This window comes from Melospiza melodia, unplaced genomic scaffold (genome assembly GCF_035770615.1).
Source record: "Melospiza melodia melodia isolate bMelMel2 unplaced genomic scaffold, bMelMel2.pri scaffold_32, whole genome shotgun sequence".
NCBI lineage: Eukaryota > Metazoa > Chordata > Aves > Passeriformes > Passerellidae > Melospiza > Melospiza melodia.
Window position 1 is genome coordinate 2,512,740 of NW_026948638.1, and position 70,808 is coordinate 2,583,547.

Consider the following 70,808-nt stretch of genomic DNA (forward strand, 5'->3'; position numbering starts at 1 on the left):
GCCCCAGGCCAGCCCCAGCACAAGGAAGGGCTCGGGCACAAGGGCAGAATGCCGTGCTGGGAGCTGTGCCAGGGAGACCTGAGGCACCGAAGGCACCTTGGCAGCAGCAGCTGCTTGCAGGCCATGGCCAGAAGCCTCCCTTGGCAGCCCAGCCTGGTGGCCACCACTGCAGAGCTGCTGCCTCAGGGCTCATTCCTGGCTGGGCTCTGAAAAGCCACTTCTGCCCCAGGAGCCTGACTGGGAAGCCATTGGCCCCAGCACCTTGGGGACAAGACATTAATGACAAAACTCTTCATGGCAGCAGAGCCAAGGCAGGGGCAGAGGAAAGGGGAGAGCCAGGCCCAGGGGACAGGGCTGCCATGGTGATGGCTGTGAGGTCACTGCCCCAGCAGCAGCCTGGCTGCCATCAGCAGACATTCTGGCCAGAAGCATTGGGAGGGCACCCAGCACATCAGAGAACCCACAATGCAGGAATTCTGTCACTGGGGATGAGAGGGGAGGGCAAGGCTACACAAATCTCCTGCTCTTGGACAATTCCAGGGATGGAGAAGCCACTTCTCTGGAAAAACAGCTGCAGTTTCCTGCCACTTTCTTAATTGTAAAATATTTCCTCCTTCTAACAAATGTTAATTTGTCCCCATTCAGTTTAAAGATACTGCCTCGTTTTCTGTCACGGTAGGATTTAGGAGAAAATAACTTCGAATGCTATTTTTCCTTTTTCACAGACCTTGGAGAGGACTCAAAAATCTCCCAGAATGGGGTTTGGAGGCCTCATCACAAAACCAGCAGGGAGAGTCTGCGGCCTCTGTGGTCAGTGGTGTAGACACTGCGGACTGAAAGGGAATAGCCTGGGAGGGATGGATGGGTGGTTTCAGAGAGGCTGGAGCTTTTCTTCATAGTAGGAATAAGCCTGAAGAAGACCTAATAGCACCAAGTGCAGCTTGGGAGGTCCAGACTGAACACCAGCAGAAAGGAATTTCCCTGTCAGGGAAGGGCTGTGGTGCAGCACATCCCCAGCAGGAGCCTGGAGCAGCCCAAGGCTCTGTGTGGGCAGGCAGAGGCAGGCAGGAGGCAGAGCTGTCAGCAAAGGAAGGGCCCAGCCAGGTGGGGCAGCTGGGGGATGCCGACAGCCTGCAGGGACAGAGGCGCAGGTTTGCTCAGCAGCAGAGACACCTTTCCCTCGCTTGTCCCCAGCTGTCATCACTGCCACCAGTGTTCTGCTCTACCTGGAACCTGGGGACATTTTCTCAGTCCTGTCCCTCAGATGGATCTATTTAAAGTATGAGAAACTTCAGTGTTTCACCCTCTTTTTGAGTCCCTGAGAAGGTTTTTTGAGCACACTTTGAGGGACTGAGTCTGATGCAAAGAGCAGCAAAGCCCCAGAGGCTCATTAAAGTCCCTGTGCTGTGTCTGTGCTGCTGAGCTGGGCCGGGCTCCTGGCCCAGAGGCAGCTCCTGGCAAGGGCAGTGCTGCAGAGAGATAGCTCTGGACAGGACCAGCTCCTGAGCACAGCCCAGCAGGGCTGGGGCACTGCCAGGGCCCCTCAGGGACACCAGCAGGGCACAGACAGAGCTCACAGGGGCTCAGCACTGGCAGGGGCTGTGGGATGGCCCCGAGGGGGCTGTGTCACAGCAGCACCTCTGTGGCTGTGTCATAGAGGCACAGAGCAGCTGGGATGTCAGCAAGGGGCTGTGTGACAGGCCAGAGTGGGCTGTGTGAGGTCACAGATTGGGCTATGACATCACAGAGTTTGTTGTGTGAGGTCACTGAGCAGCTACAGCATCATAGAGGGGACTTTGTGACATCACAGAACAGGCTGTGAGATCATGGCATGGCTGCATGACATCATAGAGCTGGCAGTGAGGTCAAAGTATGTGCTGTGACCTTACAGAGTGTCAGTATGACATCACAGAGAGGGTTTTGTGACATCACTGAGGGGGTTGTTACATCACAGAGCTGGCAGTGACATCATAGAGTAGGGTGTGAGGCCATAGAGCAGATCCTGCCATCATAGAAGGTGGCTCTGTGACATCAGGGAGTGGGATGTGACAACACTGGGTGGCTATGTAACATCATAGAACAGGCTGTGACATCACAGTAGAGATTGTGAAATCATAGAGTGACTTTCTGACATCACAGAGACTTCTGTGACATCACAGAGCAGCTGTATCACATCATAGTGTGGCGTCTCAGAGTTGGCTCTGGGACATCACAGGGGCAGTGTGACATAACAGGGGCTCTGTGACATCATAGGGATCTGTGTGACATCACAGGGGCTGTGTGACATCACAGGGGCAGTGTGAGGTCACTGTGCCCCGGCCCCCCTCATAGCTCCCCCCAGAGCAGTCCAACCCTGCTCGTGCACAGTGGGGTCCCCTGTCCCCCGGGGTCCCCCCGCCCCCGGCCCCGCAGCCTCTCCCAGAAGATGTTCCACGAGATCGACCCCAGAGCCTGACACGGGGACGGGGGCCGGTGCCCTGGGGGTGGCACAGGGGGACAGGGACCCCCCGACAGCATCCCCGTGTCCCCCAGGGCCAGAGCCTGGGCCAGGGCTCCTTCACCCTGCTACCAACGAGGCCTTGAGAGCACTGAAAAAATCCCCAGCAAGGGAGCAGCAAAAACCAGACTGAATATTAAGGGACAGCAGCACAAAGTTCCTTGGCAAGAGTCACTCTGCTCCTGACTGGACACTTCAGGCACAACAAGGAAATAAAGCAACAGCAAAACCAAACAGAATCCAAACAATCAAACCAGAAATTTACTGAGAACTGGGGCTTTCATTCCTACGGAAAAGAACCGTCCTTCTTATCTCGGTGCCCATGGCCAGAATTGGGATTTCACCTCCAGTATTCCCTATTGTGACAGAGTGGAGGAGTTTCTTGGCTCAAGACATTTCATGTGTGGGGAGTGTTGCAGTGTGTTGCAATTTCCTGTTTTAAACTTCCCCAGCCCCTTCCCAGGTGTGGCAATATCTCTCTTCCCTTTCCCCTTCCCCCTCGCCCCCTGCTGGGCTGTCAATCAGTCTTAATATTCCATCAAGGTCATCATGTGGTTAGTCAGGTTCAAAAGATGCCCCTGTGCCCAGAGGTCATTGGTCTGTCTGGGTGTCATCGTTCCCTGAGACCCTGCCCCTCCCACCTGGTTGGTGGCTCACCTGTCCCTTCCCTCCCCCTCCCCCTGGAGCTTAAAAAGTCACTCAGGCCATGCGGTCGGGATTCTGTTGGAGCTGTTACCTAAGATTCAGACGTCTGTGACCATGGAATAAACTCTTGATATTAACCCTCTGGCAGAATCTGTCTCCTTTTCCTCCTCACCTTAGCCTGAAGCCTTCCCACCTGAGGCAAACTGAGTTTCTACAAGCCTGGACTTGCTTTGGCGCTCAGCTGCACCATCCAGCCAGCCAAAAGTGTCTCTGAGGTGAAACACCACAGTTGCCGCCTTTGGCCTGGGAGCAGGGGTCAGACGAGCCCAGGCAGAATCTACCTGGTAATATTGGGATCTTATTCCAATAGGGGAGGAAGGGGCAGGTCCAGCCCTCCCCTGCCCTGGAACCCCAATCCCCCCAGAGCCGCTATCCCACCCCAGCAGTGGCTGCCAGTCCCTGGCACAGCACAGGCAATGCTCCACAGCCACCTCTGCAGCCCCAGCCCAGCTCCTGAGGGACCAAATGAGCCAAAGGCCCACCTGGGGGAAGGGCCCAGGAAGACCAAGGGATATTGAAGGCTGACCACAAGGCAAGCACACATCTTGACCCTACCTCCTCCTAGAATTTCCATCTGAACGCTACTGAAATCCAGGAGTTGGTACCTCTGTGTATGCTCCTCTGTATCCTTTTTGCCTCTCTCTTTCTGTCCTTTTCTTCTATTTCGGTCCTTTTGCAAATTTGAGTAATGTAAAATTCAAATAGCTTAGAGTTTGTGAAATTGAATGGGCCTAGTCAGTGCTTTAAGAAGTGTTCTGTGTTGATTGAATGTCATATTAAATCTTTTGCCAAAAATTCTCTGATTTTCTGAAGTTCCCAGTAAAGACTGTTTTGTTGTTTTGCGCTCCTGAGGATCTCTTGTTGGTATTTCTCCAGGAAGTCCAATTCAGAATACAGAGACAATTGTAATTCCTTTTAAATATCTCCTTGACAGAGTTTTCTACTGGATGGAAGTCAGGGCTTGTGTGTCCTGCTTGGCACAGCCCAGGCAGGGCTGTCCCAGCCACATTCCACACTCCATTTCCCAGCTGGAGCCGCTGGTGCCTCTGAGTTGTGCTACCCCAGCCCCAGGGATGCTCTCCTTGTCTGCCCGTTCCCTCACGGTCTCTGGGCAGGGATGGCCTCAGTGGGGGCTGCTGACATCCTCAGCACCTTGGAGGCTGCTGCTGAATTTTCCTGCTCCAGAGGCTTGTTCAGCCTTCAGCTCTTCAGTGCAGGAATTCAGTGTCCCAGGGCTCATTAACATTCAGAACAGCTAAACAAGCCAAATCTCTGGGGATAATTTGATTTCAGTTTCCAAATCTTGTGTGGTTAATAAGAGAGATTTCAGAAGTGCATTCAACTGAATATGTTCTATTTAAAAAGACACTGTGAAAACACTTTTTACGTCCTGTTTAATTTTTTTTTCCCTGTTCATAAATTGATATGTGCAATTTCCAGTTGACACTGAATACAAGTACCTCTTCATGCAGTTTGACTGGGTATGAAAATCAAGACCTTTCATGGCTGACAATCAATCAGACTCTGTCCCTACCCCCACCCCACCATTTTCCCCATCCAAGGCTGGCACTCAGAGCAGCCTTGTGCAAATCTGAGCTCCCTCCTGCCCACACTGGACCTAGCCAACTGACCACAGCTGAACAGGATATAACTTAATAAGAATTACACCATTAAAATAAAAATTACACAATTACAAACTCTTCCCTGAGCTATGTGCAATGTCCCAGTATGTCTAATGAGTCCACTGTTCACAACTGATATGCATACTAAAATTAATTTTTGACTAGTGTGGTTCTGTGATAGACATAAACACAATCACATTCTTGTATCAGGATTCTTGTCCTGGACTGAGGACAGAACAGCTCAAACAATTCCTGATTTGCAAATCTATCAGTGGTGGATGGAGAAGGGAGGTCAGGCTGCTCTTGGTGTTGAGGAAATGCTGAAAGCAGCCTGACTCATTTCATTTCCTCATGCCCTGGCTGATCTCCCCTCTTTCCCCTTCCACCCATTGGCTTTTGTCTCCCCCCAGGCCCCCTGGTGAAGAGCCTGGCTCTGTGTTCTCCATCCCCTCCTGGCTGGCACTGCCAGGCTGGCATGAGGAGCCCCTCAGCCTTCCCTGCTCCAGGCTGGACCAGCCCAGCTCCCTCAGCCTCTGCTCACAGCCCAGGGGCTCCAGCCCCACCTTGGAGGCCCTTCCCAGACCCTGCTCCAGCTGCCAGACATCTTTCCTGCCCTGGCCAACCCAATCCAGGCCACAGTGACCTGGATAATCCCCGTCCTTGATTTCCTGGTCACACAGCCCTGGCCCCTTGTCCCCTGTCAGGCTCTGGGGTGGATCCTGTAGAACATCCTTTGGTGGAGGCTGTGGCTCCAGGTGGGCTGGGGGGATCCTGGGGGACAGGGACCCTGCTGGGCATGAACAGCATTGGACTTGCTGGGAGAAACTGTGAGGGGGAGCTGGGGCAGAGTGACCAACCCAGTGACCTGACACAGCCCTGCTGGGATGTCACACAGCCCCTCTGGGATGTCACAGCCCCTCTGGGATGTCACAGACCATTCTCCAATGTCACACAGCTGGTCTCTGATGTCACACCAGAGTCTGTGATGAAATAGTCTGCACTGTGATGTCAGACCTCTGCCCTGTGATGTCACAGCTGGATCTCTGATGTCACAAAGGCAGACTATGATGCCATGGCTGCTCGATGACCTCACCTAACCCACTCTGTGATGTCATAGCCCACTCTGTGACCACATGGTACCAGATGATAAATTGTCTTCACCAGGTGAACTCACACCTGGAGCTTGTTCTCCACAACCCCAGGCCTGTGGAAACCACACAGTGCCCATTGTGTGAGAAGGGAACTGGAAGTTCAGCAGCCTCAGTGTCCTGCCAGCTCCGCCAGGCCCATGGGAACATTGGGGTCCATGACCACCAGGAACCACCAGGGAGAATCCCAGGACAGGAGAATGCCCAGGTAAAGGGGAGGGGAAATATATTAATGATTTTGGGGAAATGATTATCATATGTATTTTTAGTCCAGGACAATCAATTAGTATGTATGCAAAATACAGAATATAAACAGAAACTTTCCTGTACTCAGCATGCACATCTTTTGCTCTCCCCCGTGCATCCAGCTGAATAAAGAATGCTGCTTCTTAATGCTACATTGGGGTTAAGGAATTTTCTGTTTTACTAAATTTTTGGTAGCACTCCCACTGCCAAGGAAAGCTCTGTCTGCTGCTGTTCACAAACAGAGAAGGGCTGGTGGCAGATGTGGGGCTCAGAGTCTGCCTGGGGCAAAGTGACCATGAAATAATGAAGTGTTCAATGTTCTGTGAAAGAGCGAGGGGCAGTAACAAAACTTCTGCACTGGAAATAGGAAGGGCAGACTTTGGCCTGTTTAGGCTGCAGATTTGGGGAATACATAATCAGGTACTGATTGCTTTAAGGGAAACAGCCCTTAAAAACAAAGGGGTCCAGGAAGGATGGACACATTTCAAGAAAGTAATCATAAGGGGGAAGAAGCAGCCTGTCCCAGTGCGGCAGAAGATGAGCTAGTGAGGAAAATGACTGGCCTGGCTGCCCGTGGAGCTTTTCTGGAGACTCAGGGGTGGAAAAAGGACCAGCAACTCAGGAAGTCTTTAAGGATGTTGCTGGGTCATACAGAAAGAAAAGCTGAAAGTTGAAAACTCTATTAAAACTTAACCTGAAGGGTTCTGCAAAAAGAATAAAAATGTTTTTATTAAAAAATAATAGTAAAAAGGAGGAGTAGGAGAACCTCTACTCTTTATTGGTTGCAGAGGAGAAAATACTAACACAAGATAAGGAAAAGGATGAGCTACTTTACCCCTAGTATTTTTCAATTTTCGATATTAGGGGAGGATATCCTCAGGACAAGTGTTCTCCTGAGCTGGTAGATGGGCACAGAGAGCAGAACAGCCCCTGGAATCCAGGAGGAAGCAGTGGGTGACCTGCTGAGCCACTCAGATGCTCACAGGTGAATGGGAGCAGACAGGATCCGTCCCAGGGCAATGAGGGAGCTGTGGATGAGCTCCCCAGGCTGTGCTCCATCATTTACCATCAGTGCTGGCTCAGCAGGGAGCTCCCAGAGGACTGGAGGTGCCAGTGTGAGCCCATCCCCAAGAAGGGCTGGAAGGAGGATCTGGGGACCTCCAGGCCTGTCAGCCTGACCTGGGTGCCCAGCAAGGTTATGGAACAGATCACCCTGAGTGCCATCACAGGGCACCCACAGGATGGCACTCACAGGGCACTCCCAGCTGATGGGAACAAACTTTCTGGCTGAGTGCAGAGGCCAGGACAAACCTGGGTGGTTTCCTTGCCATCCCCCTGCCCTTGCTGGCCCCAGGGCTGAGGGCATTTGTGCTCCCTCAGGTTCATGTCCCACAGCAACAGCATGGGGGTGCTCCCCCTGCTGTGTGCAATGCAAACAGGGGCTGCTGAGCCAGTGCTGCCGTGTCTGTGCCTGCAAGGATGGGGCACCTGTGTGAGCTGGGGGAGAGGCCAGGGCTGCAGAGGGGGGATGTTGTTGGCAGCTCCATGAGGACGCTCTGGGACGCTGCCCTGGGCTGTGCAGCGCACTGGGGATGGATCAGCCCCTGCTCAGCTGCTCCTTCCCATCTGCCCCAGGGCCCTTGAAGAGCCCCAGCCATGCTGTCCTCAGCTCCATGGCAACCCTGGGACAAAGCGCTGCCAGGGTTGTTCCAGGTACAATTGCAGTGACACTCGTTGGTGTCACCAGGTGACATGGCAGCAGCTACTGGGCCCGTTCCTTGGTTTGGTGCCATAGCAACCAATGCCTGGACCCGTTGTGATGGTTGGTGTCCATGGAAAGCTGCCCTGGGCCCTTGCTCAGGGCTGGTGTCAGTGCCCAGAGCCAGAGGGGATCCCTTGCTGGGGGCTGTGCCATGGCCACCTGCCCTGTGCCGCGCTGGCCGCTCAGGCACCAGGAACCAGCAGCCACCGGCACTGCCAGGGCCAAAGGCCAGGTCAGCCAGACAGAAAGGGGCAGGGCTGGGCATTGTTTCCATGGCAACCGGCACTGGGGGGGACACCTGGGTCACCTGGCCTGGCAGTTGCCATGGAAACCCCCGGCAGGGACTGAGGGCACAGCCCCTGACACTGAGACACTGCTGGGCCGGGTGCTGAGCACAGGGCTGGGCACGCAGAGATGGTTTTGTTCTTGCTGAGCTGCAGCACAGCCAAGGCCTGTCCTGCCCCTCGTCAGCCACGCTGGGCAGGGGCTGGGGCTGCGGGGGAGCTGGGCAGGGACACAGCCAGGACAGGGGACACCAACTGAGCCCGGGCATAGCCCAGAGCAGAGCACATCATGCTTATTGTGTGAAGGGGGGAATTTTGGAGGGAGGGCTTTTGCCTTCCCAGGTAACACTTAGGCAAGAGGGGGCCCTGTTTCACCAGTGGGCAGGGTCACTACCAAAGACACAGACACCAACTGAAGGAATTGTGTCATTTATATCATGCAGAGTTGCAAAGAATTACAAAAGGATAAGCTCAGCAATCCATCATAACTCATCATTACATTTTGATGACCAATTCCTTGGTGAAACACTGGAGGGGTTTGTGACAGACAAAGATTCTGGCTGACTTTCAAGGTACACCTTACAGACATCAGGAGTACTTTAGTGACAACGTTCTTCATTCTTTTTTCTCAATCCCATTGGAGTTAGGAACAAGAATTCTGTTGTGCCTGGAGCTGGCACCTTTTTAATTCCAGAATAATGCCCTCAGGCCCTTTGCTGTTCAGCTTTCCCATGCTGTCTGTGGCTAACAAGGCTTGGGGGGCCCTTTCCCCTCTGGCTGGAAGGGGCCGGGTCCCAGTCCCTGAGGGGCACCCAGGCTCCTGGATGGAATTCCTGTGCAAGTTCCTCAGTGTCACAGCAGCCTTCACATGGAGCCCCGTGGATCAGAGCATTTTCCAAAGGGGCCCTTGGGGCAAACAGGGAGATCTGGTCTGGCAGGATGTGTAAAACAATCTCCTGGCAGATCTACTTGTTCTCACACAGAATCCTTGGCTGCAGGGACACATTCCCATTGTTCCTGCCCAGGTTTCAGGACTCAGAGTTGTCTTTCCCAGGAGCTGCTCCTTCAGCTGCCTCGGAAGGGCCTTTTGGCCTCTGGACCCACACTCTGGCTCCATTATCAGGGCTGCTGCATCCAAACCCTTTATCTCCACAAACGGTGGTGACTGGAGGTGCATCTCCTTTTTGCAAAATCGTTCTTAAAATTGCAAGATCAGTAATTGTGCTACCCTGTCATGGGGTTGAATAATCCAATCCTGGTCACTATAGTTTAACAGAATTACTGTAATTTCTCCTTGATATTCTGCATCGATTCCTCCTGCCATGACAGGAACACGTTGCAAGGCCAAGCTCCAAGGGAGCAGTTACCAAAGCAAAGTGTCCTGGAGGAATCTGAATTCCTGTTTCAGGATTGATAGCTCTCATTTGCTTTGAATTTCTCCACATTAATTCCAATGCATGAAGGCCCAGCCCTGCAGCCTCTGCGCTGGCCCTGCCAGGGGCCATCACAGCCAGAACAATTTCCCAGGCAGCCCAAGTCTCACTGCCCAGGGTTGGATTTGCAAACTGGGGGCAGCCGTGCACAGCCAGGGGGTTTCATTTCCCCAGTGGGCCATTGTAAGGGCATGGAGCACATCTGGGAGATGGGTTCTCCATGGACAAAGGTTCCCATCTCCTCATTTTTTACACTGCTCTTTAAACAACCTGTTCAACCAGTCCGGCAGCTTGTGCATAGTCTGGTACATGAAAAACCCTGCAGGCTTAATCACTGTATTTTTCATAGGAACAAACAAAGCACTCTGCATCACAGAATCAGCAAACCCTGTAAAAATAGCCAATTTCCTCCCTTCCTCCTGTTTCATTGTATACAATCTCACAAAGTTGGCCACTGACATTAGGGTCCTGGCCAATCCTGTTCTGTAGGGTATTTAGTGTTACATCCCTCAGCACCCAAAGCTACCAAATTAGCATTGTCAGCACTACTTCACATTATGATAATTTTACATGTAGACAGTGATAGAGAAATATAGATATAGATTGATATGGACATATATAAAAGATAAATATATATATTAAGGTATTATTATCCTATAAATATATATATAGTTATTTATTATATTAATATTTCACTTGCACAAATGCATCTGAGCTCCAGATTAGAACCTTCTTCTGTTGCTCCATGTGGGAGCATTCCAACAATCATTGTTCCTTCTGAAGGTGCTGTTTCCTATGTACTCTTAACAAATTCATCTTTGTCTGCCCAAACCCACAAGGTCTTTTCCTTTTCCATTTGCAATTTTTGGATGCATTTGAAGCCATCCAGGGGTGCAGCTTCTTTTACCCGACTGCCCCACTGCTCCCACGGGGCTCCGACCTCAGCCTACTCCAGAGCCAGGGAACTCCAGGGAAGGGCTTCCCAGCTGGGAATTTCTGATGGCACTGATTCCTCACATTTACACTGAACAAGTGACATTTTGTTGGGATCTGGCCAGACTGTGCCAGTTTTGTTTTACCAGTGGGCAGGGTCAGCACCAAAGACACAGACTCAAACTGAAGGAATCAGTGTCATTCACTGCAGCTCAGAGCAGCAAAGAATCACAAAAGGAGCAGCTCAGCAATGCACCCAACCATCCCCACCAAAGATTGCAGCAGTGATTAAGAAAGATCCAGCAGCATTTACCCTCAGCGTTTACCATCCCCCAGACCGACACATCAGCTGGGGAAGCTGTCACAGCCAAGGGCTGCAGAGCCACTCCTGGGCACTGGGAATTCCTGCAGGTGCCTCCAGCCCCAGGTGAGGCTCCAACCCCGCTGGGAGAGGGCCCAGCTCTGACAGTGCTGAATGAACAAACTGACAGCACTGCTAGTGTGGCAACATCTGCTTTCATCCTCCTCTTGGGTGCCTCCCAAAGCCTGGCCAGGGCTCAAGGAGGAACCAAGGGAGCTGACTTTGACCATTCAGCCCCAAACAAGGCCAGATGTCAGATTTCATGGCCTTGTCTGGCTTCTAAATACACAAAGGTCAATACATGTCTCACTAATGAGTGGCTACATCTATTACAGGGCCTAATGACCATGCATATTTCATTAGGGAGCAGATACAAAGATAACCTTTGCTTGGAAGGTTCATCCAGAGGCCACCTTTGGCTCAGGGCCTGCTGTCCAGGCCTCACTCAGGGCTGGTGTCCAGGCCTTGGCACTTCAGGGACGTGGTTTAGTGCTGGGCTTGGCACTGCTGGGTGAGCGGCTGCACTGGCTGAGCTCAGAGGGCTTTTCCAACAGAAAGGATTCTGTGATTCCATGATTATATCCACTGCATTCAGCTGGGTCTATTTTAGCAGCATTACTTTGCTCCAAAAGCTCCCTCCTGCCCAGCTCCTGTGGCCTGAGGCTTCAGCTCCTTCAGCTCCTGGTGCTGAGCTACTCATGCTGAACGAGACGGCTCAGAGAGAAGAACACAGTCCATGCAATTCCTTCTGGGACACGGAGAGGGGAGGCTGTGCAAGCAGGAGCATTGTTTGCTGTGGCCTCCTCTCTGCCCTTCACGCCTTTCAGCGCTTTGAACCAGCCAAGAGCTTTCTCCAAGAGTGCAATGGAGCAGCTGTTCCTGCTTCCAGGCCTGGCTCTCTCCAGTCTCTGCCCTTGCCTGGTTCTGTCCCTCGTGCTGTGCCCTCTGTTCCCCCAGGGCTCGCTGGCTGCTGCCCAGGACTGTGGCACTGGAACACATCCAGTGCTCCAGAGCCTCCTTTCTGTGCCCTTGCAGCTGCCTGGGCACAGCAGCCTTTTTCATCTGGAAGCTCCCCATGCACAGGGCGTGCCCAGCTCCGTTCCCTGCACAGCCTCCAGGAGCCCAGGGCTGCCATCTCCAGTCCCTGCTGGCACTGGGGGCTCCCAGGTGCCTCAGGCTGCTGTGACACCGCTGCACACGGGAGGGAAGAGGGGCAGGGGCTGTGCTCAAAGTCAGCTCCATCTGCTGCTGCTGCTGCTGCTGCTGTGGGGTCATTTGTGCAGCCCTGTCTGCCCAGAGTCAGGGATCAGATCCTGCCAGTCTCTTCCAGCCCTGGCTGCTCAGAGTTTGGGCCTGGGAGCCTCAGGTGGCCAAAGGCAGCTGCTGCTGGTCCCTCTGTGTGCCTGTGTTCAGCAGTGCTGCTCCATCAGTCTGTGCCCAGCAACGGGGAAAAGCCTCAGCCCTGCAGGGCCAGGAGCTGCCGGGCTCTGCCTGAGCAGCTCAGCCAGCAGGAAGGGAGCTGCTCCACACGGGAACCAGGAGCAAAGGACGTTGCTTTGACAGGACATGTTTTCTATTGAAAGGAAAAAATAGGAAAAAAGAAAAAATTAGGTTAATTGTAAAAGATAAGAATAAAATCCAAGTTTTAGTGAAAAAACAAAACATAATATTAGTGAAAAAACCAAAACATAAATGCAAAGTTACATTCTTTGCATTAAGAAGTAAATGATCTTTTGAAAAAGAGAACTCAGTTATTTCCATTGAAAATGTGCTGATGGCATGGATCCATCTTACTGACCTCAGCAACCTCTTAATAGATTCTGGGCTTTGTTTCCAACATTGGTATTTGAAACTGTGGTCGAAGCAAGAGGAAATTGCTTTGTGCCCTTCCAGCTCCAAGCAGGACTGGGAATGGAAACTCTGTCAATATCCAAATCCCTTAGATGACCTTCCTTCTCAGCCTGGGAATGAGCTGCACATTCCTTTTGAAACTGTCAGGGATTTCAAAGAGAAACTAAGTCCCACTTACGGCTTTTTGCTCTGGTATGGCAGTGCAGAAGGGCAATTCTCCATCCACCAGCTCCAGACTGCACTGCCTCAGGAGCACGGCCCACTCGCCAGCTTTGGCCCACTCGTGGCACTGCTAGAGGAGGAAGAAAGTGCAGTTGCACAATTCCAGCTAATCAAGAAGGAAGAATGGGACAGACAAAACATCCTGGGGAGATCCAGGCGTTCAGCCGGGACTGTGGAGAGTTTGGGTCCTTGCCAGTTGGATGTGTGTCCCCAGCTGCAATCTCTGGGCCTGCAGCACAGTCTCACTCAGCTGCCAAAGCAGAAAGCTCAGGCGCTGTGCTCACAACGGGCTCGTCTGATGCAGAGCTGTCAGAGCAATGTGAGGGCAGAGCCAGCCCAGCTGGGCCCAGGGCTGAGCCCAGCAGAGCCCTGGCAGAGCCCAGAGCAGCCTCAGCACCCGCAGAGCCCAGCTGCAAGGAGAGAAAGCAGAAAGTGCCCGTCAGCTGAGGGCTCCTGTGCCCTTGTGCCAAGGCCTGCAGTGCCCAGGCCATGCTGGCTGTGCCCAGAGCTGTGCCCAGAGCTGCCCATCCCTGCTGCCTTTGGCAAAGAGCAGGAGGGCAGCACATGTGCCCAGCCTGCAGCCAGCCACGGCACATCCAGCCCTCAGCAGCTGCCCAGAGCAGGATGCTCCTGTGCTCGCTGCCAGCTCCCAAAATCTCTGATCCCACCCTGCCAAGCACACAGGGACCCACCTTACGCCAGCTACATCTGCAAGAAAAGCTGCTCCCAAACCATGGCCTCAGCCTTGTCCAAGGGCACGGCCCATCCACGCCAGAGCTGCTCCCCAGCACTTCCCCATCCACACTGGACCACCTGGAACGCTTCCTCTGGAAAAACAAACAACACATTATTGAAAAGAGATTAGATGCAAAAAGGGAAAACAAGGAAAAATGGAAAAACTCTTATCTCTGTCAGAGCCTTGAGGAAGGCCCAACTCCTACATGGTAGGGAAAAACCCAGCCATGGCTGAGGGAAGCCCACATTTTCTCTCTTCCCCCCTGCACTGCCCCCCAAAATCACAGTGATCCCAAAGCAAACAAGGGCTGCTTGTGGCCTCTGACAGCCCATTGCTCAGGGCTTGCCAGCACCCCAGCCCCTCAGGGGCTGCCCCAGCCCGGCCAAGCTGCCCAGCAGCAGCGCCGCAGCCCCACAGCAGCTCCAGAGCAGCCCCATCCAGAGGCACCTGGGAGCCCTCAGCAAGGCAGCCGGCAGCACACGGGCAGGAGGATACAGAGGGTGGTTCCTGCCTGGCACAGGGCTTGTGGCCATCTCCAGGCACCACTCTGGCAGGGATCCCCGCAGCCCCGGCCCCTGCCCAGCCGCTCTGTGGGCAGCACAAAGGCTTCAGCAGAACCACCACGGGCCAAGGGGCTTCTGGCCATTTCCCTTTACCCACTGCATGCCTGGGCAGCTGGCTGAGCGCAAGCACCCTTTTCCCCCTTCAGGGCCTCACCACCCCTCAGCCTGCTTTGGTGCTGAGCACAAGCTCCCTTTTCACCCTTTCCTGCCTCTTGCCCTGCAGACCCTGGGCATCAAAGAAAAGCTCCTGGCAGTCTGTGTATCATAACACATTCTAGAATTGAGTTATTTACAATAATCTATAATATATACAAATATATATATAATGACATATACTCTATATTATTTATTTACAATCTAGATAAAAAACGGAAAAGAAGAAAAGAAAAATCTTCAAGAAAAGGAAAATTACCCCTGGCTCAGGTTGCCCCAGCAAAGACAGCCTCCCAGATCAGCTCTCCTCCTCAGTCATCCGGCAGTGCAGCAGCCAAGCCCCGGCAGGCGAGGCCGAGTCCGCCATGCCCTGCGCAGCTGATTGTGCAGCCTCCAGATGGTGGAATATCGCCCACGCTGTATTGCCCGGAGGACATGCAGTGTTTCAAGTGCCAGCTGTGACACGGCACTGCTCGTGTCCTCTGTCAGGGGTTCCAGGGCTGTAAGAGAGAGGAGCAGAGGCACGGTCAGAGCCGGATCTGTGGAGAGCCCAGGAGAGGCCCCTGCCAGGGCCATCCCAGCCGGCTCTTGCCATGGCCAGGAGGGAGCAGGGAGCAAGGGGATCAGCCCAAAGCTGCTGGCCACCAATGGCCCACGTGGCCCTGAAAGCTCCGTGTACTCTGCCCACGGGAGCAGAGCCCTCTGCAGCTGGGGCAGGGCTTGCAGCTCCCCCCGGCAGCCCCCGCTGTCAGCCCGCTGCCCTCACTCACCAGTGCAGATCAGCTGCAGCTCCTGCTGCTGCCCTCTCAGGCGCCGCCCGGCCAAGCCTGTGAACACAGAGCCTGTCACGGCCCCAGCGGCACAGCTCCCTGCCAGCGGCGCTGCCGGCGCTGTGGCCACACGGGCTGCTGGCCCGGCAGGGCTCAGCCCGGCCCTTGCCGCACGCTGCCGCCCCAGGGCACGGCTGCCAGAGGGCGGCAGCAGCAATGCCCAGGCCAGGCGGGGCTCCACGGCGCCCCAGGGCACGGCTGGCGCTGCCGGGGCAGCAGGCGGGGCCGGGGCCGAGCTGCGGCGGGCCGGGGAGGGGAGGGGCAGCCCGGGTTCGGGACTCACCCATGAACCTGATGGCCGCCTCTCGCAGGGACTCCTGTGGACTCTGCAGGTAGCGCAGGGCCCGGCGCAGGTGCTCGGCCGCTCGGCTCCTGTCCTCGCCAGCTGCAGAGAGCGGCAGGAGGGAAGGGTTGGCGCGGGCTCAGCCCCTGGGCCGGGCGCTGCCTGCGCCCATCGCCGGCCTCCCCTGCCCGCACAGCCCTGAGGCGCGGCCAGCAGCCGCTGGCCAAGGGCTCCCGAGGGGAGGGGGCAGAGGGCCGGTTGCTGTCCGGGGAGCCGCGGTGCCGGCCCGCTGCCCCACCGGGCCAGGGCTCCATGGGCACCCGGCTCGGGCCCACGGGAGCCTGGAGAAGAGCCCGCGCGGCCTCTGCGTGCAGCACCGGGCGGGGGGCACAGCTGCCAGCCCTGCACACTGAGCACCCCCCTCAGGGGCCTTCTCCAGAGTGAGGCTGGGGCTTGCAGGCCCTCCTTACCAGGAGCTCAGTGAACTTTGAGAGTTTCTCTTTCTTCACAGTTTTTTCAAGAGCTTTCCTTTTCAGGAACTTGACCGCACAAAGCAGCGTTTCCCGAGAAGTCTGGAGAGCAGCAGAGATGCGGACATGGCCCCAGAGCCCAAGGCACAGGAGCTGCAGCCTGGAGGAGGCTGCAGTCCAACAGGCGCAGTGCAGGAGGCACCCGAGCCCCCTGCCAGGGGGACAGCAGCAGCCCACGAGTCCTCACCTCTGCCACACGCAGATTCTCATTATGGCAGTGGAAGAGCAGTGGGAGCAGGCTCTCACACACTTGTGTCATCAGGAGCGTTTTTCCTTCTTCTTCTACAGCAGACATTAAGTTTTGAAAGACAGTCATGGAGAGCTGCTGCACCTGGCTGTCACCCTGTAGAACAGAAAGGCAGCAAGAGCTCAGCAGCAGCTGATTCTGGTCCACATTGGCACAGGCCTGCATCTCCACGGGGCACCCAAGTGTGCGGGCAGCAGCCAGTGGCCGTGGCTGGGGGCACAGAGCCTTACGTGGTCAAAGAGTGGCAGGAACACCTTAGCCAGCTGCAGGGCCATGGGGCTGGGTATTGGGGCACCGTTATCCAGGAACAGATAGTCCAGTAGCATGGTGGTCACCCTGACCTGCGGGAGCTCCACGAGCCCTTCAGTCAGGCCCCGCATTCTTTCGGCCTGCGTGGAAGGCAAGTTTGTGAAAGGCCACCCTGCTGCCGCAGGGCCCAGAGGCCAAAGGCCTGTCCTGAAGCACTGGGGCAGCTGAAGCGGGAGGCAGGAGAGCTGGGAGCAGCTGCCCCGGCACCCCAAAGCCCAGGCAGGGCCAAGCGACTGCGTTGCCCAGCCCCACGCTGCCTGCACGGCTTCAGCCACTGCCCCCTTCTCACCAGCGGGGAATGGTCCCTGCGCGGGAGGAGGACCCTGAGCAGCTGGCTGCCAATGTCTGCACGCTCCCTCTGCAGCTCCCATGACAAGACATCCATGATGCTGTCCCTGCAGTCCCTCAAGTCCAGGCACTCGAGGACCTGCAAGGCACAGGGCAGTGACGGGGGAGCCGGCCGGCAGGAGCCCGGAGCCGCACGGGGCTGGGCCCAGGCAGCAGCACAGGGCACGGGCACCGTCCCAGGCGTCTGAGAGGGCAGAGAGCTGGGAGGCAGCTCAGCCAGGTCATGCTGGCCTTCAGGCTCACCTCCGCAAGGAATGCCAGGGCAGGGAAATCCCAGTATGGCATCTCTTCACTGAGCATGTCAAGGAGGCAGCATAAGATGCTTTTACACAAGGGCCTGGATGCATGGCGCATCTCCCTGCAAGGCAGAAAATGGCATTAAGATCCTGAGCCGGGGGGCGGGGGGCTGAAGCCTCTCCCAGCACTGACTCACACGGTTCTTGTCTTTCCCCACCACCCACTGCCAGGGGACCTGGGCCCTTTGAGATGTGGCTGCTCCTAGGCAGCCTCTTTTCCCAGCCTTTTCCAGTCTGTTTGGCTGTCCCTCGTCCCTTTGGCCCCAGCCACGGGGACTGTGTGGGACAGCCCAGGCACGGGGCACAAATGCCAGGAGCAATGGGGAGAAGGGGGGTCTCACCTGGCCAGCAGAGCCATGGCAGAGTGGTGGGTATCAACGCAGAGCAGCGTGTCCCAGCCATGCTTGCCTTCCATTGACACCACCACCTGCTCACACTGGAGAAGGCAGAGCAGAGACTGCAGGGTCTGCACTGCAAACCTGTGGGCAGAGAGCAAAGCCCAGGTCACACTGGCAGCACTGGCTCCTTTGCAGGCCACATGGCAGGGACAGGAGGAGTGGCATGGAGCACCTGTTGGGGCTGGTGGCAAGGCCGTGCTCTTCCTGGCATTTTTTCCAGAAGGTATCAACCTCCTCTGGCATCTCTTCTGTGCTGAAGAACACTTGGAAGAGCAGATGCACAAACAGGTGGGGGAAATAGAGCGTCACTACACGTGGGACACGGGGCTCCTGGAGGATCTTCCACATCACCACGGTTGCCTGCAAGGGACAAAGCCCCCCGAGACAGCGCTCAGTGCCGAGGTGTCCGTGTGGCAGAGCCTGAGCAGGGCAGGGAGAGGCCCGGAGAGACCTTGGCAGGGGGAGCACGGGGCCTGGTGGGCCTGAAGCTGCCCCTGGGCCAGGTTTCAGGCCAGCGCCAGAGGCAGGGAGATGCAGTGGGGGAAGGAGGAAGGAGAGCTGCTGGAGAGGCAGCCTTGGGGCCAGCAAAGGCCAGTGTCAGAAACTCACAGCCAGGCCAAAGACACCCGTTTTGTCCCCATCGGAGGTGCACGTGCTGCACTCTGGCCAGCTCCCCAGCACATCCAGGAGTATCAGCTGCACTGGCTCTGCAGTCCTGGGCGAGCACATGATGGTCTTCCACATGGTGATGGCAGCTCTGCAGGGTTAGAGCTCTGTCTCAGGGCGGGTCTCAGACACAGCACCGTGGCCTGGGCATCCCTAGGGGCCTGGGCTGACCACCGGCTCTGCCTCTGCCCACTGGCCCTTGCCAGCAGCAGGCAGGCAGCCCAGCCCTGTGGGGACAGAGCCCTGAGGGGCGGCAAGGGAGCATGGCAGCAGGCTTGGGGACTGGTGTGCCAGGGCTAGGAAAGGCAGCAGCCAGAGGTCCCTGGAACTCTCTGTTGGTCACACACCTGGGCCAGGCGGTACAGGGTGATGGGCCGGGGAGGCCTGAGCCCTCTGGGCAGGTGGGCCCCATACCTGTCACAGGACGGGGCCACACGCAGGAGCGTCACCACTGCGTCATCCGGGTGTGCTCTGGTGAGATTCAGCAGGGCCTTGTCCAGCCTCTGCTCGGCAGAATCATTGGCCACAAGCCACTGGTGGATGTACCTCACCATGGCAGGCACCTGGAGAAGGCAGGGGAGACTTGGAAAGCTGCCAGAGGGAGTCATGTGCCCAGCTGCCCCAGAAAAGTACTTCCCTTGCCACCACACTGCCATGGCCTCAAGGCTTACAGTAAGCAGCAGGCGTGGCTTGGGAGGCCAAGCAATTGCTGGGAAGTCAGGCCACAGGCTGCTTACTTGCTTTGCACGGGAAGGACCCTCCTCCACAAGCATATCCAGCAGGGCAGCACTGGTGTTGGTTTTGAAGATGGGAGGGTATGCTCTGATCACAGTGCCCATGACGCTGGTCTCTTCCTCCCGAATCCTCTTCATGAATTTGCCAACAATCTGTAGCAGAAGGGCAAGAAGCCAGGGATGTTGCATGGAGTGCTGCACACACGGTGCTGGGCTGAGCAGGGACAACAAGCCCAGCCCAGGTGGGGGTGGCTGCAGGTACCTGCGCTGTGCTGCGGAAGAGGCCACGGGTGCGTTCCTGCTCCTGTGTGCGCTCCAGGGCTGCATCTGGCAAAGAGTGAGCGCAGCCAGAGCTGAGGGGCTGCAGGAGAGGCCAGAGAACACAGCCCAGCCCTGTGCTACCCCGGCAGGGAGAGCCCCGGGACGCCCCAGGGGATGGAGCACGGCCCCTGCAGGGTGTATGCCCGGCCCCTCTTCCGTCCTGTCCATGGGCATTTCCCCAGGGGATGGGATCGGATGGGATGGGGTGGGATGGGGCCAAGTTGGCTGCAGGCTCCAGCCCTGCAGCCCAGCTCTGCCACTCACCCTCCTGCGGTGGAATGAACGGCACCACCTCTTCAATCTCCTGCGCTGGGGTAGCTCCAGGGCCTTCTTCCTCCTTCTCCTCCACCCAGGCCAGCTTGGGCGCTCTCGGGGCTCTCTGCTCCATGGCTGTGCCTGGAGCGCGCCCCAGCAGCGAGCCCAGCGGGTGCCGCTCCTGCAGGGCCTCCTGCGCCTCACCTGCGGGCGGGACGCGGCGGTCAGCGCTCGGCCCGGGGCCAGCAACGGCCCCCGAGCGCCCCTCACCCGCCCCGGGCCGGCCATGCCCCGGCGTTCCATCTTCGGAACGCGGCACGGGAGGCTCGGGGCCGGCGGCCGCGCTGCCGAGGGGCGGAGCTCGGGCCGGGGAAGCCGCAGCGGAGGCGGCGGGAGCGGTCGCGCCGCGTGTGTCCTCCGTGGGCCCCGGGAGGAGCCGGGGCCGGGACCGGGGCCGGGACTGGAGCCTGCCTCGGGGCCGGGGCCGGGCTCGGGCCAGGCGGAGCCGAAGGGCGGCGGTGCCGCCCCGGCCCCCGGCACCGATGCCCGCCCGGCAGCGCCACCGCCAGCACGGCCAGAGCCGGGCGGAGGCGAGACCGCGGCGGGACGGCCGGGGCCGGGCACGGGGCAGCCCCGCCCGGGGCCGGGGGCGGGCCGGGGGCATGGCCCGGCCCGGCAGGGGAGAGGGAGGCGGGGAGAGGGGAGGGACGTCGGGCAAGGGACGGCGGGAGAAGGGTGCCCGACAGAGGGAAAGGGAGAGAGAGAGAAAGAAAGAGAATAAGAGAAAGAAAGAGAGAAAACGAATCTGTTTTTGCTGCTTCTTCCGCTGCTGCTGCCGCCGCTGCTGCTACTGCCGCTGCTGCTGCCGCCGCTGCTGCCGCCGCTGCCGCTGCCGCTGCTGCAACTGAGGCGCCGGGGCCGTTCGTCCCCGTGTCCGTTCCCCGCTCGCCCCACGAGCCCCACGTTCGAGCCCCGCGCGCCCCGGGGACAGCCCCTCCGTCTGCCCAAACACGGGAACTTTGCAGCGCTGAGCCCGGATGCAGAGCCCTGACTCCTGCACACTGGCACAGCGATCCCCTCGCTTTCTGCTGTGCATTGTCCTTGCTGAGCGTCAAACACTGTCGGGCCACCTTCCCTTGGGGCAGGATTCCTACCTGACCTCCAGTGTTGCTTTCCAGTAAAAACAGGGGAAGGAAAACTGTGTGTGGCTCATGGTATTTTAGAGCGTCTAAAAATCACTAAGTCACAGTTCTTAGAGGTGCTATGCATCTGGAATTACTGGGATGGAGAAGTAGTGCAACATGGAAAAGGGGAGCATAGAAATTAATAGAGGAAAACATCTTGGATTGTTTGTTTCATTTTCATTTCCCTTCTGGAAAGCTGTTTCAGTTTTCCAGGAATCTTCTCCTGTCTGCCCTTCCCAAGAATCTCTCATGGAGAGCAAGGTCGAGCTTCGGTCACAAGACTTTCCATCAGGAAATTATGCCACTGGTGAAATTTTCATTGTGACTGTTTGTGCTGGTTTAGGGCAAATTTTGGGAGGAAACCTCCAAAAGGGGTCTGTCTAGAAAGCAAGTTCAAGCGGCCTCTCCCCCTACTAGTTTCGGAAAAGACTTCCCTTGAGAAAAGTGAAAAAACCCCAGTTTATTTCATAAGTAAAGTATTCACAAGCATGAAAAATGAATAATATTAAATAAAACCTCTGACAGTGGTGAAGAGATGGCAAATTCAGAAAGTCCTTTTTGTGGGTTGTAGTTGGCTCACTCGGTCTCTCCTGAGTCCCTCTGGTGCTGCAATGCAGCATTCCAGAGCTCGGGGGGCCACAGGTGTGAGCTGCTGCCGGTGTTTGTCTGGGTTTTCAGTCCAGAGCAGGTTTAAACAATTCCAAGAGAAAGGAAAGTCACAGTCCAAAGGAACTTCTCTGCCTAAGCTAGCTAAAACCAAATTGCTAGACCTGGGCTGTGAAGGCATTGGGAAATTTCCAAATCTGGGCACTGGCGGTCCCAGCAAACACCAGAGCTGGATGGTGCTGGAGCCAGAACCTGCAAATTTCAAAATTATGGCTTTCTGTGCCAGCAAGTCACTGGACTTGGGCTGTGCTGGCACCAGGTATTTTCCAAATCTGGGTACTGGGGCAGCAAACACAAGATGTGGTCGGTGCCAGACCCAGTAGCAGAAAGTTGGCGGGTTTTGGCTTTCTGTGCCAGCAAATTGCTGCACTTGGGCAATTTCCCAGCACTGGGAAATTTCCAGATCTGGGCACATGTGCAGCAAACACCAGATCTGGGTGGTGCTGGTGGCAGCACGGGGAAGCTGCTGGGTTCTGGCTTTCTTTGCCAGAAAATTGCTGCATTTGGGTTGTGCTGGCACTGAGAAATTGCCAAATATTAACTTACTGTTCCAGGAAATTGCTGGAATTATGTTGTGCAGCCATCTGAAAAATTCCGGATCTGGGCACTGATGGTGTCAGCAAACACAAGATTGGAATAGTGTAGGCACCAGGTATTTGCCTGGTTTTGCTTTCTTTGCCAGCAAATTGCTGCACTTGGGCTGTGGTGGCACAGGGAAATGTCCAGATCTGGGCATGGGCGGTGCCATCAAACACCAGGTCTGGGTGGTGACAGTCTTGGCACCAGGAAATTGCTGCCTTTTGTCTTCTTTTTCCAAAAAATTGCTGCACTCGGGCTGTGTTGGAATAAGAAATGTCCAGACTGGGGTACGGGCAGTGGCAGCAAACAACAGATCTTGGCATTGCCGGTGCCGGCAGCAGAAATTGCCAGATTTTGGCTTTCTTTACCAGAAAATTGCTGGACTTGGCACTGCCAGAACAAGGGAATTTCCAGATCTGGGCACTGGTGGTGGCAGCAAACACCAGAGCTGGGCGGTGCCAGGCCCAGTAATGTTGGAAATGAATTTGTAGAGAATTTTTAAGGTTTGATAGAAGGTTTCTATAGTATGTATACAAGTGTCACGATCCGTCCTTACAAACGGATTTTGTGGTAGTTTGTGGGTTGATCTCAGAGTGCAAAAAACACCGACACGGTACAGGGAGTTGCTGCTATAACCAAAACAAATGTACCTGTATTGAATAACCACAGCAAAATGCATTGAGGAGGAACTGGGGGAAAAGGGAAAAATAAGGAAAAAGAGGGAGGAAGAGAAAGGAAGGTATAGAGCTACCAACTGTTTTACTAGGCCAGGACTAGACCCAGAGCTAAGCAAACTCATTCAGCCAGGTGACATTCTGTAACATCAGAAGCTGGCAACCATGAGGACTTGGCTGCCAAAAGGTTACAGTTTGTACTGGGCCCAGAAGTGTTTTTCCCTAAGGCAAAGCAAATTGAAATGTGAAGTTTCAAAGCTTCAAATGACTATGAAAGGAAACTGCAGAATAATTTCTGGAAGGGCATCATTGTCAATGATCATGCAGCCCACCAAGAGCTGGAGCTGAATCCAGAATTGCTTCTTCCAGCTGTGCAGGAATTCATTCCACTGGCAAGCACTGGTCCAGGGGAAAAAATGATCCCCTAGCTCTGGGCTGAATGGCGCCCAGGCTGCAGTGCAGATTTGAGGAGCCCTTGTCACTTGTTATTGGCCTCCCAGTGCACTCATCCTTCTGCAAACAAGGTGCAAACAACACAGCTGGACTGCTGTCCTGGGTAAATATACATACAGGTGACTTTGCCAAAGCAGTGCATCATTTCCCAGTGAAATCCATGACCTCTTCTTACCTATGGAATTGTGATTGAAGACACCTGTGAGCCAGATCTGTGGGAGATTGCAAAGGAGCAAAGCTTTGGGATTTGGGCACACTTCTCTTGGTTTCTTTGCTCAGGCCTTTGGTGAGCACAGAACACACCTAGGTAGAAAACCATTGACTAGACAGGATCTTTTGGATCCATTGTCCCCCAAACATGTCAATGTGTGGCCCTGTTACAAAGACAAGTTGAAAACAGCAGCACAAATGACACAAAGAAACCATGGCCAAAGAGGAAGAGGAGAGGCCCAATGAGGAAAGGATGTGGTGAGACACTGGCACACGGAGTGAGCTGCACTCCCATAATCTCTAGGCTAGCAGGTCCTGGTCTCACATTCTCCTCCTGGTTTATTTAAATGTTATTTATTTATTTTTGTTTTTCATCATCAAAATAAAATATATACCATTAAATATATGTCATCAAAACTTAAAGACAGAATCAAAAGACATTAATTCAAAACTACATCCAAAGATCAGAACATATGTATAGCTGTAACTATCAAGCCTAACGCATCAATCCTATTCTTCAAACACTCTTCACACAGGCGGCAGCTTCTTCCTGAGCTTGGAGGAAAGAGAGCTCTTCTGGATGGGAGGCGAGGACTTTGTGGGTGAGGGAACATGGGAAGTGTCCGGAGAAAACTTCTCAGTAGGACTTTAACCAGCCAGATCTGCAAAATGGAGACACAAAGTTTGACAGAGAGAGGCAAAGTTTAACAGAGGCCACCATGTGAACCTAAAGCATCTGAAGCTCCATAATTCCTGGGACACATTTCCTGGAAATGTCCAAACAGCTGCACAGGGAAACATGCTCCTGCTGGCAGACACTGAGGCAGGCCAGGGCAAACCCTGAGCCACTTGCCCAGAGCTGGCACAGGCCCAGCCTGGCCTCTGGGCTGCCCTGGGACAGCAGGGAGCCCAGAGCCCTGTGCTCTCCAGGAATGGCTCAGCTGCACATGCACCCTCCTGTGTCGATGGAAGGAGACCCGGACACCAATTGGTTCATCGCAGGTCCGATTTATTGATCAATACAGCGGGTTAAATACAGTTCATAATAAGCTTCATACATATTGCAAAAGCTGAGCTCAGGATTGGTTAGTTACATACCAGCAACTACGCCTACTTGTGCATTTTTGTGGTTATTCTTTTGATACTTTCTGCATATTTTCAGCAAGAATCTCTCTTCCCTATCCTCATGTTGTGGCAAGGGCATCATGTCCTTGCCTATCATTGGTCACTGACTGCTGACTTCCCTTTCAAGCTTAACCAGCGGCATTATGTCAACATGGCCTTTCTCAGCTAACCAACTGTTAACAAAATCCTCCACACCCAGGCAGGACCAGAGCACGGGCAGGGCGTCGCGCTGGGCGACTTCAGGGCTCCTGGCATGAACCCCCTGCACAAGCACTGCCGGGACAGAGACACAGCTCCTTACCCACCAGCCTCACTGCAAACAAGGATCTGCCTCTGCTTCTGCTTCTTGCCAGCCTCTCTGGCCAAGAGCAGCAAAACAGCACCCAGAGCCCCTTGATCCAGAAACAGGCAAAGCAGCTGAGCATCCTGGAAACAGAACCACCCACCCCTCAGCACTAATTGCTCCAACCAGAGCCCTTGTCCCTGTGGCAGACTTCCTACCTTTACTAAATTATTTCACAATCTCTGCATGAACAATGAATGAAATGTCCAATTGCCTTTGATTTCCATTAAGAAGTTGTCTAAACCCACACTGAAGATTTGGAAATGTACCATAGAGAGGAAATGGAGAGATTTCTAATAAAAGGGATGATTCCATTTTTGTAACTTTGATGTCAAGTGCCAGATGCCTAATCTGGCTCTTCCCTTTGCTCAGTGGGACACAGCAAAGGGCAGGATTAGAACACACCTCAAAACTCCAGCCCACCAGAGATGGCTGCTGCCTGACAGCTGGATGAGAAACATCAGTGACCAGCTGGTGTCTTTGGCAGATGCTTTTGGGGCTTCCAACAAAGAGCTGTTTCAAACCTCAGGGCATCTCTAGAGAATTACCCAGACCCCATTGCCTTGGCATTTGTGCATCTCCACATTTTAATGCCACTTGCCCTCCCAATGGTAATGGCACTTTTTCTTATATGTCCACTGAAATAGGGGCATAGAGAAAGAAAAATGCTACACAGGGGACTGAAATGTAACCAAAACACGAGTGTTTTCTCATATTGTCTCTGAAATCTCTCTGCCCATTTTCTGAACTGAACTGTATCAAACATGGACAAATGTTTACTAGCAACAGGCTCCTTGCAACAGGCAGATTTGGCTAAGAGATGAAAACCTGAAATGCTCTGGAGACCATTCTTATTTTCTGATCAGACAAAATGTTATTCAGCAGCAATTTAATATTCTGCGGCGGAAGAGACTTGATTTTCTCTATGCTGTTAATCCACCAGCAGACATCAACATTGAAAGAGCTCCTGCAAGTACCCAAAACCAATTCTGCTAAGCAAGAAAGGGTTATGGTACCCATTTTAAAATGGGAATTCATTTGAATTTAAATGCAATTAAAGACATCAGTGACTACTGAATGTGAGGAACAGCTGTCCGGTCCTGCTAAATCTCAGAGAGAACATCTGCTTTTTCTAAAGTAGTCCTAATTTATGGTTAATTCCTTTATTTGAAAAAGAGATCAAAAGAAGTGCTAAACTAAATGCCCTATTGCTGGATATCTATATTTTTCAAATGCTCTTTAAAGGGCCTTTGACATTCCCAATCGCTGAACATGCCCTTTTGAGATTCCTAATGAAGATACAAAGTGTATTAAACCTTGCATTTAAAGATGTTGGCATAATTAGCAGTGGATTTAGCCCCAGTTGAAGCATGGCTATCAGTCATCTTCTCTGCTATATATTGAGATTATTCTTTTTCCATTCCTTGGCTCTTGCTGACACAGCAAGCTCCTCTGAGGAATCAATTATCAGCTGCATTTGTAGCATTTCAGACAGCGCTGACACGGGCAGACACTGTTTGCACACCCTGAAAGGCTCAGTCCAAGGCCCCTCTGACAGCACAGGCAGGGAGCCTCAGCACTCTGCTTCTGTCCCTGTGCCCCAGAGGCTGCCTTGCACTAAACCCGTGCCTCTGGTACCTCTGTTGAGTTCTGACCTAAGCTGTGACCCCAAGGCCCTGCACGGTTCAGCCTCAAAACTTTCCAAGAGAAAAACAAGAATTCTGTGAGGACAAAACAAACTGACGCCCTGAAACAGCATTTGCCACCATTTCCCCTTAAAGATCACAGATGTCCCTGAGCTCTCCAGAGAGGAACCAGCTGGGGCATTTTTAGCCCTCCCTTTGCTGGAGGTGGTTCTGAGATGCCCCAGTGAGAGCTCAGCCCCAGGCCAAGCGCTGCCCCCATCTCAGGTGCTGCCCAGCTCTGCAGCAGCCAGGGAAAACCTGCCAAACCCACCTGCCTTGGCTATGGGGCAGCAGGGACACGCTCAGCACGTCCTGGTTTGGAGGAGCTGCTCTGCTGTCTGCTCACAGGCATTCCCTGTAAATGCTCCCTGGGAAGAGCTCTGGGCTCAGAAGGGGAGGCCATACCTGTGATACGCTCGGTGACATCCAGCAGGGCTTGGCCACTCAGGTGATTCCATTGGTAGCTGAACTCTTTCAGCAGGGACACTTTATCTACAAGGGAAAAACACGTTTCTGCTCACTTTTCTCAGGTCATAGGAGAAAGGGCAGGGCCAACCCCATTTTATAAAATAAAGTACATTTCTGCTGGGTTTTAAATCCTTTTCTTCTTTCCTTCCAGCCTACTTGGCAGGGTTTTAAATTCCAAAAGAAAAGCTCTCCTTTCACATTTGTAAATCCAAACTTGTCTGCTGTAGCAGGAGCTGTGTTAAAACATTTCACATCAGGGACCTCAGGAGTTCAGTCACATGGAAGCAGTGAAAAGGTTTTGCATCCCAGAGCAAAAAGGAAGAGCCCCATACTTGGGACACAGAAAGGCACTGAGCCAGTGTGAGAGTCTGTCCGAATTTTCCCTCATCTCCGAATTTTCCTCAATTTTAAGAAAATTCAGTATTTTTAGTTCAAATTCACCCAAAACCCCAAAAAAAACCCCAAAAATCACCCAAAACAGCCAAAAAATCCCCCAAAACTCCCCCAAAACGGGGTCCTGGCACTTGTGGAGCCCCTTGGGGCAGCCCGATGCCAGGCTGGGGTGAAAAACGGTGATTTAGGGGAAATTCAGAATTTATAGTTCAAATTCACCCCAAAACCCCCCAAAAAACTGCCCCAAAATCACCCTAAACAGCCCAAAAATCCCCCAAAACTCCCCCAAAATGGGGTCCTGGCGCTTGCGGAGCCCCTCGGGGCAGCCCGACGCCAGGCTCGGGTGAAAAACAGTGATTTTGGGAAAATTCAGTATTTATAGTACAAAATAACCCAAAAATCCCCCAAAAAACTGCCCCAAAAATCACCCAAAACAGCCCAAAAATCACCCCAAAATCCCCTCAAAACCTTCCCCAAAATTCCCTCCAAAATCACCCAAAACTCCCCCAAAAATCTGCCCCAAAAAACACCCAAAAATGACCCAAAAAATCACCCAAAAATCCCCCAAAAATGCCCAAAAATCACCTGAAAATTTCCCAAAATCTGCCCCAAAACCCACCCAATAAACCACCAAAAATCCCCCAGAAATTGCCCAAAATTCACCCAAAACCTCCCCAAACCATCCCAAGACCCCCAAAATTTCGGGATTTCCCCCTGAATTTTGGGGTTTTTTATTGGATTTTTTTGATTTTTGGGGTTTTTGTTAATTTGGGGAGGGGTCCCCACCCCCTCCCCTTTTTTCCCCCTAAATTTTGATGTTTTTCCCCAGAATTTTTTTGTATTTTCCCCCCAAATTTTGATGCTTTTTCTCCAGGATTTTGGGATTTTTTTCCCCAAATTTCAGTTTCTTTGGGATTTTCTGATTTTTATGGTTTTTGGTAATTAGGAGAGGGGTCTCCGCCCTCCTTTACTGCCCCTATCTGGTCCCCTTTCCTGAGTGTTTCCCCTCCATTTTTGATATTTTTCTTCAGAATTTTTTTATTTTCTCCGGGTTTTTCCCCCAAATTTCCGTTTTTTGGGTTTGGGGTTTTTAGGGTTTTTTTTAATTTGGGGAGGGGTCTCTCCCCCCCTTTTACCTGCAGAGGACCCCCAGGCCGTGCTCGTGGGCCCCGTTGTGCTCGAAGCGCAGCAGCGCCGCTGCCCGCGGCACCAGGCCCTGCTGCACCAGGGAGGCTGCAGAAATTGGGCTGAAAAACGGGAAAATTGGGCAAATCCTGGAAACTGGGGGGAAATCTGGGGAGATTGGGGGGAAATTAAGGGGGCTTTGGGGTGAAACCCGGGAAAATTGGGGTGAAATGTGGGGAACCCTGCGGCACCGGGCCCTGCTGCACCAGGGGGCTGTGGGAAAATTGGGGTGAAAAACGGGAAAATTGGGAAGTTCTGGGGAATTGGGGTGAAATTCGGGGATTTTGGGGCCATTTTGGGGGATTTTCGGGTAAAATTTGGGATGATTTTTTTGGGAATTTATGGGATCTTCAGGGTTTCCCTGCTGGGCTGGTGCTAAGGGGATTCCAGGGCTGGTTTTCGGGTGAGTTTTGGGCTTTTGGGGCTGGCTTTGGGGTGAATTTGGGGGTTTTTGGGGCTCTCACTGCTGGGCTGGTACCGAGGGCATTCCATGGCATTTTTTGGGGTGAATTTGGGGTTTTCTGGGGGGGATTTTGGGGTTATTTTGGGTATTTTTGGGGTCTCACTGCTGTGCTGGTACTGAGGGGATCCCAGGGCATTTTTTGGGGTGAATCTGGGCGATTCTGGGGGGATTTTTGTGGGAACTTTGGGGTTATTTCGGGGATTTTTGGGGTTTCCCTGCCGGGGTGTTACCGAGGGGGTCCCAGGGCAGTTTTTGGGGTGAATCTGAGTGATTTTGGGAGGATTTTTTGTGGGAATTTCAGGGATTTTTGGGGTCTCACTGCTGTGCTGGTACTGAGGGGATCCCAGGGCATTTTTTGGGGTGAATCTGGGTGATTTTGGGGGTATTCTTGGGGTTTCCCTGCCGGGGTGTTACTGAGGGGGTCCCAGGGCATTTTTTGGGGTGAATCTGGGCGATTTTGGGGGGATTTTTGTGGGAATTTCAGGGATTTTTGGGGTTTCCCTGCCGGGGTGTTACCGAGGGGGTCCCAGCGCAGTTTTTGGGGTGAATCTGGGCGGTTTTGGGCTGACCTTTGAGGCGGGGGTGCTCCCTGAGCAGGCAGTGCAGCAGGAAGGCGGCGCAGGCCCTCGGGGGGGTGGGGGCTCTGCAGGGCCCCCCCCAGCACCTCCAGCCCCCCCAGGGCCTCGAGCTGCTGCAAACCCTCGGGCTGGGCCCGCACCAGGCCTGGGGAGGGGAAAAAACGGCGTTAAAACAGCCAAAAACGGGAAAAATAGCACCAAAATTGACAAAAAACCACCCCAAAAGCCCCTAAAAACTTCCCAAACCTCCCCCCAAAAACATCCCAAAAAACCTCCAAAAAATGCCCCAAAAATCCCCTAAAATTTCCCCCAAAAAAACCCAAAATCCCCCAAAAATCCCTAAAAAATCCAAAAACTAAAAAAAAAAAAAATCTAAAAAAGTCTCCCAAAAAATTCCTTACAAAAATCTCCCCTCAAAAAAATCCCAAAATCCCCTAAAAATCCCCCAAAATCTCAAAAAATCCCTAAAAAATCCCTAAAAAGTCCCCCCAAAATCCCAAATAAATCTTCCTAAAATCCCTAAAGAATAATAAAAAAGTCCCTAAAAAATGAAAAAGATCCCCCAAAAAATCTCAAAAAAACACATAAGAAATCACAAAAAATTCACAAGAAAACCTGAAACAACCCTAAAAAACGGCAAAAAATCAGAAAAAAAAATTTTAAAAATCCCAGAAAAACCCTAAAAAATCAGAAAAATTCCCTAAAAAAATGCCTAAAAGATTCCAAAATACCCAAAAAAAACCCCTTTAAAAATCCCCCAAAAAATCTTTAAAACCCCCCCCCAAAAAAAACCCTTAAAATCCTCCCCTAAAAAACCCCAAAAATACACAAAAAATCACAAAAAAGTCACAAAAATTCACAAAAATATCACAAAAAAAGCAAAAAAACCTGAAAAAAATCCAAAAAAAAATCCCCAAATCCCTAAAAGATCCCAAAAAAACCCCAAAATGCCCAAATTCCTCCCAGACTCACAGGAGACGGCAAACAACGCAGCAGGAGCCACCCGCGGGTCGGGGTCCCCCCGCAGCGCCCCCAGCAGGGCGGGCAGAGCCCCCAGCGCCAGCGCCTGGCCCTGCGCTGCCGGAAGGTTCTGGGCACACGAGCCCAGGAGCCGCGCGGCCCTGGCGCAGAGAGGGGGCCAGCGGTGACCCAGCAGGTCCAGGACAACCTCCAGGCCCCCTAAAGAGCAGAATTCTGGGGAGAAACACCGAGAATTTGGGTTAAAATGGGAAAAAATGGGCTTCAAATGGCCCCAAACTCAGCCCCAGCCCAGCGGCCCTGGCTCAGAGGGGCCAGCGGTGACCCAGGAGATCCAGGACCACCTCCAGGCCCCCTAAAGAGCAGAATTCTGGGGAGAAAAATGGAAACTTTGGGTTAAAATGGGAAATTATGGGTTAAAATGGGTGAAAGTGGGAGAAAACGGGGTTCAAATGGCCCAAATGGCCCCAAACTCAGCCCCTGGCACCCCCGGCACAGAGAGGGGGCCAGCGGTGACCCAGCAGGTCCAGGACCACCTCCAGGCCCCCTAAAGAGCAGAATTCTGGGGAGAAATTGGACAGAAATGGGAAAAAACAGGGTTAAAACAGGAAAACGTGGGGCTAAATGGGGAAAAAATGGCACAAAATCCATCCCCAAACCAGCTATGAGTGACCCCAATGACCCCTGAGTGACCCTGAGTGACCAAAATGACCCCTGAGTGACCCCAGAGTGACCCCTGAGTGACCACTGAGTGACCACTGAGTGACCTCAATGACCCCTGAGTGACCCTGAGTGACCAAAATGACCCCTGAGTGACCCCTGAGTGACCCCTGAGTGACCACTGAGTGACCCCAATGACCCCTGAGTGACCCCTGAGTGACCAAAATGACCCCTGAGTGACCAAAATGACCCCTGAGTGACCCCAGAGTGACCCCTGAGTGACCCTGAGTGACCAAAATGACCCCTGAGTGACCCCAGAGTGACCACTGAGTGACCCCAGTGACCCTGAGTGACCCAAATCACCTCTCAATGACCCCAGTGACCCTGATTGCCCATCCCAGACCCTGAATGACCCCTGAATGACCCCAGAGTGACCCCAATGACCTTTAACCTCACCATTGGCATTGTCCAGGCTCTCGCAGAGGTCGCAGAGCTCCTCCAGGGCCCCCTCGTGTTCCCCAGTGTCCCCCAGGCCCCGCTCGGGCGCCGCCTCCCCGGGACAGGGCCCGGCCAGGAGCCGCGGGCAGCTCTGGAGCTGAAACCCCCAGCCCGGGGAAGGTGTGTGGGGGAGGCAAGCTGACCAAAGCGAGATGTTTGCCTGCAGATTGTGACCACTGGAGAAAGAAAACAATGGCTCTCACTTACTGCTGAGAACATGGACTACCTGTTACATCTGTTCCCTATTGTATCTGTTCCCCTCCCCTCACAATTTTCAGTAATAAAATCCTCTGAGTTAGCTAGAGCCTTTGAGATCTCCCCAGCGTAGCAGGCGGATCCTCGGCTGGACTGCACCAAAGGACTTCGTCTCTGCGTTGGTAGCTATATCCCCTCTCCCCTCCTCTTTCTCTCTTTCTCTATCTTTTCCTCTGCCTTAATCCCTCTATCGCATTTTTGCTGTGGTTATTTCAATAAAACTGCATTTGATTTGATTATCACTGCAAACCCTCTTGTACCGTGTTGGTTTTTGCACTCTGAGATCATTCCTACGAACCATCAGGTCATCTGTCTACTAGGACAGACCCTGACATTGGAGAGACATTTCTATGAGCTTTTTCGATGGGCAAAGTTCTTTGGGTTTTTCACAAATGTGCTCTTTGCCCTTGATATGTTCGTATGGGAAAGCATGGAACCCATTTTCCAAGCCATTTTGAACCTTGGATTCGGGTACCCCCGCATTTATCCAGTGTTCAGGGCACTCTTTCCGGTTTTGAAAGAGAGAGCGGCTGCCTTTCCCTGGATTGCTGACTGCAGGAGGCAAGCCCCATTCCCCCGAATTCTCATGGGAGAAGTTCCTTTTGGGGGATATGATCTGCTGCTTCCCAGCCTCCCTGGCTCGCAGCAGAGGGGTGAAGTCTTGCCCGCAGCCAAAGAAGTTTTTCCCCTGCATTTTCGGAGCATGCTCAGATGGAGCCACTTTTTCCCTCCTCCGTTGCTCTCAGAGGGGTTTCAGTGGGCTGAGCCGCCCCTGGAAGCTCTGCAGACATCGCCCCGTCCGGCCTCTTGGACCCCGCATCGCTCAGACCTGGGGGTGGCATCGGTGCTCGAGGTCCCACCTCCCGAGTTTGTGGGGCTTCCCCAACCCTCCCCACGGGTGCGGGCGCTTCCCCATGTGGCCTCTCCCGCGGCCGTCCCTCCTGCAGAGCCTGTGGGTGCAGCGGCCCCGCCTGGGCTTGCGAGCTCAGAAACACCGCTTCCCGCGGCTGCACCGGTGTTGCAAGGCAACAGCGATCAGGCACCGCTTCCGCCGCTTCCCGCAGCTGCGCCGGTGTTGCCAGGCGATGCACTCAGTGACAATGGCGGTTGCCGCCAGCGTGTGTCCGAGGCTGCACCGCCTGTGGATGCACCAAGAGCCGACCCCATGTGGGTCCCTGTAGCCCCGCTCGCGGTGGCCCTGCTTTCACCCTCAGCGCCGATGCCGGAGGTGTCAGTTGAGACCAGCGACCCAGTGCTGCCGCCGTCACCCCCACCCGGCCTGCTGTGACTGCACTCTCTCTGGCCTCGCCCCCCCCACCAGCCACCCCAGCAGTTCTGCCGCCTTCGGGGACTCCTTCCTCCGTGTCTGCGTCAGAGGCTGCCCTGGAACCGGAGGCATATCTGAGCTCAGACCGTCCCATGCCGTTTGCCCTTGCAACAGCGGTTTCAGCAGCTGGCCTCTCCTTCCGTGGAGGAGGCATGGCTTAACAGCTGAGTGCGGGTGCAGCCCGGCCGCCTTCTTTCAAGCTCAGTGTTCTTGGCGGGTTGGGGGGTGTTTGGTCGGTTGTTTCCCCTTGGGGGGTGCGAATCTCCCTGCCGTCCCTCATGCGCCCCAGCCGCAAGGGGGAGGTGGGTCCTGAAAGTTCTGCCTTTGGTCCCCAGCCCAGAGGGGGTGGGGGTGGTACTGGGAGGCAGATGGGGGGAACACCTTGTGCATTTGCATTGCAGAGGCAGAGGGAATGGCGGAAAGCCATCATTGCTTGTTTTCTGTGGGGAACAAACATTCCCAGACCCGAGATGGAGATTCTCAGGACAGCTTCTGTCCCCTCACTGCCAGCATGCATCAGTGATTTTGGGGGGAAGGATGCGTTTGGTCACTTGTTCTGCCATTGCACTGGCAGTGTGGTGCTGGGCTGTGACAACACAGAGCCCGCCTCTCAGGCTGGGCCTGGCTGTTTGGCTCGGTTCCCTGGGCCAGGGCCACTGCCCGGCCGGCTGCTGGGTTTGGGGGCTTTGCTTCTCCCATCAGGACCTGGACCACTGTTCTGTGGGGCAGGTCTGGGGTTCTTGATCCTTCCACGTGGGCCAGGGCCCACTCAGGGCCTCTCAGGCTCCTCTCTGCTGCTGCTGCTCTTTCCAGAAAAAAAAAAAAAAAAAAAAAAGTTGAAAGAGCTAGTAGCACCTCAAAAGCATTGAAGAGCCAAAAATTACAAGTAGTTCAATAAAGGAGTGTGGCCAAGGCATTAAAATTTTTTTTCTCAAAATTGTTTGGTAACTGTCAATGGATTTTTGATAATTATTGATGATTTTTCTTCAGCAATTTGTTGTTTCAGGATTCTGCAAGCCTGTTTCAGGACCAAAAGGGACTTTCAGAAATGTCAAAGAGGAACATCTTCAGTCGATGGACTTTCTCCTGTAACTCAGCTGTTTGGAGTTGAAGCAATGAATTTCTTTGCATTGTTTAAGCATTTTCTTATGTTGCAAGATTGTTTTAGTGATATGATAGAATTTTATGTTCTACAAGTGAAGAATTTCCCTGATCATTCCACATCAGCACTTGATTGAGGTTTTTCATTGGCAACACATAACCCGTCAAGTGTTTGTTCTTTCTTCTGCGTGGGTACAGCAGACAAAATGACAAACACTTTTCTTTTTAATTTAACTAAAATAAAAAGGGTGATATGTCACAGACATCTTTTATGAAAAATCCTTTCCTTAGGATTTTTCCTCCTGAGAAGCTGAGAGGCCTCAGGAACAAAATGTAAACAATGGTTATCTGCTGCTGTGGAATGCAACAGGTGGATCTTTGATTGGCCCATGTTGGTTGTTTCTAATTAATGGCCAATCACAGTGAGCTGGCTTGGACAGAGAGTTTGAGCCACAAGCCTTGGTTATCATTCTTTGCTATTCTATTCTTAGCTAACCTTCTGATGAAATCCTTTCTTTTATTCTTTCAGTATAGTTTTAATATAATAAATATAATTAAATAATAAATCAAGCCTTCTGAAACATGGAGTCAGATCCTCGTCTATTCCCTCATGCTAAGACCCCTGTGAACACGGCCACGGTGACAGGCTGCCAGGGAGACAGCGTGACCGGAGCTCCACCACCCCCACATCCCGGGCACAGGCGAATCGGGGGCATTTCCATGGCATTCCTGCCACGCTTCCCCTTTCCCCTGCCGACCCCCCTTTGTCACTCCCTCAGCGTGGGGGACTTGGTGGCACTGCAGGACCCCTCTCTGTGCCATCCCTGAGGTGGCACCTGTGCTTTTTGTCACCACCACCCGCCAATTTGTCACCAGTGCCCCAAAACAGGGGGTGGCCCACATCCTATGGTGGGGGAGAAGGGACAGCAACATTTTTGGTGTCTCCCTAACCACTTCCATCCCCCCAAGGATGCTCTGTGACTCTGCACTGCCGCCCCCCCCCGCCCCTACCTCCTCCTCCTCCTTCACCTGTGCCCCAGGAGGTGATGCCGCTGCTCCCACTGGGGACGTGCCAGTGACACCGAGGGGACACCGTGGGTCACCCCCCAAAGGGGCTGCAGGGTCACAGTGGCTCCTGGAGTTACAGCTGGTGGCTCCTGCAGTGACAGCTGGAGGTCCCACCATGCTGTGGTGACAATTTGGGGGGTGGGTGCTCTTTTTGGGGTTCTCCAGGGTCGGTCCCAAAATCCCCTCCCATCACCACAAAGTCACCTCCCCAGGCCTCGCCTCAGTTTTCCTCTCGCTCTGCAGGGACCATGTGGAGCTGGTGTGATAGCATTGGGTTTATTTGGGGGGATTTTGGGTTGGGGGCTACTGGGATGGACTGGTGGGACAGTGGGATGGGCCAGGCTGTGGGCAGGCTGGTGGTCATCTGGGCTGGGGGCAGGCCAGGCTGCAAGGCTGCAGGGCCAGGGGCTGTCCAGATCAGAATCCAGCTGGGATCCATGGCTCGGATGTCCATCTGGACCAGTGTCCATCCAGAGTGGGATCCATGGTCTGGTGTCCATCTGGACCAGGGTCCAACCTCTCCTGCCCCCATCCATCCCATACTCTCCAGCCAGGGCCACTTCTCACTGCAGAGTGGACAAGACCCTCGGTCAGTGCCAAGATGACCCCAAACCCTGTCCCAGCAACCCTGCCACGCCACCCACCCCGAGCCCCAGTGCCACTGGTGTTCCCTGGAAGCCAGGCCAGATCCGGAACTCCTGGCAAAGGAGATCCAGAGTCCTGGGCTGGGGACTCAAGGGCATCCAGGATAGCGAGCACTGAGTCCATGTGGCATGGGGGGACAATTAGGAACACAGCTGGGGACATGCCTGGGTGGACAGGGGTGGGGGGTGAAGGGGGTTTAGGGGTGGGGAGAGGGTTGGAGGGCGGGATGCACCCAAAACTTCACCAAGTCAAAGGGGAGGATGTTCAAAACTAGAGGGGGGAAGGATGGAAAATAGGGAAAGGAGCCAAAAAGGGGGAAAAGAACCCCAAATAGGGGAAGAGTGACCCAAAATGGGGAGAGGACCCAAATGACAGAGAAAGGATCCAAAGTAGGGAGGAAAAGACACAAAATAGGGAGAAGGGACGCAAAAGATGGGAAAAGGATCCAATCTAGGGGAAACGTCTCAAAGGGGGAGGAAAGGACCCAAAATCAGAGGACAAAGGGTGTCACGGGAACAAAGCTCTTCCTGCACTTGGGGCACTCCCAGGGCTGCCCTTAGTGGTGGCTCTGTTGGTGTCTGGTCAAGATAGAGCTCTGAGAGAAGCTCTTCCTACACTCAGAACACTCGTAGGGCCTCTCCCCGGTGTGGATGTACCAGTGGCTGATGAGAGCAGCGTTCTGCTTGAAGCCCTTCCCGCAGTCAGGGCAGTTGAAGGGCCTCTCATCTGTATGAAGCTGCTGGTGCAGGAGGAGAAAGGAGCTGGTCTGAAACCTCTTCTTGCATTTAATACACTCATAGGGCCTCTCTCCAGTGTGGATCCTGTGGTGGCCAATCAGGTGGGACTTTGACATGAAGCTCTTCCCACACTGCCCACATTTGTAGGGCTCTTCCAGACCTGTGTGGACTTCCATGTGGCGGGTCAGGGGGCTTCTCCTCTGGTAGCTATTCCCACATTCCCCACACTCAAAAGGCCATTCCCCAGTGTGGTTTCTCTGGTGGATGGTCAGTTCAGATGTCGTCCTGAAGCTCTTCCCACCCTCTGCATACTCATAGCTTTGTTCCTCCGTGTGGATCCTCAGGTGGGCAGTCAGGGTGGAGTTCTGGGTCAAGCTCTTTCCAAACTCAGGACACTCGTAGGGCCTCTCCCCGCTCGTGGACACGCAGGTAGTGATGAGGCCGGAGTTGTACCTGAAGCCTTTTGCACAATGGTGGCAGCAGAAGGGCCTCTCGCCTTTGTGACTCTGCTGATGCCTGATGAGACAGGAACTCATCTGAAACCTCTTCCTGCATTTATCACACTCGTCGGGACGTTCTTCTGTGTGGATTCTCATGTGGCAGATCAGGGAGGATCTCAGGGAGAAGGTCTTCCCACATTCTGAGGACTTGCGGGACTCCTCCCCATCCTGGAGCTGCTCATGGATCCCCAGCTCTGAGCTGCAGCTCCATCCCTGGCCCAGGGTGGGCCTTTCCCCCTCAGATCCCCGTGATCGGCGTTTGCAGCCCCTCCTCGTAAGGGATCTCTGGGGCTTTTCTTTTCCCTTTGATTCCTGTGCTGTGGAGCTGCACAAAACAGCCTCTTCTACAAGGTTCTGCTGTGGGGATTTGACCTCCCTGGTCTCTGGCCTAAGCTTCTTGTCTGGGGAAGGAAGGACAAGGAGAAGATGGGATTTGCCTCCGTGCCACAGGGAAGGACAAGGAGATCCTCCCAGTGTGTCCCCAGCAGGACGGCTTTGGCACCAGGGTTGTCCTGCAGCCGGGGGCCGTGCTGGGGTGGGAGATGGAGCAGGAGAGAGGGGGAAAGGGGCACTGACTTCCTCCTCACCTGCCTGGGGCTCCTGGGCCATCTTCTTCCTCACGGCGTCCTCCTTCTTCATCGGGCCAAGGTTTGGAAAAAGAAAATCCTGGTTTGGGGGAAAACAAGGGCTGAACGTGTTGGGTTTGATAGTCCTGTTGCCCAAGTGCAGCTGGAGAAGTCAATGCCCCTTTCAGCCTTGAGGGGCCTGGAGCCCGCTCATCCCCAGCCTCCCCCACCCCTCCAGGCAGCCAGTTTGTCTCTCATCTCCGGGATCGCCCCTCTGCGCTCTTCCCCACTCCAGGGCTCCCGAGCTCCCTTTTGCTCTCCTGGGCATCCCCCAGCCCGAGATCACCCCTGTGCCCATCGGTACCAGGCGAACGTGAGGCTGTTCCCTCCACGGGAAATTAACGGTTCAGGTTTGAGGTCCTGCAAGAGTCAAAGATCCCCTGCCCCATGAAAAAACCCTCCCAGAGACCCCCCAATGGATCTGGTGCAAGCTCCCCCTCCCCACTCACCTGCGGCTTCTGGAGGGGGCAATGCAGCAGGAGTCAGGGGAGCTTCAGCCTGAGCGGCAGGGGAAGGCGGCGGGGAAACCAACGTGGTTGTGCTGCTCCTCTTCCTTCTGCTCCTCCACTTACTCCTCGTCTGTTTCTCCTCTTCCTTCCACTTTTCTTTCACTCCTAGACCGGCCCAGGCAATGCTGACACCCAAAAGCAGCCGCGCTCTGCCCTGGGAGGGTTCCGAAATAGCATGGTAGTAAAACTGGGGAGTGAAACTGGGAGCATTGGGAAAGATCATGAGAGCAGCGGAAAGGAATTGGGAGCGCTTTCCCTGCCAGTCCCGCTTTTACTGGGAGAACTGAGAGGGAACTGGGAGCAAACAGCACTCGGAGGCGGCTGCAGCCGGCAGCTAGTGGGGCCACGATAGAAGGCCTGGTTATGAGAATAAGAGAGCGATCGCGCGCTGGGATTGGTGGGCGGGAGCAGCGCGGGGTTTGCTCGGTTATGTGAGGGCCGGGAGGGGCCGGAGCAATGGCGGCGGCGTCCGGTGAGAGGGGACAGGGAGCGGGAATGGGGACCGGGAGCGGGAATGGGGACGGCAATGAGGACAGGGAGTGGGTATGGGGACAGGGAAGAGGCATGGGAATGGGGACATGATCGGAAATGGCACGCGGAACTGGAATGGCACAGAGAATGGGGACAGGGACCGGGAACTGGAATATGGGTATGGGACAGGGAATATTGAAATGGAAATACGGGAACAGGAGCGGGACCGTGAATAACAGAAGGGGAACAGAGACTTGGAATATGGGAGACAGATAGGGAATGAGACTGGAATGAGATTCAGGCTGGGATGGCAGCGGAACGGTACCAGGGTGACATGGGAATGGGTGGGTGAGAGGGGGTGACAGCAGGGAGAGGGGGATCCTGAACAGGGACACTGGCAACCAGGACAGAGGGACATGGAGACAGTTCCAGGGCAGGGGGGCCTTGATCAGCCACGCCATAACTTTCACCAGGGTCCCCAAGCACTTTTGCAGCTACTCGGCCTGTTCTGCCCAAAGCCCTGAGCAACCCCCAAGTCCCTCCCAGGAACGCCCACCTCCCTCAAACCCAACATGCCCCCCGTCCCCTGGCAGATCCCCCCATGTCCCCATCAATGGCTTATTCCAATGTCTTTGTTTTCACCCTGGTTTTGTGTGTTTTGAAGGGACCAACAGAAGTGAAAGGAAAATCCAGGCCACGGGGTGCAAGGAAGATGTGAAGCAGCTGGACAGGTGGTTTCTAACATGGATAACCGGCAACAGGGATGGCCTGGGCTCTGCTTACCGGGGTTCCCTGGGGATTACCCAGGGTGGATGCCTCTGTGGCGGCTGGAGCTGGAGCAGCGCAGGAAGGTCTTCCTGCACTTGGGGCACTCACTGGGCTGCCCTTAGTGCTGGCTCTGTTGGTGTCTGCTCAAGATAGAGCTCTGAGAGAAGCTCTTCCCACACTCAGGACACTCATAGGGCCTCTCCCCACTGTGGATGCGCCGGTGGGTCACGAGGGTGGAGTTGTCCCTGAAGCCCTTCCCGCAGTCAGGGCAGCGAAAGGGCCGCTCCTCCGTGTGAATCCTCTGGTGCCTGACAAGATGAGAGCTGGTCTGAAACCTCTTCCTGCATTTATCACACTCATAGGGCTTCTCCCCAGTGTGGCTCCTCAGGTGGTAGATCAGGTGGGAGCGCTGGCAGAAGCTCTTCCCACACTCCCCACACTCGTAAGACCTCTCGCCAGTGTGGATCCTCTTGTGGACAATCAGGTTCGACTTGTGGGTGAATCTCTTCCCACACTCGGGACACTCATAGGGCCTCTCCTGGGTGTGCATGTGCTGGTGGCTGACAAGGGAGGAGTTGTACTTGAAGCCTTTCCCGCAGTCGGGGCAGAGGAAGGGCCTCTCCTCTGTGTGAGTGCGCTGGTGCCTGAGGAGATCAGAGCTGGTCTGAAACCCCTTTCTGCATTTATCACACTCGTAGGGTTTCTCCCCGGTGTGCCTCCTCATGTGGACAGTCAGGTGGGAGATCCGGCTGAAACTCTTCCCACACTCCTCACACTTGTAACACCTCTCCTCGGTGTGCCTCCTCAGGTGGACAATCAGGCAGGAGATCCAGCTGAAGCTCTTCCCACACTCCTCACACTTGTAAGACCTCTCCTCGGTGTGGCTCCTCAAGTGGACAGTCAAGTTGGATCTCCGGCTGAAGCTCTTCCCACACTCCTCACATATATAGGGCCTCTCCCCCGTGTGGATTTTCATGTGGCAGATCAGGTTGGATTTCTGGCTGAAGCTCTTCCCACATTTCAAGCACTTCTGGGGCTTCTCCTTACCCTGAAGCTGCTCATGGACCACGAGCTCTGAGCTCCAGGCGCCTCCCCGGTCCAGGGTGGGCCTTTCTCCATCAGATGCCTGAGATCTGCATTTGCAGCCCCTCCTCGTGCGGGATCTCTGGGGTTTTTCCTCCCCGTTGGATTCCTGTGCTGTGGAGCTGCTCAAAACAGCCTCTTCCACAAGGTTCTGCTGTGGGGATTTGTCCGCCCTGGTCTCCATTCTCAGCTCCTGGTCTGGGGGAGGATGGGATTTGCCTCCGTGCCACAGGGAAGGACAAGGAGATCCCCCCAGTGCGTCCCCAGCAGGACGGCTTTGGCAGCAGGGTTGTCCTGCAGCCGGGGGCCGTGCTGGGGCGGGAGATGGAGCAGGAGAGAGGGGGAAAGGGGCACTGAATTCCTCCTCACCTGCTTGGGGCTGCTGGGCCATCTTCCTCTTCCTCACGACCTCCTCCTCTTGCATCGGGCCAAGGTTTAGAAACAGGAAATCCTGGTTTGGGGGAAAACAAGGGCTGGGCGCGTTGGGTTTGATGGTCCCGCTGCCTGTCTTGGTGTCTGCTAAGGAAGGCAGAGCCTCCCTTAAAATTGAAAATTTAAACCCCCTCCCTCCAAAGTACTATAATTTTGAAATTAAGGGGCTCTCAGGGAAAGATATGGAAATAGGAATAACAGTTCTTTGCTAGGAAAAATAAAATGAAAAATGTAATAGTAGAAAGAAAACCACTGACAGAGTCAGAATCCAAGCTGACACCCTGTTAGTCAGGGTGTTTGTTGCACTCCAATTAAATGGTGGCTGCAGTCCTCCTGCAGGGACAGATGTGGTTCTGTTGAAGCAGTGGTTCCTGCAGAAGGGTGTAGTTTTCCTCCAAAGGTCCAGTGGTGGTGTAGATAGGTCTGGTCTTCCTCAGCGAATCCAGTGGAGAAGAAAAGCTGCTCCTCTGGGAATCCAGTGGAGAAGAAACGCTGCTCCTCTGGGAATCCAGTGGGAAAAGCCTGACTGTGGTGTTCCAAATCTCTGATTATATCCAGGTGGGAATGCCTGGCTCCTCCCCATGGGTGGAACATCTACCCATGGGGTGAGGTAATTTTATCAGTCCTGCAGTGAGGCTCAATGGCCCATTAACAGAAGATATCTCCCTGGAGGGCTTGTGGAAGAGATAAGGAAAACTGCCCAATTAACAGAAGATAACTGCCCCACCTCTAACAGATGGCAATAGAATACATACCCACATCTTGCATTTCCAACCTCAGACACTCTCCGTTGCTCTCAGTAGCCCAAAGTGTGATCCCAGTTGCTCCCTTTTAACAGCAGTATGATCCCAGTAACTTCCAATATGATCCAAGTCATCTACCACTATTCCCAGTATGGTCCTAGTATAATCCTAGCTGCTTCCAGTCCATCCCAGTATGGTCCAAGCTGCCTCCAGCTACATCAACACAATCAGTCTCAGTATGATGCCATTTGCTACCAGCGTGCTCCCAGTTGCTCACAGCATCTCCCACTCACTCTCAGAATGATCCCAGTCATTCCCAGTATATCACATTAGCCCCTAACATGGTCTCAATTGGCCCGGCAGGTTCCTACTCACTTCCAAAATGATCCCAGGATGATCCCAGTACAGCCCAGTCCCTCCCAGCGATGCCACTCCTGGCATCCCCCAGCCCTGTCTGTGTTCCCCCCTCCCAGATTGCCTGATAGGAGCCCCAGGGGCTGGAAGGCCTCAACCAACATCCCCAGCAAGCCCCAGTGTGGATGTGCAGCCTCCAGTTTTCCCAGTTTGCCTCTCCTTCTCCCCAGGCAGGGTTCTCCTCCTCCTGCTCCTCCCGGCCCCAGCGGGTGGGAGCAGCTGAGAGCCCCGCACTGCCCATCCCGACCTGTCCCGGCTCCATCCCCGCTCCTGCCGCGGGCTGCGAGGGCTGCAGGACCGGGGCAGGAGGAATGGAATGGTGGAGCAGGGAGGGAGAAGCAGCAGGACAATGGCTGGAGGGAACAAGAGAAGGAGGAGGAGGAGGAGGTGTGGAGCAGGAAGAGGAGGAGGACGGGTGGGAGGAAGAGCTGGGTGAGAGGAGGAGGAGTGGGAAGTGGAAGCGGGGGGAACACAGGCTCCAGCCCTCGCTTTCTCCGCAGCACTCCCGGTCCCTGGGGCATTTCCCCCCCATATCTCAGGTGACCACAGAGGGGGAGCTCAACCAAATATCCTGGGTGCTCCATAGCTGGGTATCTTTTTGGGGATGGGGGGATTTTTGGAGCTCAAAGGACTCCAAAGCTAAGCTGCAAATGCCCATTGGGGAGATTTTGGCGGTGTCCCGGCAGGTTGTTTCTTCGCGGGGGAGGGCAAGAGAGGGGAGAACACTGGGACACCGACGTGTGTAGCCCAGAGAGAGGAGACCGCCAGGATTCAGCCCGGAGAGGGGAACACCCTTGTGAGGGGGAAACCCTGGAGCTCCCCACAGCCTGGAGCAGAGTCAGGGGAAACGGGAGCGCTGAGGCACCAAGAGCCCCGGCATTGCTAAGAAGGAGCCCAGAGAGGGGGATCTAGGGAACCCCTGGGGGCTGCAGGGAACCCCCAGCAGCACAGAGAAGGGGGAGCCCCAGAAGCCCAAGGTCAGAAGAGCAGAGAGGGGGGACCCTGGGGATTCCCGTGACAGCCTGGAGAGGGTATGGACCCCTGGAGAGGAGAACGCTCAATAGATGCAGGACTCCAAGAAGTCCAAAGTGGAGAGACCAGAGAAGGGCAATTCATGGGGAGCTCTTTTTTGGAATAATCATGAGACATTCAAGTCTTGGCAGGCTTAAGGATGGTATTTCTCAGGGTTTTTCCAACTAAAGTTTTTTGGTCTGGAGATTTTTATGGACACAAAATGTCTGGAGACTTCTAGAGATGGGTTGGGGCAGGAGGAATGCCCAACAAAATGCTCTCATACCTTGTTTTTCTCATTTCCAAACCTCAGCCAAGTCTGTTGCCCTGTCTCTGGGAACACCCGCTGGTGTCACCTCGATACATTGTCCCCGCTGCCTGGTGTCGCTCTCTGATCTGTTCCCTGTGTCATCCCATTCCTAGTGTCCACTGTGCCTGGCATCAACCCCTGGTCCATGTCCATCTTGTCTTATGTTGCAATGCAAGATGTAACCAGCAGTATGTATTTTATCACCATCTGTTGAAACCAGGAGGAGCAGTGTTCTTTATCACTTCCATGACACATCCCTCCTAACACCAGGGCAGATATTCTCTATTAATGGGCAAGCTGTTAAAACCAGGTGAGGCAGGTTTATTTTTATCTCTTCCACAACCCATCATCCCTCCAGGGAGATATCTTCTGTTAATGGGCCATTGAGATTCACTGAGTGACTGATAAAATTAATCAACAGTGGGTGTTCCCAGAAATGGAGCTCACAGACTGGGCTATGGTTTGGAAATGAGAAATCCTATTTCCAAGAGAAAAACAAGGTATGAGAGCATTTTGTTGGGCATTCCTCCTGCCCCAACCCATCTCTAGAAGTCTCCAGACATTTTGTGTCCATAAAAATCTCCAGACCAAAAAACTTTAGTTGGAAAAACCCTGAGAAATACCATCCTTAAGCCTGCCAAGACTTGAATGTCTCATGATTATTCCAAAAAAGAGCTCCCCATGAATTGCCTTTCTCCGGTCTCTCCACTTTGGACGTCTTGGAGTCCTGCATCTATTGAGTGTTCTCCTCTCCAGGAGTCCACACCCTCTCCAGGCTGTCACGGGAATCCCCAGGGTCCCCCCTCTCTGCTCTTCTGACCTTGGGCTTCTGGGGCTCCCCCTTCTCTGTGCTGCTGGGGGTTCCCTGCAGCCCCCAGGGGTTCCCTAGATCCCCCTCTCTGGGCTCCTTCTTAGCAATGCCGGGGCTCTTGGTGCCTCAGCGCTCCCGTTTCCCCTGACTCTGCTCCAGGCTGTGGGGAGCTCCAGGGTTTCCCCCTCGCAAGGGTGTTCCCCTCTCCGGGCTGAATCCTGGTGGTCTCCTCTCTCTGGGCTACACACGTCGGTGTCCCAGTGTTCTCCCCTCTCTTGCCCTCCCCCGCGAAGAAACAACCTGCCGGGACACCGCCAAAATCTCCCCAATGGGCATTTGCAGCTTAGCTTTGGAGTCCTTTGAGCTCCAAAAATCCCCCCATCCCCAAAAAGATACCCAGCTATGGAGCACCCAGGATATTTGGTTGAGCTCCCCCTCTGTGGTCACCTGAGATATGGGGGGGAAATGCCCCAGGGACCGGGAGTGCTGTGGAGAAAGCGAGGGCTGGAGCCTGTGTTCCCCCCGCTTCCACTTCCCACTCCTCCTCCTCTCACCCAGCTCTTCCTCCCACCCGTCCTCCTCCTCTTCCTGCTCCACACCTCCTCCTCCTCCTCCTTCTCTTGTTCCCTCCAGCCATTGTCCTGCTGCTTCTCCCTCCCTGCTCCACCATTCCATTCCTCCTGCCCCGGTCCTGCAGCCCTCGCAGCCCGCGGCAGGAGCGGGGATGGAGCCGGGACAGGTCGGGATGGGCAGTGCGGGGCTCTCAGCTGCTCCCACCCGCTGGGGCCGGGAGGAGCAGGAGGAGGAGAACCCTGCCTGGGGAGAAGGAGAGGCAAACTGGGAAAACTGGAGGCTGCACATCCACACTGGGGCTTGCTGGGGATGTTGGTTGAAGCCTTCCAGCCCCTGGGGCTCCTATCAGGCAATCTGGGAGGGGGGAACACAGACAGGGCTGGGGGATGCCAGGAGTGGCATCGCTGGGAGGGACTGGGCTGTACTGGGATCATCCTGGGATCATTTTGGAAGTGAGTAGGAACCTGCCGGGCCAATTGAGACCATGTTAGGGGCTAATGTGATATACTGGGAATGACTGGGATCATTCTGAGAGTGAGTGGGAGATGCTGTGAGCAACTGGGAGCACGCTGGTAGCAAATGGCATCATACTGAGACTGATTGTGTTGATGTAGCTGGAGGCAGCTTGGACCATACTGGGATGGACTGGAAGCAGCTAGGATTATACTAGGACCATACTGGGAATAGTGGTAGATGACTTGGATCATATTGGAAGTTACTGGGATCATACTGCTGTTAAAAGGGAGCAACTGGGATCACACTTTGGGCTACTGAGAGCAACGGAGAGTGTCTGAGGTTGGAAATGCAAGATGTGGGTATGTATTCTATTGCCATCTGTTAGAGGTGGGGCAGTTATCTTCTGTTAATTGGGCAGTTTTCCTTATCTCTTCCACAAGCCCTCCAGGGAGATATCTTCTGTTAATGGGCCATTGAGCCTCACTGCAGGACTGATAAAATTACCTCACCCCATGGGTAGATGTTCCACCCATGGGGAGGAGCCAGGCATTCCCACCTGGATATAATCAGAGATTTGGAACACCACAGTCAGGCTTTTCCCACTGGATTCCCAGAGGAGCAGCGTTTCTTCTCCACTGGATTCCCAGAGGAGCAGCTTTTCTTCTCCACTGGATTCGCTGAGGAAGACCAGACCTATCTACACCACCACCGGACCTTTGGAGGAAAACTACACCCTTCTGCAGGAACCACTGCTTCAACAGAACCACATCTGTCCCTGCAGGAGGACTGCAGCCACCATTTAATTGGAGTGCAACAAACACCCTGACTAACAGGGTGTCAGCTTGGATTCTGACTCTGTCAGTGGTTTTCTTTCTACTATTACATTTTTCATTTTATTTTTCCTAGCAAAGAACTGTTATTCCTATTTCCATATCTTTCCCTGAGAGCCCCTTAATTTCAAAATTATAGTACTTTGGAGGGAGGGGGTTTAAATTTTCAATTTTAAGGGAGGCTCTGCCTTCCTTAGCAGACACCAAGACAGGCAGCGGGACCATCAAACCCAAGGCGCCCAGCCCTTGTTTTCCCCCAAACCAGGATTTCCTGTTTCTAAACCTTGGCCCGATGCAAGAGGAGGAGGTCGTGAGGAAGAGGAAGATGGCCCAGCAGCCCCAAGCAGGTGAGGAGGAATTCAGTGCCCCTTTCCCCCTCTCTCCTGCTCCATCTCCCGCCCCAGCACGGCCCCCGGCTGCAGGACAACCCTGCTGCCAAAGCCGTCCTGCTGGGGACGCACTGGGGGGATCTCCTTGTCCTTCCCTGTGGCACGGAGGCAAATCCCATCCTCCCCCAGACCAGGAGCTGAGAATGGAGACCAGGGCGGACAAATCCCCACAGCAGAACCTTGTGGAAGAGGCTGTTTTGAGCAGCTCCACAGCACAGGAATCCAACGGGGAGGAAAAACCCCAGAGATCCCGCACGAGGAGGGGCTGCAAATGCAGATCTCAGGCATCTGATGGAGAAAGGCCCACCCTGGACCGGGGAGGCGCCTGGAGCTCAGAGCTCGTGGTCCACGAGCAGCTTCAGGGTAAGGAAAGCCCCAGAAGTGCTTGAAATGTGGGAAGAGCTTCAGCCAGAAATCCAACCTGATCTGCCACATGAAAATCCACACGGGGGAGAGGCCCTATATATGTGAGGAGTGTGGGAAGAGCTTCAGCCGGAGATCCAACTTGACTGTCCACTTGAGGAGCCACACCGAGGAGAGGCCTTACAAGTGTGAGGAGTGTGGGAAGAGCTTCAGCTGGATCTCCTGCCTGATTGTCCACCTGAGGAGGCACACCGAGGAGAGGTGTTACAAGTGTGAGGAGTGTGGGAAGAGTTTCAGCCGGATCTCCCACCTGACTGTCCACATGAGGAGGCACACCGGGGAGAAACCCTACGAGTGTGATAAATGCAGAAAGGGGTTTCAGACCAGCTCTGATCTCCTCAGGCACCAGCGCACTCACACAGAGGAGAGGCCCTTCCTCTGCCCCGACTGCGGGAAAGGCTTCAAGTACAACTCCTCCCTTGTCAGCCACCAGCACATGCACACCCAGGAGAGGCCCTATGAGTGTCCCGAGTGTGGGAAGAGATTCACCCACAAGTCGAACCTGATTGTCCACAAGAGGATCCACACTGGCGAGAGGTCTTACGAGTGTGGGGAGTGTGGGAAGAGCTTCTGCCAGCGCTCCCACCTGATCTACCACCTGAGGAGCCACACTGGGGAGAAGCCCTATGAGTGTGATAAATGCAGGAAGAGGTTTCAGACCAGCTCTCATCTTGTCAGGCACCAGAGGATTCACACGGAGGAGCGGCCCTTTCGCTGCCCTGACTGCGGGAAGGGCTTCAGGGACAACTCCACCCTCGTGACCCACCGGCGCATCCACAGTGGGGAGAGGCCCTATGACTGTCCTGAGTGTGGGAAGAGCTTCTCTCAGAGCTCTATCTTGAGCAGACACCAACAGAGCCAGCACTAAGGGCAGCCCAGTGAGTGCCCCAAGTGCAGGAAGACCTTCCTGCGCTGCTCCAGCTCCAGCCGCCACAGAGGCATCCACCCTGGGTAATCCCCAGGGAACGCTGGTAAGCAGAGCCCAGGCCATTCCTGTTGCCGGTTATCCATTTTAGAAACCACCTGTCCAGCTGCTTCACATCTTCCTTGCACCCCGTGGCCTGGATTTTCCTTTCATTTCTGTTGGTCCCTTCAAAACACACAAAACCAGGGTGAAAACAAAGACATTGGAATAAGCCATTGATGGGGACATGGGGGGATCTGCCAGGGGACGGGGGGCATGTTGGGTTTGAGGGAGATGGGTGTTCCTGGGAGGGACTTGGGGGTTGCTCAGGGCTTTGGGCAGAACAGGCCGAGTAGCTGCAAAAGTGCTTGGGGACCCTGGTGAAAGTTATGGCGTGGCTGATCAAGGCCCCCCTGCCCTGGAACTGTCTCCATGTCCCTCTGTCCTGGTTGCCAGTGTCCCTGTTCAGGATCCCCCTCTCCCTGCTGTCACCCCCTCTCACCCACCCATTCCCATGTCACCCTGGTACCGTTCCGCTGCCATCCCAGCCTGAATCTCATTCCAGTCTCATTCCCTATCTGTCTCCCATATTCCAAGTCTCTGTTCCCCTTCTGTTATTCACGGTCCCGCTCCTGTTCCCGTATTTCCATTTCAATATTCCCTGTCCCATACCCATATTCCAGTTCCCGGTCCCTGTCCCCATTCTCTGTGCCATTCCAGTTCCGCGTGCCATTTCCGATCATGTCCCCATTCCCATGCCTCTTCCCTGTCCCCATACCCACTCCCTGTCCTCATTGCCGTCCCCATTCCCGCTCCCGGTCCCCATTCCCGCTCCCTGTCCCCTCTCACCGGACGCCGCCGCCATTGCTCCGGCCCCTCCCGGCCCTCACATAACCGAGCAAACCCCGCGCTGCTCCCGCCCACCAATCCCAGCGCGCGATCGCTCTCTTATTCTCATAACCAGGCCTTCTATCGTGGCCCCACTAGCTGCCGGCTGCAGCCGCCTCCGAGTGCTGTTTGCTCCCAGTTCCCTCTCAGTTCTCCCAGTAAAAGCGGGACTGGCAGGGAAAGCGCTCCCAATTCCTTTCCGCTGCTCTCATGATCTTTCCCAATGCTCCCAGTTTCACTCCCCAGTTTTACTACCATGCTATTTCGGAACCCTCCCAGGGCAGAGCGCGGCTGCTTTTGGGTGTCAGCATTGCCTGGGCCGGTCTAGGAGTGAAAGAAAAGTGGAAGGAAGAGGAGAAACAGACGAGGAGTAAGTGGAGGAGCAGAAGGAAGAGGAGCAGCACAACCACGTTGGTTTCCCCGCCGCCTTCCCCTGCCGCTCAGGCTGAAGCTCCCCTGACTCCTGCTGCATTGCCCCCTCCAGAAGCCGCAGGTGAGTGGGGAGGGGGAGCTTGCACCAGATCCATTGGGGGGTCTCTGGGAGGGTTTTTCATGGGGCAGGGGATCTTTGACTCTTGCAGGACCTCAAACCTGAACCGTTAATTTCCCGTGGAGGGAACAGCCTCACGTTCGCCTGGTACCGATGGGCACAGGGGTGATCTCGGGCTGGGGGATGCCCAGGAGAGCAAACGGGAGCTCGGGAGCCCTGGAGTGGGGAAGAGCGCAGAGGGGCGATCCCGGAGATGAGAGACAAACTGGCTGCCTGGAGGGGTGGGGGAGGCTGGGGATGAGCGGGCTCCAGGCCCCTCAAGGCTGAAAGGGGCATTGACTTCTCCAGCTGCACTTGGGCAACAGGACTATCAAACCCAACATGTTCAGCCCTTGTTTTCCCCCAAACCAGGATTTTCTTTTTCCAAACCTTGGCCCGATGAAGAAGGAGGACGCCGTGAGGAAGGAGATGGCCCAGGAGCCCCAGGCAGGTGAGGAGGAAGTCAGTGCCCCTTTCCCCCTCTCTCCTGCTCCATCTCCCACCCCAGCACGGCCCCCGGCTGCAGGACAACCCTGGTGCCAAAGCCGTCCTGCTGGGGACGCACTGGGAGGATCTCCTTGTCCTTCCCTGTGGCACAGAGGCAAATCCCATCTTCTCCTTGTCCTTCCTTCCCCAGACAAGAAGCTTAGGCCAGAGACCAGGGAGGTCAAATCCCCACAGCAGAACCTTGTAGAAGAGGCTGTTTTGTGCAGCTCCACAGCACAGGAATCAAAGGGAAAAGAAAAGCCCCAGAGATCCCTTACGAGGAGGGGCTGCAAACGCCGATCACGGGGATCTGAGGGGGAAAGGCCCACCCTGGGCCAGGGATGGAGCTGCAGCTCAGAGCTGGGGATCCATGAGCAGCTCCAGGATGGGGAGGAGTCCCGCAAGTCCTCAGAATGTGGGAAGACCTTCTCCCTGAGATCCTCCCTGATCTGCCACATGAGAATCCACACAGAAGAACGTCCCGACGAGTGTGATAAATGCAGGAAGAGGTTTCAGATGAGTTCCTGTCTCATCAGGCATCAGCAGAGTCACAAAGGCGAGAGGCCCTTCTGCTGCCACCATTGTGCAAAAGGCTTCAGATACAACTCCGGCCTCATCACTACCTGCGTGTCCACGAGCATGGCCTGGGGATCCTCTGCAGGTAAAATGGGGGGAGACACCCCTCCCCAAATTAACAAAAACCCTACAAACCCAAAAAACGGAAATTTGGGGAAAAAACCCGGAGAAAATAAAAAAATTCTGAAGAAAAATATCAAAAATGGGGGGGAAACACTCAGGAAAGGGGAGCAGATAGGGGCAGTAAAGGAGGGCGGAGACCCCTCTCCTAACTACCAAAAACCATAAAAATCAGAAAATCCCAAAGAAACTGAAATTTGGGGAAAAAAATCCCAAAATCCTGGAGAAAAAGCATCAAAATTTGGGGGGAAAATACAAAAAAATTCTGGGGAAAAACATCAAAATTTAGGGGGAAAAAAGGGGAGGGGGTGGGGACCCCTCCCCAAATTAACAAAAACCCCAAAAATCCAAAAAATCCCATAAAAAACCCCCAAAATTCAGGGGGAAATCCCGAAATTTGGGGGGTCTTGGGATGGTTTGGGGAGGTTTTGGGTGATTTTGGGTGAATTTTGGGCAATTTCTGGGGGATTTCTGGTGGTTTATTGGGTGGGTTTTGGGGCAGATTTTTGGGGGAGTTTTGGGTGATTTTTGGGCATTTTTGGGGGATTTTTGGGTGATTTTTTTGGGTCATTTTGGGGTGTTTTTTGGGGCAGATTTTTGGGGGAGTTTTGGGTGATTTTTGAGGGAATTTTGGGGAAGGTTTTGAGGGGATTTTGGGGTGATTTTTGGGCTGTTTTGGGTGATTTTGGGGCAGGTTTTTTTGGGGATTTTTGGGGTATTTTGTACTATAAATACTGAACTTTCCCAAAATCACCGTTTTTCACCCCAGCCTGGCCTCAGGCTGCCCCGAGGGGCTGCGGGAGTGCCGGGACCCCATGTAGGAGGAGTTTTGGGGGAGTTTGGGGCTGTTTTCGGGTGATTTTGGGGTGTTTTTGGGGGGTTTTTGGGTGAATTTGAACTATAAATACTGAATTTTCCCAAAATCACCATTTTTCACCCCAGCCTGGTGTCGGGCTGCCCCAAGGGGCTCCACAAGTGCCGGGACCCCATTTTGGGGGAGTTTTGGGCTGTTTTGGGTGATTTTTGGGTGTTTTTTGGGGGTTTTGGGTGAATTTGAACTATAAATACTGAATTTTCCCAAAATTGAGGAAAATTCGGAGATGAGGGAAAATTCGGACAGACTCTCACACTGGCTCAGTGCCTTTCTGTGACCCAAGTATGGGGCTCTTCCTTTTTGCTCTGGGATGCAAAACCTTTTCACTGCTTCCATGTGACTGAACTCCTGAGGTCCCTGATGTGAAATGTTTTAACACAGCTCCTGCTACAGCAGACAAGTTTGGATTTACAAATGTGAAAGGAGAGCTTTTCTTTTGGAATTTAAAACCCGGCCAAGTAGGCTGGAAGGAAAGAAGAAAAGGATTCAAAAACCAGGAGAGATGTACTTTATTTTATGAAATGGGTTGGCCCTGCCCTTTCTCCTATGACCTGAGAAAAGTGAGCAGAAACATGTGTTTCCCTTGTAGATAAAGTGTCCCTGCTGAAAGGGTTCAGCTACCAATGGAATCACCTGAGTGGCCAAGCCCTACTGGATGTCACCGAGCGTATCACGGGTTTGGCCTCCCCTTCTGAGCCCAGAGCTCTTCCCAGGGAGCATTTACAGGGAATGCCTGTGAGCAGACAGCAGAGCAGCTCCTCCAAACCAGGAGGTGCTGAGCTTGTCCCTGCTGCCCCATAGCCAAGGCAGGTGGGTTTGGCAGGTTTTCCCTGGCTGCTGCAGAGCTGGGCAGCACCTGAGATGGGGGCAGCACTCGGCCTGGGGCTCAGCTCTCACTGGGGCATCTCAGAACCACCTCCAGCAAAGGGAGGGCTAAAAATGCCCCAGCTGGCTCCTCTCTGGGGAGCTCAGGGACATCTGTGATCTTTGAGGGGAAATGGTGGCAAATGCTGTTTCAGGGCATCAGTTTGTTTTGTCCTCACAGAATTCTTGTTTTTCTCTTGGAAAGTTTTGAGGCTGAACCGTGCAGAGCCTGGGGGTCACAGCTTAGGTCAGAACTCAACAGAGGTATCAGAGGCACGGGTTTAGTGCAAGGCAGCCTCTGGGGCACAGGGACAGAAGCAGAGTGCTGAGGCTCCCTGCCTGTGCTGTCAGAGTGGCCTTGGACTGAGCCTTTCAGGGTGTGCAAACAGTGTCTGCCTGGGTCAGCGCTGCCCAAAATGATACAAATGCAGCTGATAATTGATTCCTCAGAGGAGCTTGCTGTGTCAGCAATAGCCAAGGAATGGAAAAAGGATAATCTCAGTATAGAGCAGAGAAGATTATAGATAGCCTTGCTTTAACTGGGACTAAATCCACTGCTAATTATGCCAACATCTTGAAATGTAAGGTTTAATACAATTTGTGTCTTCATTAGGAATCTCAAAAGGGCATGTTCAGTGATTGGGAATGTCAAAGGCCCTTTAAAGAGCATTTGAATAAAGTAGATCTCCAGCAACAGCGAATTTAGTTTAGCTGTTCTTTGAAAAAGAGGTCATCTTTTTCAAAAAAACGATTTAACCATAAATTTGGAGTACTTTAGAAAGAGCAGATGTTCTCTGCGATTTAGTAGGAACAGACAGGTGCTCCTCCTGTTCAGTAGTCACTGATGTCTTTAATTGCATTTAAACTCAAATGAATTCCCATTTTAAAATGGGTTCCATAACCCTTTCCTGCTTAGCAGAATTGGTTTTGGGTACTTGCAGGAGCTCTTTCATTGTTGCTGACTGCTGGTGGAATAACAGCATAGAGAAAATGAAGTCTCTTCCACCACAGAATATTAAATGGCTGCTAGATAACATTCTGTCTGATCAGAAAATAAGAATGGTCTCCAGAGCATTTCAGGTTTTGATCTCTCAGCCAAATCTGCCATGCAAGAAGCCTGTTGGTAGTAGCTTTTTGTCTGTGTTTGATATAGTTCAGTTCAGAAAATAAGCAGAGAGATTTCAGAGACAATATGAGAAAACACTCGTGTTTTGGTTATATTTGAGTTCCCTGTGTAGCATTTTTCTTTCTCTATGCCCTTATTCAAGTTGACATTATAAGAAAAATTGCCATTAACATTGAGAGAGGAAGTGGCATTAAAATGTGGAGATGCCCAAATGCCACAGCAATGAGTTCTGGGTAATTGTCTAAGACACCCTGAGGTTTGAAACAGCTCTTTGTAGGAAGCCCCAAAAGCATTCTGCCAAAGACCCCAGCTGGCCGCTGCTGTTTCTCATCCAGCTGTCAGGCAGCAGCCATCTCTGGTGGGCTGGAGTTTTGAGGTGTGTTCTAATCCTGCCCTTTGCTGTGTGCCATTGAGCACAGGGAAGAGCCAGATTAGACATTTGGCACTTGACATCAAAGTTACAAAAATGGAATCATCCCTTTTATTAGAAATCTCTCCATTTCCTCTCTATGGTGCATTTCCAAATCTTCAGTGTGGGTTTAGACAACTTCTTAATGGAAATCAAAGGCAATTGGACATTTTATTCATTGTTCATGCAGAAAGAGATTGTGAAATAATTTAGTAAAGGTAGGAAGTCTGCCGCAGGGACAAGGCTCTGGTTGGAGCAATTAGTGCTGAGGGGTTGGTGGTTCTGTTTCCAGGATGTTCAGCTGCTTTGCCCGTTTCTGGACCAAGGGGCTCTGGGTGCTGTTTTGCTGCTCTTGGCCAGAGAGGCTGGCAAGAAGCAGAAGCAGAGGCAGATCCTTGTTGCAGTGAGGCTGGTGGGTAAGGAGCTGTGTCTCTGTCCCGGCAGTGCTTGTGCAGGGCGTTCATGCCAGGAGCCCTGAAGTCGCCCAGCGCGACGCCCTGCCCGTGCTCTGGCCCTGCCTGGGGAACAAGGCGCTGCCTGTGCGGAGCGCCAACGTCCGCACCGTGGCCACCAAGCTGGCCTCTGCCCTCTGCAAGGTGATGGGCACCCCGCTGAAGAAATGTGCTGCCAGCAAGCCTCCACATGTGCGGGAAAACCTCTCCAAAATGCTGGGCTGGTGAAGGCGAGATGTTCACCAGAAAGCTGAGGAATCGCTGAGTTGGACACCTCTGGATTTGCTTTTTGAGCTGTGCCAAAAATGACAGAATGCTAAGGAAGGGTGTGCATCTGCCCCCGCTCTCTCCATTGCTCTTCCTAGTCATGGCATGGGGGGCCTGGAGTAGCTCCAGATGGAGGACAAGATGAAGGGCAGTCATGGCTTAGCCTCACACAGAGGTGAGGGGGGAGCTGGGCCAATCTCTGCTGGCAGGAAGGGTCTTGTGGCAGCCCAGAGAGGCTGTGCACATTGCCAGGGAACAGCTGTGCCCTGCACGTGCCCCTGCAATGAGCTGTGCTGCTGCCAGTGCCCCTGGAGCTGTGGGGCTGCTGAGCTGTGGGGCAGGCAGAGGAGCAGGAGGGTGCATGTGCAGCTGAGCCATTCCTGGAGAGCACAGGGCTCTGGGCTCCCTGCTGTCCCAGGGCAGCCCAGAGGCCAGGCTGGGCCTGTGCCAGCTCTGGGCAAGTGGCTCAGGGTTTGCCCTGGCCTGCCTCAGTGTCTGCCAGCAGGAGCATGTTTCCCTGTGCAGCTGTTTGGACATTTCCAGGAAATGTGTCCCAGGAAATATGGAGCTTCAGATGCTTTAGGTTTGCATTGTGGCCTCTGTTAAACTTTGTGTCCCCATTTTGCAGATCTGACTTGTTACAGTCTTACCGTGAAGTTTTCTCTGGACACTTCAGATGTTCCCTCACCCACAAAGTCCTCCTCCCATCCAGAAGAGCTCTCTGTCCTCCAAGCTCAGGAAGAAGTTGCCACCTGTATGAAGTGCGTTTGAAGAATAGGATTGATGTGTTAGGCTTCATAGTTAAGAGCTGTACATATGTTCTTATCTTTAGATGCAGTTTTGAATTAATGAGTTTTGATTGTATTTTTCAAATTTGATGACATATTTTTAATTCTATATATTTTATTTTGATGATGAAAAAAAGTAAACAAATAAATAACATTTAAATAAACCAAGAGGAGAATGTGAGACCAGGACCTGCTAGCGCAGAGATTATGGGAGTGCAGCTCACTCGGTGTGCCAGTGTCTCACCACATCCTTTCCTCATTGGGCCTCTCCTCTTTCTCTTTGGCCAAGTTTTCTTTGTGTCATTTGTGCTGCTCTTTGTTACTTGGCATTACAACAGAGTCACCTGTTGACCTGTGTGGGGGACAATAGATCCAAAAGATCCTGTCTAGTCAAAGGTTTTCTACCTAGGTGTGTTCTGTGCTCACCAACGGCCTGAGCAAAGAAACCAAGAGAAGTGTGCCCAGATACCAAAGCTTTGCTCCTTTGCAATCTCCCACAGATGTGGCTCACAGGTGTCTTCAATCACAATTCCATAGGTAAGAAGAGGTCATGGATTTCACTGGGAAATGATGCACTGCTTTGGCAATCACCTGTATGTATATTTACCCGGGACAGCACTCCAGCTGTGTTGTTTGCACCTTGTTTGCAGAAGGATGAGTGCCCTGGGATGCCAATAACAAGTGACAAGGGTTCCTCCAATCTGCACTGTAGCCTGGGTGCCATTCAGCCCAGAGCTAGGGGATCATTTGTTCCCATAGACCAGTGCTTGCCAATGTAATGAATTCCTGCCCAGCTGGAAGAAGCAATTCTGGATTCAGCTCCAGCTCTTGGTGGGCTGCATGATCATTGACAATGATGCCCTTCCAGAAATGATTCTGCAGTTTCCTTTCATAGTCATTTGAAGCTTTTAAACTTCACATTTCAATTTGCTTTGCCTTAAGGAAAAACACTTCTGGGCCCAGTGCAAACTGTAACCTTTTGACAGCAAAGTCCTCATGGTCGCCAGCTTCTGATGTTACACAATATCACCTGGCTGCCTGTGTTTGCTTAGCTCTGGGTCTAGTCCCAGCCTAGCAAAGCCCGGGTAGGGTGGCACGTTGCAGGGAAAATTGGTCCATGAGCTTATGGGGTTGCCATCAGCAGCAGAGTCAATGTGCCCTTTGGGGATTCCTCTGGAGACAAATTTAGGGACCTACTCCATGCCACAATATTCTCTTAGATCTTTCTAAAATATCCTAGAAAAGGCTGTGAAACTTCACATCTCCTTGCACACCCACTGTTTGAAGAGGGGCATTTTTGTCCCTCCTCAAAGTCATTGCTCTTGCACATGAGAAACATGAACATCCACCAACAGGAATGATGCGTGGTCCTGCTGCTGCTGCTGCAGGGGACTGGGAAGTGCAGACCTGGGTGTTACCAATATGAGCACTTAGTTAGCATTTCATGCTCCTTCAAGCTCTCCAGATCCCAGGGCTTTTTGTTTCAAAGCAGCCACTGCACCATCTCTAGGGAAGAACAGGAAATGGGAAACAGCGACTGCCAGCCTTGCAGGGGTGTGGGGGAAAACCTGAAGTGTCTGCATCGAAAGATGAATGGGAAGAGTGTAATTGCCAAAGCAAACGCTTTGTTAGGATAGCAGGACCAGTTCTTTATTGCATGCTTGCATGAAGATCATTTGGGATCTCCTTTTTGTGTCTCATGCAGAAAAGGAGCTCTTAATAATACCACGCCACTTAAACCAGATTGGGATGCAGCTCTGTAGTGGTTCACAATGAAGCAGACTGCCTGCTGTGCCACTGCCAGCCCTGCTGAGCCTGCGAGGGACCATAGTGTATCCCATGCCTGTTTTGCCTCCAAGCAGATCTTGGTTTTCCTTATTACTGTGGAGTAAATACTGGAGTAAAAAAATGGACAATTAAACTGGCCACTTTGGAGGATATGCTCATGCTTTTACATGTCAGTCCTGCACCTCATGCTCCCACGGCTTGATACTCATAATAAAGTATTTTAACAAAAAAACCTCAGCTCTCATGTTACATCTGAAGAAAATTGCACACGATCATCCAGAATTCTGCTGTCAGGAACAAGACAAGAGTCTTCCGACACTCACTTGCAGCTGTCCTGGATTGCTGCAGCCCTTTGTGAAAAGCTGCTGCAGACAGAGTGTTTGGAGTTGGTCTGGGCCTTTATGAAAGATCTGTGGAGCAGTGTGCAGGGCTCTCCTGGCAGGAAACTGTTTGTCCAAGCCCAGGGACACAGTGCCGGCAGGAGCGGAGCGGCCCCGCTCCCAGCCCGAGAGTCTGTGAGCTGAGCCACGCCGGGGAGAAAAGGCAGCGAGGGGCTCCAGCCCAGCTGCTTCACTGCCCTGCCCGCTCCATGGAGCTCTGTCGTGGGAGAAAGCCGACCCCGGATGAGTCCCCGAGCTTCCATCAGCTGCTGGAACTGCTCCATGACAGCTCCTGTTCTTCCGAGAGACACCCCAGCGCCTTCTTGGAACGCGTGTCATGGGGGGATTCTGTTTGATAATAAACTGTTGGGGGTTTTCCACTTTCATCTATCAGTAATAATTTCCTATTGCTGGAAAGGGGTTGTTGGAACACTTTAGAGGAGACGACTTATTGCACAATATCCTGTTTGAAGCTGTCTCAAACTGTGTGAGACAGATGGCTTCACACAGGAGCATCCCCAAGGCTGCTGAGGGGAAGGCACAGAGGAAGACAAACCCAGTATTTCTGAGGGAACTCCTTGACAGAAACCCAACCTGAGTTGTCAAACAGCAGACCTGATGTTTCGAGACATGGGCCAAATGGGAAACCTTTCAGTGTGTTTGGTCCAGGCTGGGCTATGCTCGAGGCAAAGGTGTGTCAGTGTGTTGGATAATACTCTTTTCTTGACCTAGAGATGGGGACACTGAGAGGTGTTTTAAAAACTTTTATTCCATTTTCAGTCTCATGAGAAGGGTGAGACAATACACATAATTCACGCCATCACAATCAGAAGCCAACTATTTCCTAATTACAGTATTTCTTGGTATGTCAGCTTTTTGCCATGCCATGTTGTAGATGCCTTAAAGCCAATTATTTGAAACTACCCCTTGTAGGTCCCACTACAATGCATCTTTCATAGCTCTGTTTTTCCAAAGTCTTATTTGCAAGGCCATCTATTGAAACTTTTTCTAGCTCCATTTCTCTCTCAACAATATCTGTCCTATTCCATGGAAATTTTTAAGTTACCATTTCTTCTCTCAAGATTTATATACATATTCATACTCTGTGGGCCTTCTATTAGGCTCTAAAAACTTTCTACGAATCCATTTCCCACATCAGTGCACTTGGCTCCTTCTCTCCTCATTGTGCCTGGCAAGCACAGGAGCCCAGAGCTCCTGCAGAACCCATCCCAGCACTCAGTGGGAGCAAACTTGTGTCCAGTCCTCGCCTGGAGCTGTGGTGCCCAGCATTCCACCACACTGGAATGAGGAACTGTTCCTGCTCTTTCAGAAGGAGCTAAGGAGCTTTGGCCTTCAGATCAATTGTCTGCAGGCTCCTGCAGTGCCTGGTGCTGCTCCCTTGCCAGAGGCACCCCAGCCCAGGGGGGCACATCTGGGCTGCTGTGTCTGGCTCTGGGGCTCCCTGTTCTGGGCAGTGAGGAGGAGCTGCAGAGGCTCTGCAGGACTGACAGGATGGGCTTTGGGGATGGCAGGAGAAGCTGAGGGACCTGGGCTGCTGGAGCTTCTGAAGAGGAGGCCCAGGGCTCCTCCTGCAACTGCTCCAAGGGTGGTTTCAGAGAATCACAGAATCAGCAAGTGTGGAACAGGCCATGGATATCATCAAGTCCAACCTGTGCCCTGACACCACCTTGTCTCCCCTGAGCCGCCTCTTCTCCAGGATAAACAACCCCAGCAGCTCCCTCAGCTGCTCCTCAAAGCCCTTGTGCTCCAGACCCCTCCCCAGCCTTGTTGCCCTTCTCTGGACACGCTCCAGCCCCTCCATGTCCTTCCTAAACTGGGGGCACCAAAACTGGACACAGCACTCGAGGTGCTGCCCAAGCAGTGTTGAGCACAGGGGAAGAATCCCTGCCCTGCTCCTGCTTGCCACACCATTCCTGATCCAGGCCAGGAGCCATTGGCCTCCTTGGCCACCTGGGCACACTGCTGGCTCATGTCCAGCCTGCTGTCCATCAGTTCCTGCAGGTCCCTTTCTGCCTGGCTGCTGTCCAGCCTCTCTGGCATCTTGTTGAGGGAGGGAGGCAGGGAGGGAACGGGTCCAGATCCAGTCCTTCCTGAAATGTGGTGTTTGCTGGCACTTGCAGTTCCCAGTTCTTGATATTTCCCTATTCTGGTACAGCCCAAGTGCTGCAACTTGCTGGCAAACAAAGTCAAAACCAAGCAAAACCTGGTACCTACAGCAACCCAATCTCGGGTTTGCTGACACCACCAGTACCCAGATCGGGAATGTTTCAGATGCCTGCACAGCCTAATTCCAGCAGTTTGCTGGCACAGAAAATTAGCATCTGGAAATTTCTCAGTGCCAGCAAAACCTGGCTGCAAAAAATGCAGGAATTTTCTGGAAAGAAAGCCAGAACCCAGCAGCTTCCTGGCACTGCCACCAGCACCGCCTAGGTCTGGTGTTTGCTGCGCAAGTGCCCAGATCTGGAAATTTCCTTATTCTGACACAGCCCAAGTGCAGCAATTTGCTGGCACAGAAATCCAAAACCTGTGGCAGCTTCCTGCTACTGGGTCTGGCACCACCCTGTCCTGGTTTAGGGCAAATTTGTTAAAGAATCTGCAAAGGTGGGCCCCTCCAGAAAGCAAAACCCACATGGCCCCTCCCTCCAACAGGTTCGTGAAAAAATTCCTTGGAGAGAGGTGGAAAGAACCTGTTTATTTCAGGCACAGCACCCCCCAGCACACAAAATGAACAATACCGGATGACACCGCTCTGAGAAAGATGACAAAATCAGAAAGTCTCTTTCGGGGGTGGTTGCTCTGTTCTCAGTCCCTCCGGCGCTGGGGCAGCTGCTGCAGACAAACCTTCAGTGTTCCCGGGTCCCAGTCCGGAGCAGGTTCAAGATGATCACAGGAACAGGAGAGGAGAAACAGTCTGGGAAGGAATTTGGACTGTTTAGCTAGAACTAGCTAATAGCAGAAGGAAAAGCGGGAGGAGAAGCAAGAGCAGAAAAGCAAGCAAGCAAAGTGGCAAGCAGAAAGCAAGAAGTGAAAAACAGCCCTATGTATACTGCCCGTCTCTGTGTCCCTGATAAGAGAAACCCAAACAAAACTTCCACTCTTCAGAGCCGGTCTTAAAGGCACAGAACAGATGAATAGGGATACAAGCATCATCACGTCACCTCAGGACACACCCCCACATCTTGTGTTTCCTGCACCAGAACCCAGATTTGGAAATTTCCCGGTGCCAGCAGAGCCCAAATCTGGCAGATTTCTGTCATTGGCAATGACACCGCCCAGATCTGGTGTTGGCTGGCAGTGCCAGCGCCCAGATCTGTAAACTTCCTGGTGCTGGCACAGCCCAAGTCCAGGGATTTGCTGGCAAAGAAAGCCAAAGTTTGGAAATCTGCAGGTTCTGGCTCTAGCACCATCCAGCTCTGGTGTTTGCTGGGACCGCCAGTGCCCAGGTTTGGAAATTTTCCAATGCCTTCACAGCCCAGGTCTAGCAATTTGGTTTTAGCTAGCTTAGGAAGTGAAGTTCCTCGGACTGTGGCTTTCCTTTTTCTTGGAACTGTTTAAACCTGCTCTGGACTGAAAACCCAGAAAAACATCGGCAGCAGCTCACACCTGTGGCCCCCCGAGCTCTGGGACGCTGCATTCCAGCACCAGAGGGACTTAGAAGAGACCAAGAGAGCCAACTACAACCCACAATAAGGACTTTCTGAATTTGCCATCTCTTCACCACTCTCCGAGGTTTTATTTAATATTATTCATTTTTCATGCTTGTGAATACTTTACTTGTTAAATAAACTGGGATTTTTTTCACTTTTCTCGAGGGAAATCTTTTCCTGAACTAGTAGGTGGAGGGGCCATTTGAACTTGCTTTCTAGACGGACCCCTTTTGGAGATTTCCTCCCAAAATTTGCCCTAAGCCAGAACAAACAGTCATCATGAAAATTTCACCAGTGACATAATTTCGTGGTGGCAAATCTTGTGACAGAAGCTTGACCTTGTTCTCCATGAGAGATTCTTGGGAAGAGCAGACAGGAGAAGATTCCTGGAAAACTGAAACAGCTTTCCAGAAGGGAAATGAAAATGAAAGAAACAATCCAAGATGTTTTCCTCTATTTATTTCTATGCTCCCCTTTTCTATGTTGCATCCCAGTAATTCCAGATGTACCTCACCTCTAAGATCGCTGACTTAGGGATTTTTAGACACTCTAAAATACCGTGAGCCACACACAGTTTTCCTTCCCCTGTTTTTACTGGGAAGCAACACTGGAGGTGTGATTGCAGTGCTAGGGTCAGGTAGGAATCCTACCCCAAGGGAAGGTGGCCTGACAGTGTTTGCCCCTCAGCAAGGACAATGCACAGGAGCTGGCGAGGGGATCGCTGTGCCAGTGGGCAGGTGTTCTGGTGTGCTGTATTGTCCCATTTTGGCCTTCCAGGTCACTTTCCCAGGTGTGCCTATACTCTCTCCCTTCCCCCTTACCCCCATGCTGAGTGAGTCCTGTCACTCAGACTTAACGTTCCAGCAAGGCGTCGTGTGGTTGGTCAAGTTTAAAGGATGCCCCTATGGCCAGAAGTCATTGGCCTGTCTGGGTGTCATCTTCCCCTGAGACCCTGCCCCTCTCACCTTGTTGGTGGCTCACCTGTACCTCCCCTCCCCCTGTCCCTGAGCTTAAAAAGGCGATCAGAGCATGCGGTCCTCGTTCTGTTGGAGCAGTTGCTCACGTTCAGACCTCTGTAACCATGGAATAAACCTCTGGACATTAAACCCTCCAGCAGAATCCATCTCCTTTTTCTCTTCACCATCGCCTGAAGCTATCCTCCTGAGGTAACGGGGTTGCTTACAAGCCTGGACTTGTTCAGTGCCCAGCTGCTACCACCAGCAAGCCAAGGTATCTCTGGTGATACACCGCAGTTGCTGCCTTTGGCCCAGCAGCGAGGGTCAGACTGGCCCAGGCACAATCTAACTGGTAATATTGGGAGCCTTTTTTTCCCAATAGGCAGGAGTCAGGGCTCTGCATCCGGGCTCAAGGCTGCAAAGTTCCCGTGTTTGGGCAGACGGAGGGGCTGTCCCCGGGGCGCGCGGGGCTCGAACGTGGAGCTCGTGGGGCGAGCGGGGAACGAACACGGGGACGAACGGCCCCGGTGCTTCAGTTGCAGCGGCGGCAGCGGCGGCAGCAGCAGCGGCGGCAGCAGAAGCAGCGGCAGAAAAGAGATATTTTGAATAATCTCTTTCTTTCTCTTCTCTCTTTCTTTCTCTCTCTCTCCCTATCCCGCTGTCGGGCACCCTTCTTCCGGGGTCCCTTGCCCGGCATCCCTCTCCTCTCCCCGCCTCCCTCTCCCCTGCCGGGCTGGGCCATGCCCCCGGCCCGCCCCCGGGCGGGGCTGCCCCGTGCCCGGCCCCGGCCGTCCCGCCGCGGTCTCGCCTCCGCCCGGCTCTGGCCGTGCTGGCGGTGGCGCTGCTGGGCGGGCATCAGTTCCTGGGGCGGGGGCGGCACTGCCCCCCTTTGCCTCCGCCTGGCCCGAGCCCGGCCCCAGACCCAATGCAGGGTCCAGTCCTGACCCCAGCCCCGGCCCCGGCCCAGGGCCCCGCCCTGTCCCCGGCCCGTGCTCCTCCCGGGGCCCGCGGAGGACACAGGCGGCGCGGCCGCTCCCGCCGCCTCCGCTGCGGCTTCCCCGGCCCGAGCTCCGCCGCTCGGCAGCGCGGCCGCCGGCCCCGAGCCTCCCGTGCCGCGTTCCCGGGAGCGAACGCCTGGGCATGGCCGGCCCGGGGCGGGTGAGGGGCGCTCGGGGGCCGTTGCTGGCCCCGGGCCGAGCGCTGACAGCCGCGTCCCGCCCGCAGGGACGGCGCAGGAGGCCCTGCTGGAGCGGTACCGGCTGGGATCGCTGCTGGGGCGCGGCGGCTTCGGCAGAGTCTTCGCAGCCCCGCGGCTCTCGGACGGCGCCCCGGTGAGCGGCGGGGCCGGCGGCGGGCGCAGGAGGAGGGGATGGAGGAGAGGGAGGGCGGAGGGTGGAGGATGGGGCTCGCAGTGCGGGCGGCGAGCTCACCCCGCTGCTGCTCTTGGCTTGCAGGTGGCCATCAAAAGGGTGCCACGGAACCGCGTCCGGCACTGGGGCGAGCTGGTGAGTGAGCGGGGTCAGCGGCAGAAGCCGGGCTGCCGGTCGGGGATGAGCCGGGGCCCGCCACGGTGGGAGCCGCCAGGACGCCCCGAGGGAGAGCGGGCGTGGGGCCAGCGCAGGGCTCAGAGCATCCCGGGCTGGCTGAGGGCTTCCCCAGGCCTGGCACGGCATCGGCCCCACTGATGGCATCGTGCTCCTCCCGCAGCCCGACGGCACCAGCGCACCCCTGGAGATTGTGCTGCTGGCCAAGGTGTCCACTGGCTTCCCTGGTGTGGTCCAGCTGCTGGAGTGGCTTGAGCTCCCCAACTGCATCGTGATGGTGCTGGAGCGGCCAGAGCAGTGTCAGGACCTTCAGCGTTTCATTCGGGCACGGCGGTTCCTGCCCGAGGAGGAGGCGCGGGAGCTGTTCCGCCAGGTGCTGGAGGCCGTGCGGCACTGCACCAGCTGCGGGGTCCTGCACAGGGACATCAAGCCAGAGAACATCCTGGTTGACCTGGACACCAGGCAGGCCAAACTGATTGACTTTGGCTGTGGCACCTACCTGCAGGACACAGTCTACACTCACTTTGCAGGTGAGCCTACCCAGGGCTGTGCTCCCGCTGCTGACATCTCATGGCCCAACATCTCCCAGCCCAAGCAGGCTGTGGCAGCGGGGATTCTTCCTTTTGCTGCCAGTCAGGGCACTGAATCTTCAGCTGAGTTACTTTAGAGCAGGGCTGGGTGGGCAGCCATCTTCCAGCCCTGCTGGCAGCCTCTGCCCGCCACTCTGCCCAGGACTGGGGCTGGGCTGGGGCAGCCAGCCCGACCAAAACCCCCGTGGGTGGGGTAGCAGAGAGGGAGGGTGGAACCTGTGCCCCAGCCACTTTGGTGTGCAGAAAAGAGGAAGGGCTTGGGCTGCTCCACTCGCCCTGTTTGCCTTGGCTTCATAATATTTTTGGGGCAGTGCAGGCAGGGAGGATAAGGGCAGGTTTTTTCCCCAGCATGGAGTGGGTTTTTCCTTTGCATGTCATGTTCGGGCCTAGCCAGGGCTGCCCTCTTCCAGCACCAGAGGCTTCTTTTCCAACCCTAACTTTGTGCACAAGTCCCAGATGCTGGCGAGAGGGCAGTGGTCACCCTGTGTGCCCCTGATGCAGCCCCCGCACATCCAGGGATGCTGGGGCCAGGCTCTGGGAGCAGCAGCATCCCCCTGATGAATTCCATCTGTATTCCATAGGAACACTGTCGTACAGCCCCCCAGAATGGAACGACTTTGGCTGGTACCATGGCGAGGCAGCAACGGTCTGGTCCCTGGGCATCCTGCTGCACCAGATGGTCTGCGGGGAGCACCCTTTCAGGAGGGGCCAGAACCTCAGCTGGGGCCAGCTGCCACAAAGGCTCTCTCAAGGTGGATCCTCTTCTCTGGGCACGGGGGGAATCCCAGTGCTGGGAGCCAGCAGCGGGGTCGTGGGCATCCCACTCTGGCAGCTGCAGAGGAGGTGGCACATGTCCTGCTCTCCTCCAAAACAGGGAATTGATGGGAAAGTTTAGGCCCAGCTCTGAGCACATCCAGCATGGCCTGGGCATGGGAATAGTGGGGCAAAGCAGACAGGAGCCTTCTCTGGCTGACCGTCACTTTCTGCTTTCTCTCCCCAGAGTGCAAAGACGTGATCAGGTGGTGTTTATCCGTGAACTCCTTGGACAGACCCACACTGGAAGACCTGTTCTGTGATCCTTGGATGTGGGATATTCCTCTGCCATAGAAGAAGGGAGAGAGCCACAGGCACACTTTGATCCAGAGCTCTGGTAAGTTCCAGCTGCACACGTGCCTTGGCAATGAGAAGCAAAGGAACCCAGCCCTTTTTGTGCTGCCTGTGTCACTGCACCGGGGTCATGGGATGGGAACACACAGCCCTTGTGCTGGAGCTGAGCTGCTCTGCCCAGCACTGGTGGCTGCCATCCCAGCTGGTTTGCTTGTCCTGGTTCCCTGACAGCTGGGGCCCTGGGCAGAGCCCTGAGAGCCTGGTCTGCCCCCAGGGAAGGAGAAGGAGCCCCTGGAGAAGCTGTACTGGGTGGGGATGCTGCTGCTGCTGCTGCTGCTGGAGACAGCGAGGGTGACATCAAGGATGACAAGCTCTTCCTCAGCCTGTACACGGGAGGCTGAAGGTGATGCACTTTGATTCTGGCACCTTCTTCAAAGCCAAACTCCACAGGGAATTTGCAGATGAGTCCCCATCTGGGGAAATTCTGCCAGATGTGGGCATGACCCAATGTGATGGGGAACCAAAGGCTCCCCCCTTGCTGGGGCAGATGCAACTCATTCTTTAGTGGCTGCCCAGCTGCTTTTGGCAGGGCTGGGAGGATGGGCTGGGATGGGTACGAAATGGGAGTGGGCTCCTGGCCCTGCCAACAGCCCCCAGCACCCACCGTGCCCCAAGCTGGGGCTGGGGCTGGGGCAGCCAGCCTGACACAAACAAACTCCCATGGTGGGAGCAGAGGTGGAGCTCCAGAACCTGAGCACAGCTGCTTTGCTGTGCAGGCAAGGAAGGGCTTGGGCTGCTCCACTGCCCTTGTTTGCTTTGGAGTCACCATGATTTTGGGGGACAGTGCAGGGGAGAAGACAGAAAGTGTGGGCTTCCCTCACCCATGGCCGGGTTTTTCCTTGGCATGCAGGGGTTGGGCCTTCCTCAAGGCCCTGACAGAGATAAGAGTTTTTACTATTTTTCTTGTTTTCCCTTTTTGCATCTAATCTCTTTTCAAGAATGTGTTGTTTGTTTTTCCAGAGGAAGTGTTCTAGGTGGTCCAGTGTGGATGGGGAAGTGCTTGGGAGCAGCTGTGGTGTGGATGGGCCGTGCCCTTAGAGAAGGCTGAGGCCATGGTTTGGGAGCAGCTTTTCTTGCAGCTGTGGCTGGCGTGAGGTGGGTCCCTGTGTGCTTGGCAGGGTGGGATCAGAGCTTTTGGGAGCTGGCAGCGAGCACAGGAGCATCCTGCTCTGGGCAGCTGCTGAGGGCTGGATGTGCCGTGGCTGGCTGCAGGCTGGGCACATGTTCTGCCCTCCTGCTCTGTGCCAAAGGCAGCAGGGATGGGCAGCTCTGGGCACAGCTCTGGGCACAGCCAGCATGGCCTTGGCACCGCAGGCCTTGGCACAAGGGCACAGGAGCCCTCAGCTGATGGGCACTTTCTGCTTTCTCTCCTTGCAGCCGGGCTCTGTGGGTGCTGAGGCTGCTCTGGGCACTGCCAGGGCTCTGCTGGGCTCAGCCCTGGGCCCAGCTGGGCTGGCTCTGCCCTCACATTGCTCTGACAGCTCTGCATCAGACGAGCCCGTTGCGAGCACAGCTCCTGAGCTTTCTGCTTTGGCAGGTGAGTGAGACTCTGCTGCAGGCCCAGAGATTGCAGCTGGGGACACATATCCAATTGTCAAGGACCCAAACTCTCCACAGTCCCGGCTGAATGCCTGGATCTGTACAGGGTGTTTTGTCTGTCCCATTCTTCCTTCTTGATTAGCTGGAATTGTGCAACTGCACTTTCTTCCTCCTCTAGAAGTGCCACGAGTGGGCCAAAGCTGGTGAGTGGGCCGTGCTCCTGAGGCAGTGCAGTCTGGAGTTGGTGGATGGAGAATTGCCCTTCTGCACTGCCAAACCAGAGCAAAAGCTGTCAGTGGGACTTTGTGACTCTAAGAAATCCGTGACAGTTTGAAAGGGAATGTGCAGCTCATTCCCAGGCTGAGAAGGAAGGTCATCTTGTAAAGGATTTGGGCTTTGACAGAGTTTCCATTCCCAGTCCTGCTTGGAGCTGGAATGGCACAAAGCAATTTCCTCTTGCTTCGACCACAATTTAAAATAACACTATTGGAAACAATCCCCAGAAACTTTTTATAATGATTGCTGAGGTAAGTAAGATGGATCCATGCCATCAGCACATCTACAAAATAAAGAACTGAGTACTGTTTCAAAAGATCAGTTACCTCTTAAATCAAAGTTAGAGAAGATTTTTCACTGCACACTTGGGTTTTATTTTTATCTTTCACATTTTATAAAGTTTTTTAATACTTCTACTTTTTTTTTTTCTTTCAATAGAAAACATGTCTTACAGAAGGAATGTCCTTTGCTCCTGATTCCCGTGTGGAGCAGCTCCCTTCCTGCTGGCTGAGCTGCTCAGGCAGAGCCCGGCAGCTCCTGGCCCTGCAGGGCTGAGGCTTTTCCCCGTTGCTGGGCACAGACTGATGGAGCAGCACTGCTGAACTCGGGCACACAGCACAGAGGCACCAGCAGCAGCTGCCTTTGGCCACCTGAGGCTCCAAGGCCCAAACTCTGAGCAGCCAGGGCTGGAAGAGACTGGCAGGATCTGATCCCTGACTCTGGGCAGACAGGACTGCACAAATGACCCCACAGCAGCAGCAGCAGCAGCAGATGGAGCTGACTTTGGGCACAGCCCCTGCCCCTTTTCCCTCCCGTGTGCAGCGGTGTCACAGCAGCCTGAGGCACCTGGGAGCCCCCAGTGCCAGCAGGGACTGGAGATGGCAGCCCTGGGCTCCTGGAGGCTGTGCAAGGAACAGAGCTGGGCACTCCCTGTCCATGGGGAGCTTCCAGATGGAAAAGGCTGCTGTGCCCAGGCAGCTGCAAGGGCACAGAAAGGAGGCTCTGGAGCACTGGATCTGTGCCAGTGCCACAGTCCTGGGCAGCAGCCAGCGAGCCCTGGGGGAACAGAGGGCACAGCAAGAGGGACAGAATCAGGCAAGGGCAGAGACTGGAGAAAGCCAGGCCTGGGAGCAGGAGCAGCTGCTCCATTGCACTCTTGGAGAAAGCTCTTGGCTGGTTCAAAGCGCTGAAAGGCGTGAAGGGCAGAGAGGAGGCCACAGCAAACAATGCTCCTGTTTACACAGCCTCCCCTCTCCGGTTCCCAGAAGGAATTGCATGGACTGTGTTCTTCTCTCCGAGCCATCTCGTTCAGCATGAGCAGCTCAGCACCAGGAGCTGAAGGAGCAGAAGCCTCAGGCCACAGGAGCTGGGCAAGAGGGAGCTTTTGGAGCAAAGGAATGCTGCTAAAATAGCCCCAGCTGAATGCAGTGGATAGAATCATGGAATCACAGAATCCTTTCTGTTGGAAAAGCCCTCTGAGCTCACCCAGTGCAGCCGCTCACCCAGCAGTGCCAAGCCCAGCACTAAACCATGTCCCTGAAGTTCCAAGGCCTGGACACCAGCCCAGAGTGAGGCCTGGACAGCAGGCCCTGAGCCAAAGGTGGCCTCTGGATGAACCTTCCAAGCAAAGGTTATCTTTGTATCTGCTCCCTGATGAAATATACATGGTCATTAACACTGTGATAGATGTAGCCACTCATTAGTGAAACATGTATTGACCTTTGTGTATTTAGAAGCCAGAAAAAGCCATGAAATATGACATCTGGCCTTGTTTGGGGCTGTATGGTCAAAGTCACCTTCCTCGGTTCCTCCTTGAGCCCTGGCCAGGCTTTGGGTGGCACCCAAGAGGAGGATGAAAGCAGATGTTGCCACACTAGCAGTGCTGTCAGTTGGTTCATTCAGCACTGTCAGAGCTGGGCCCTCTCCCAGTGGGGTTGGAGCCTCACCTGGGGCTGGAGGCACCTGCAGGAATTCCCAGTGCCCAGGAGTGGCTCTGCAGCCCTTGGCTGTGACAGCTTCCCCAGCTGCTGTGTGCGTCTGGGGGATGGTAAAGGCGGAGGGTAAATGCTGCTGGATCTTTCTTAATCACTGCTGCAATCTTTGGTGGGGATGGTTGGGTGCATTGCTGAGCTGCTCCTTTTGTGATTCTTTGCTGCTCTGAACTGCAGGAAATGACACTGATTCCTTCAGTTGGAGTCTGTGGCTTTGGTGCTGACCCTGCCCACTGGTTAAACAAAACTGGCACAGTCTGGCCAGATGCCAACAAAATGTCACTTGTTCAGTGTCAATGTGAGGAATCAGTGCCATCAGAAATTCCCAGCTGGGAAGCCCTTCCCTGGAGTTCCCTGGCTCTGGAGTGGGCTGAGGTCGGAGCCCCGTGGGAGCAGTGGGGCAGTCGGGTAAAAGAAGCTGCACCCCTGGATGGCTTCAAATGCATTCAAAAATTGCACATGGAAAAGGAAACAACCTTGTGGGTTTGGGCAGACAAAGATGAATTTGTTGTGAGTACATAGGAAACAGCACCTTCAGAAGAAACAATTATGGTTGGAATGCTCCCACATGGAGCAAGAGAAGAAGGTTTTAATCTTGAGCTGATATGCATTTGTGCAAATGAAATATCTATATACATAATAATTATATATGTATTTATAGTATAATAATACCTAAATATGTCTATTTATATAAATTTATTTATGTTGGTATCTATATTTCTATATCTCCATCTATCTATAAAATTATATAATAATGTGAAATAGTGCTGACAGTAATAATTTGGTATCTTTGGCTGCTCAGGGATGTAACATTAAATACCCTACAGAACAGGACTGGCCTGGACCCTAATGTCAGTGGTCAACCTTTTTGAGATTGTATACAATGAAAAAGAGAGAAAGGGAGAAAATTGGCTATTTTTGCAGGGGTTGCTGATACTGTGATGCAGAGTGCTTTGTCTGCTCCTGTGAAAAATACAGTGATTTTGCCTGCAGGGTTTTTCATGTACCAGATTATGCACAAGCTGCAGGATTGGTTGCACGGGTGAAGGGGTTGTTAAAAGAGCAGTTGAAAAAATGAGGAGATGGGAACCTTTGTCCATGGAGAACCCATCTCCCAGATGTGCTCCATGCCCTTCACAATGGCCGACGGGGGAAATGGAAATCCCCTGGCTGTGCACGGCTGCCCCCAATTTGCAAATCCAACCATGGGCAGTGAGACTTGGGCTGCCTGGGAAATTGTTCTGGCTGTGATGGCCCCTGGCAGGGCCA